General features: G+C 37.7%; 1 pseudogene; it reads left to right on the top strand.

The window, feature by feature from the left end:
- Positions 1–48,137: 48,137 nt before the first annotated feature.
- On the top strand, positions 48,138–56,648 carry Cwf19l2-ps1 (CWF19 like cell cycle control factor 2, pseudogene 1; annotated as a pseudogene).
- Positions 56,649–72,089: the final 15,441 nt, after the last annotated feature.

Raw genomic sequence — 72,089 nt, 5'->3', positions numbered from 1 at the left:
TCAAGTTTTTCGTAGATTAGAACCATCCTGTCCCACTGAGGCTAGACAAGCCATGTTAGGGAATGGATACCACAATTAAGCTACATATTTAGGGAGACCCTCCACTCCAGTTGTCGGGGGACCCACATGGAGACTGAGCTGCATGTGTCTTTTAATAAACAAGAAAAGGAGTTGTTAAAATTTTAAAATATGATTGAAATTGTTCTGTTTTAGGCAGAAGTTAAAGGTTTAGTGTTCTTTTTTTTTTTTATTAACTTGAGTATTTCTTATATACATTTCGAGTGTTATTCCCTTTCCCAGTTTCCGGGCAAACATCCCCCTCCCCCCTCCCCTTTCTTATCGGTGTTCCCCTCCCCACCCTCCCCCCATTGTCCCCCTCCCCCCAACAGTCTAGTTCACTGGGGGTTCAGTCTTAGCAGGACCCAGGGCTTCCCCTTCCACTGGTGCTCTTACTAGGATATTCATTGCTACCTATGAGGTCAGAGTCCAGGGTCAGTCCATGTATAGTCTTTAGGTAGTGGCTTAGTCCCTGGAAGCTCTGGTTGCTTGGCATTGTTGTACATATGGGGTCTCGAGCCCCTTCAAGCTCTTCCAGTTCTTTCTCTGATTCCTTCAACGGGGGTCCTATTCTCAGTTCAGTGGTTTGCTGCTGGTATTCGCTTCTGTATTTGCTGTATTCTGGCTGTGTCTCTCAGGAGCGATCTACATCCGGCTCCTGTCGGTCTGCACTTCTTTGCTTCATCCATCTTGTCTAATTGGATGGCTGTATATGCATGGGCCACATGTGGGGCAGACTCTGAGTGGGTGTTCCTTCAGTCTCTGTTTTAATCTTTGACTCTCTCTTCCCTGCCAAGGGTATTCTTGTTCCCCTTTTAAAGAAGGAGTGAACCATTCACATTTTGATCATCTGTCTTGAGTTTCATTTGTTCTAGGCATTTAGGGTAATTCAAGCATTTGGGCTAATAGCCACTTATCAGTGAGTGCATACCATGTATGTCTTTCTGTGTTTGGGTTAGCTCACTCAGGATGATATTTTCCAGTTCCAGCCATTTGCCTACGAATTTCATAAAGTCGTTGTTTTTGATAGCTGAGTAATATTCCATTGTGTAGATGTACCACATTTTCTGTATCCATTCCTCTGTTGAAGGGCATCTGGGTTCTTTCCAGCTTCTGGCTATTATAAATAAGGCTGCAATGAACATAGTGGAGCACGTGTCTTTTTTATATGTTGGGGCATCTTTTGGGTATATGCCCAAGAGAGGTATAGCTGGATCCTCAGGCAGTTCAATGTCCAATTTTCTGAGGATCCTCCAGACTGATTTCCAGAATGGTTGTACCAGTTTGCAATCCCACCAACAATGGAGGAGTGTTCCTCTTTCTCCACATCCTCGCCAGCATCTGTTGTCCCCTGAGTTTTTGATCTTAGCCATTCTCACTGGTGTGAGGTGAAATCTCAGGGTTGTTTTGATTTGCATTTCCCTTATGACTAAAGATGTTGAACATTTCTTTAGGTGTTTCTCCGCCATTCGGCATTCCTCAGCTGTGAATTCTTTGTTTAGCTCTGAGCCCCATTTTTTTAATAGGGTTATTTGTTTCCCTGTGGTCTAACTTCATGAGTTCTTTGTATATTTTGGATATAAGGCCTCTATCTGTTGTAGGATTGGTAAAGATCTTTTCCCAATCTGTTGGTTGCCGTTTTGTCCTAACCACAGTGTCCTTTGCCTTACAGAAGCTTTGCAGTTTTATGAGATCCCATTTGTCAATTCTTGATCTTAGAGCATAAGCCATTGGTGTTTTGTTCAGGAAATTTTTTCCAGTGCCCATGTGTTCCAGATGCTTCCCTAGTTTTTCTTCTATTAGTTTGAGTGTGTCTGCTTTGATGTGGAGGTCCTTGATCCACTTGGACTTAAGCTTTGTACAGGGTGATAAGCATGGATCGATCTGCATTCTTCTACATGTTGACCTCCAGTTGAACCAGCACCATTTGCTGAAAATGCTATCTTTTTTCCATTGGATGGTTTTGGCTCCTTTGTCAAAAATCAAGTGACCATAGGTGTGTGGGTTCATTTGTGGATCTTCAATTCTATTCCATTGGTCTATCTGTCTGTCTCTGTACCAATACCGTGCAGTTTTTTTCACTATTGCTCTGTAATACTGCTTGAGTTCAGGGATAGTGATGCCCCCTGAAGTCCTTTCATTGTTGAGGATAGCTTTAGCTATCCTGGGTTTTTTGTTATTCCAGATGAATTTGCAAATTGTTCTGTCTAACTCTTTGAAGAATTGGGTTGGTATTTTGATGGGGATTGCATTGAATCTGTAGATTGCTTTTGGTAAAATGGCCATTTTTACTATATTAATCCTGCCAATCCATGAGCATGGGAGATCTTTCCATCTTCTGAGGTCTTCTTCAATTTCCTTCTTCAGTGTCTTGAAGTTCTTATTGTACAGATCTTTTACTTGCTTTGTTAAAGTCACTCTGAGGTAGGTTTAGTGTTCTTAAAAAGGAATGTAAGTAACCTGTTCATGGGTGTGTGAGCATGTGTGTGTCCGTGCTTGGGCATCTGTATGTGTATATGTGAATGCAAATTAGTATGTGACTTTGTGTGTGTTTGTGTGAGTATATATATGTGCTTGTATATGTTTATGTATATATGGAAATGTAAGTGAGTGTGAGCATGTGAGTATATGAATTAGCTGGTAGAATTTAGATATATATTCTAATAAATTATCTACTGTTCCTTACAATATTGAGCTCTTTTCTCATTTATCCATGTTATCGCTAGTGACATTTTTAACAATCAAACCTTCTAGTTATTGTAAAGTTATAAAGAAGCTAAATACTTTTGTTGGTTAATGTTATATCAAAGAAAAATTATATAATAATTTTGCAATTATATTGTATAACTTTGTTTGTAGAAACAGTAGTTAATGACAGATTAATTATTTTTCTTTATATTTTGCATGCCAAAATAATATGCAATTTATATATTGAAATTGTTTATAATACCAGTATTGGTATATAATCAATATATGTTAAATCTGGAAATAGCTTGTCTGTATACTACAATAGTATATTATTAATAGACATTTTACTAGAATTTTGGGCATAGTATTTACTATAAATACTTGAAATATTTTTCTTAATTTCTTTATTTTTAAACTATAAGTCAGTAATATGCAATAATTTATTTAATTAAGTTATTCCAAATTTTATATTACCTATATTATTATAAAAATTCTACCTCCTTTTTATTTTATTTTTCTACTGTCTTTGCTTATGTTCATATCATTTCTTTTATGTGTATCTTATTTAAATTGAAGCCAGTTAACAAGTTTGAAAGACTGCATATCACTATTCTGGGGGGATCCCAAGAGTGATTATATCATACACTTTTCCCGTGTTAATACAGTTTTACTAAATGTTCTGAAACTATGTAATTTAAGGAAGAGCAGCCTTGCCTTTGTTCTGAAAAGAGGAAGGGTGGTCAGGCCATTCAGGTTCATGGTTAGTAATGAAAGAAGACCCTGCATTCACTTTCATTAGCTACATACTAATTTCAAAATGTTTTGGTTAAGAATGGCTCAAATTTCACTCTACATACATGTCATCTTTAATTTTCTTTACCCCTCGTGGATTTATGAGCAGTCTTCATAATATTTCTATGCTACAGTGCAATATTCAGTACTTTGATCATCATTATTCAAACTATAGAAATCAGAAAAAGTATGTAAGGAAAGGTGCCTACCCGCTGATATTTTTATGTATTATTTATCTTTATTACCTTGAGTAAGACATTTAAATGCGTCAGTGTTGTTTTACAGGATTAATGATGACACTTTCTATCAAGCTATGCTTTCAGTCTTATACATATTCAGACTCTGTGTTGCAGCATTCTATTTGGATACACTGAAAGCGTTATGAATACATACATATGTATGAATATATGAATACACATGCTAGACTATGTTTGACTCTACATCTTTATATCTTCGAAGTATCTAACATGCACAGTATTTTGTAATAGCTGTTGTTGAAAGGATTGTCTTGCTGAGAAGTCACAGAGTAAATCTTCAAAAAAGTTAAACATTTCAAGAGTTAGATAAAATGTTAACTTAACAGTATAAAGGGATAATAAGATAAATCCTGCTCAACAAAGTTTTATTGAATCGAAGGGGATGGAATTATTAAGATGATATGGAAACACAATCCTACTTCATTTTCTCAAGGATTATCTAAATAAGCATGAAATGTATCAAACAAAAACCTTCTATATAGTCTAGAATATTTATTTTAAAAATGGCAGCACAAGGAAACAGGATGAGAAGGATCTCAGGCTGATGTCTCTTTTCTAAAATTCTGTGTGGATGCACAATACATCTATAGACACTAGACTTCCTAGTAAACTGTTAATTATACTATTTTGTGTCTGGGATTTCAATCACAGAAGCAAATTGTGATCTATAGGGAATGTCCACTTATAACTGTTTTATCTTCAAAAACACATGGAAATATTTTCAGATGATTCTGTTTCTATGTTTAATAAGCCCATCTTGTCAAAAGGAGCAGCAAATCATGAGAATCTCTTCTCCTTACTTAGAAAAATAACGAGTCTACAATTAGATGACATCTTGAGTTTGACTATGTGCCCACTATGTATTATGAATTCTGTTTTTATATGTTTGCCCAGAAACCGGGAAAGGGAATAACACTCGAAATGTATATAAGAAATACTCAAGTTAATAAAAAAAATATAAAAAATAATAAAAATAATAAAACCATAAGATTTCAAAAAAAAAGAAAATAGTAACACTCAGGTTTGATTTATTTAAGTATTTCTAATTCTTTTGAGTGGTAAGTTATTTTCATTTTAACAATATTTCTCTAAATCCAAAGTTTATCTTCTAGCACATGACTAGGGTCTGATGGTTATGGCAGACTTTGGCACACTGCTAAACATTTAGCTTTGTTCTCTGTTCCTCATCTCCTCCCAACTTCCATAAGCAAATTCTGCTCTACCCTCCTCTTGATAAGAAAAACTCACAACTTGAATAAATAATTCTTTCATTTCCTTTGTAACTGACACTTTACTTTCCCCAATTTTTTTAGAAGTATGGTGACCATTTGTAGAGAGTGGTCACAGGAGAAAAGTCCCTGTGCTATTAAAGGCAACAGCATAATATGTCTCACATTATCAGTTTGATGTGATATACAACTGGACGGAGGAAAGTGAAAAAATGTGCCTTTAGTTGAAAAGGAGCTCTGCACAGGTCTTGGACATCCTACTTTGTATGCAGAATTCACTGAAAATTTCCACAGGATGGAAATGTTAACATGTGACGTCTGAAGGAGGATCAGCTTGTTGTCTTCTGAAACTAAAGAAGAGAAGTTTGCTGAGAATTGAAATGATGGTAATGTTATTCACTGCAAATAAAATAAATGGACATTGGAACTAATGAAGCTCAGCAGATGATAAATGAGACATGATCTCTATGTAAATCATTGGCTATAACATGGTATAAACTACGAATTTCTACTATGACAGGCAAAAACTTACACATTGTAAGAAAGGAATGAAGAGGTAAAAACTTTAAGGAGAGAACAGGTTAAAATGTTAAGAGGAATGTTGACTGCCTCGAGGAAAGACAGAGGAATCCTTTTCATGAATACTAGGTTGACTTCCTTTTTAGAAGTTTTCTTTATAGTTACTTTAATCAATAAACAATCTACATTAACCTCAGCTAGTGCAACCTTGTGCGTTCTTTCTGAATTTCTTACTATCTCGTAAAGCTGTTCTTTTCCTTTCATTTTTGCCTGAATTTACCAACAATCATTCTTTAGAAAGGAGTATGCTATAGGTGTTATGAGTATCAAAAAGTTCAAGGTACTGAATAACTTGGAAAAAATCTTTTGTGACTATCATTAAAGAAAAAGATTTCCCGTTATATTCCATTACCTCCATTTTATGGGAAAAATTGAAAACAGCCATTTTGTTTTGGTGTCAATAAAGAGAGTACATACATCGTGTTCTATGTTCATCATTTTGATTCTCATGTTCCCTGTTACCCTTTACTACTTGAATAAAAAAATCAGTTCCTCATTTATATTCTTAAAAACTGGAATTTTGCATATCCATAGTTAAAAAAGTTTATATTTTGTGATTTAATTCTCAAACACAATTCTTTAGCAATGCCAATTTCTAAGTGAGATGTATATTTGAGACCTCTAACTATCCCATCATGGAAAGGGCTAGTTTATTTGTTTAAAGATGCCAATGTATGAGGTATGTCTTTAGTATTTCAAAAGATATTAGTGTTTGACAATCTGTTCTTGGATTAATCTTTGTGTTGATATTTGCTCTTGACAGAATGTTCTGTATTATTATGGAAGAGGTGTGTTATTTGTTTTATTTTATTTATTTTTTAAAGATTTTTATTTGCTTCTATTTTATACATATGAGTACTCTTTCCTCATATATGCCTGCATTCCAAAAGAGGACATGAGATCTCATTACAGATGGTTGTGAGCCACCATGTGGTTGTTGGGAATCAAACTGAGGGACTCTTAACCAATAAGCCATCTCTCCTAACCCCCCCCCATCTTTTTAAAGATTTATTCATTCATGTATATTAGTGCTCTATTTGCATGTAAGCTTTTATGACAGAAGAAGACGTCAGCTTCAAGGTAACTCAAAATATACAAGGATAGCCCATCATAATTCTTGTGAATATTGGTAAAATTCACTATTTTGAAGGATGTTGGATTGAGGTCTTCAGTAACTAATGTGTCTTAGCTGAAAATGATGTCTATTTCCTTACACTATCGATTGCTATAGTGTGAAATCTTGATTAGCAAAGTATATAAACTTAATAGCCCCTAGTAGTAACAGTCTGACACTATAACAAACTCTTTAATCTGCTATAATCATAAAAGTGATAATTCATCATCTTTGCAAAATTCTTTAAATTGAAAGACAGCCTACACACCAAGGAAAAGATTATTTAATGAATGAGGAAGTAGTAACTGGGTTGTCCTAGAGTCTATCTGTTATAATAATTATGTACTTATTGCTTTAATTATGTGATTAAATCCTCACTGTAAGTGCTTCATTTATAAGCATTAAAAAGAACCTATTAACAAAAAATCAGAAATCTACAAAGATAAAGTGATGAAAAATTATCAAATATAAATATTTTATTATCTACTGGATAGACTATATAAAAGTCTTATATTGGGTTACCTCAGTGTGAAGGGTTGGCAGTTGCAGAGGAAAACACCCACACAACATGGAAATGATCGGATTTGGTGCCTACATGGAGTCGTCCCCTCCTATATTCTAGTGTCTTTGGTATGGGAAGGTACTCTGAAGACTACCAAAAGAGAAATATAAACACAAACCTACCTACAAAGTCTTTGATCTACAATGTGTCCTACCTTCAAGATATGCTAGGTAAACGGTGGCACAGAGCTTGTAGAAGTAGCCAAGCAATGTCTTGTTTGACTTAAGGCACATCCCACAAGACAGAACATACTCCCTGAGCTGCTGGGTGATGAAGAACAAGAAACTCGACAGCCCAGAAACCTAGAGTAAAACAGAACACTACTGATCTAAAAAATAAAGTATCAATAAAATGACACCTAAGTATATTCTTCTATACTTATGAATCAGTGCTTTGATCAGTTATTAGAGAAGCTTCATCATGCAAGGCATAGAAAAATATGCAGAGCCCCACAGCCCTATATTATATTGAGAGATTCCTTGGAACACAGAGCACTAAATTCTATGTCTCTATCAATCCCTCTCCTCAGAACTCAGGGAACCCTGCAGAAAGGAAAGAAGAAAGAGGCAGATGGAATGGAGGACACCAGGAGCACACGGCCATCTAAGTCACCTGAGTAAAACTCATGTGAATTCAAAGAGGCTGAAAGTGCAAGCACAGGCTGACACCTGATTGGCTTTAGTATCCTGCCATATATATTAGAGCTTTCACATAGTATTTTTATGGGAATTCTGATTATGTGAAAAACCGAAACTCTGATTCTTGAACCTGCATTTGGGGAGTTTTCCTTGTGGTAGGTCACCTTGTCCAGTTTTGATGTGTTCTTATTCTTTTATTTTATTATATTTTATTTCATTATGTTTTGTTGCTATTGTTTTATAGTCTGTTGTTTTTTAATGAGAGACAGAAAGGTCTTGGATTCAAAGTGGAGCTGTTAAAGGAAGGGAATTGGAGTAATGGAGAAAGAGAAAATATAATCAAAATATATTGTATGAGAAGAACTTATTTTAATATAAATAAATAAACAAACAATAAATGGATAACATATTCTTTTAACATGTCCAAATTTGTGCACTATTCTAAATATATTGGCAATAGAATTATAGAAAAGTCTACTGTGGATATGACATACACAACAAAGGCAATGTTGGAACCATGTGTAGCACTCCTTGAAATGTTATAAACCCCATAAAGATTATCCAGTGTAAATACTTGTCTCAGCTTGACTTTTGATGTAGAAGAGAAAAAATAATCATAAGATGCACATAGTAAGTACTCACTAGGAAAAAATACATGCTGAGGTAATCCTCCATTGAGATTTTCAGAAAAGGTAAAAGGCATTAAAAGAAGACAAAATGGGATTAAAGTGTAATCTTATATAACATAAGAATTAGACCTAAATAATAATGTATAGTTAAGAAAATATAATAAAGTAAAAGCAAGCAACCTTTGTAGATAAGAAAGCAAATAAAATTTACGTAAGTGTAGCCTTAGCATAAAGTTAGAAAAAGTCTCAAACTACTCATAGACACAGAGACACACAAAAATATTCACACACACACACACACACACACACACACACATCAATGTATTTAACCAGCAATTCTCCGAAAGTTCAAAATATCATTTGAAAATCTTGATAGTTAGAAATAAGGCTTACAGACCCACACAAGATCTGAAGAACCAAACAAAATATGATTGCAGGATATAGGAATATGTCATAAAATAAGCCATTAGAAAGTGCTATAATACTGCACCCCTATAGCAAAGTAATAGCAGTATGTTCTTCTCTGTAGCCTATGATCTGTAGCCACAGGTTGCTGCCACTGGTAAAGTTCCAAGAAGGATTCCATGTTGTGAAGAGGGCCTTCAATGAAATCAGAGAGTGAAGTAGTCACTCCCATGACATGTATGCAACTATTACATCAGTGGACATATTTTTTCAGGCTCGCTCTAAGTGTAACTCATCAGGTTTACAGCTAGGCAAGACTAATGGTTGCATTTCTCTTCTAGCAACATGCATGACTTATTGCTATAGCTGCAGACTAGTACATCTCTCACACTGCATCGGAGAAAATTCATTTTTTAGTAGATGGCAAATAACAGACTCTGAAACTGTTCAGGTCACACAGACTACAATGCTAAGGATGGTTCACCTCTGAACAAGACATCTATGTCACACATACCCATCCCACTTCCAAGACTCAGATCACTGTGGAAGATGGCATTGAAGTATTTTAAGGATCAGAAATGATAAATGATTCCAAGGACACAGTATTCTCCAAATATAACAAGGCATTTAAACGTGGGAATCCAAAGTACTTGTGGCAATATCACAAGACCTGCGAATGCTCAAGCCAAACAAAACTCTAGCATACAAAAGGAGCCATGAAGGTGAACATGAAGTCTCCCTCCTCCCAGGGAACTATTGACAATTCATAGAGTCTGGAAGAGGGGACAGAGCAATTTTCTTTTAATTTGTGACTCATATAGGTGGTGGAACATGCTTCAGCAGAGGACCATACTCTCAAGAGGGTTTAAAAGTAGCATGTGATCTATATGAGTTTTGACAAAATGAGGACAAAAATTTTAGTGAGTGTTAATGAAAGCATAGATTTTGGAGGAGTTAGGCTGGGAAGTAAGTATGAAATTCACAAAGAAAGCAGACATCCACCCAGTGCAGCTAAGAGCTAACTTTGTACCTGCACCCTGACATGGAGGCAAACCTCCATCATAAATTTCTAAGAAACACAGATTCTCCTTCTGTCTGCCATAAGCTTCAACTCCATGAAGTCTCAGAGCTCAGATGTTAATGGTTTACACAGTCACAGGATCTAGAATACATAAGACACAAGGCTCTGACCATGCCCGGGAGACACTATCAAGAATAGGTTACTCATGAGGCAAGTTTATGAAGAATAATCAAATTGTGACACTTGAGGTAAAAAGCCCCACACTAATTGTGGGTGTCACTGTTCTGACCTAGGGTCATGGTCTGTAGAAGAAGCATAAATTAAAATGAACATTTTCTGCTTCCCTACGGCAAATGCAACATGACCAACTGTCTCAAGTTCTTGCCATTATCTCTCCCCAGCCATGATGGATTATATGCCTGAAATGTAACTAAAAAATGAACATTTGGTCTCCCTTAAGTCATTTTTGCATATGTTTATAAAGCGATGAAATGAATAACTCATAAACCCAACTAACTAATATTTACAAATAAATTTAACAACCAATGAATAATTTTACGACTACTCTGAAAGGTTTAGCACTGTAAACTAAGAGACCCACCAGATACCAGAACCTAGACATTATTCCCAGCATGCAGTGTAGTTCAGTCATCAATTTCCCCTAAGGCTTGGATACAGCTAAATTAGTAAATGTTTGCCACTTCAATAATTGATATATTAGTTTAGTTTCTCATCCCCAGATAAAAGATGAATGTATTTGTAATCTCAACACTATTAGGAAGGCAAGTCCAAGCAGAATAGAAGGCTTCTGACCAGTCAGCCTACTGTAATTAATTAGCAAGTTACAGATCAATGAAAGCCCATGTTTTAAAACGACATTGATAACTTCTGAGAAACTACAGCACTGGACTCCACACTAGTACATAGACACACGCACACATGTGCAAACACACACACACACACACACACACACACACACACTACACATGAGCACTCCCTTCCTGCTGCAAAGACACCAGGTCTGTCTTTAGTTGTCCTAAATTTAATATTCCAGAAACACAGTATATATAAATACTAAAGGTTTGTCTCAGCCAATAAACACCTATAATTTGTAGCCTAAACGAGACTTGCTGACTCTCTCAATATGTAGAAAAGAGCACAGGACTTAAAATTTTTGAAAAATCTAAAGAAATTCATAAAGCTCTAATAACCTATATAATAGAGATCTATGAGATATGTAACAAAGAATTATGAACAATATTCAGAAAAAACAGTCAATTATAAGATTATAGAGGAAGCATATGAATAAAATTTGGCAAATCTAAAAGTTTTGACTAATTTTTGACAGAATAAAAAAATCCAACTGGATATCATAGAGATGAAGTCTATGTAATAATTAATCTTAGAAAGCTTTGACATCTTACTTGATCAAGCAGAAATGAAACCCAATCAGTGGGTGGGGGAACACTCTCATAGAGGCAGGGGGATGGGGAAGGGATAGGGGAATTCCAGAGGGGAAATGGGAAATGGGATAGCATTTGAAATGTAACTAACGAAAATATCCAGTAAAAAAGTCAATAAAAAATAATAGGATTGGATTTAAGGTTTATGCCCTGAGATGGAATTCATGTATAACATTGCTTGAGCAGCCAAGAAAAAACTAGAACCTAGAGGGAAACAAAATACTATTGTTCAGCTAAATAAATGTGATAATATAATGACTCCTGATGACATTTCTCTTATATCCATGGATCAGTGTCTTGTGCAGCCATCATTGGAGAAGCCTCCAGCTGTAGTATCTGGGTACAAATACAGACATACAACTGGACAATATACAGCAAATGAGAAACCTGGAAACAGTATTTCCTTAAGTGAATGGATCCATGAAATCCCTCGATTCATGGCTCAGGTAGTTCTGTAGACGATTGGATGAAAAGACGAAAAGAACCAGTAGATATACATAACACCAATGAGACAATTCTTTCCAGACTCCACAAGGCTGACATAGAAATCAACTTACAGGGATGGTTTCAGCATGAACAGAGCCCACACTTGTCCAAGAGAGTTGGGTACCGTCTCTGCATAGAAGTAAATATGATCTATCAAAACCAAAAAGCTATCTCCAATTGACAACTGATTACAAAGCAATGTAAGTTTCCTCCAATAGAGTATCACTAAGTATATAAACCCCTTCTATGGGTAGGTCCAAGCCAGGCACAGTGCCCATCTCAAAATAGAAATGAATTCAGAGGTATTTGTGGGGATGTTTTGTCTTATAATGCTTTGTTTGGTTTACCATTCTTATCTTTAGCTTATATTTTTTATTTGGATGTTTCTCTCCCTCTCTCCCTCTCTCTCTCTCTCTCTCCTTCTCTCCCTCCCTCTCTCCCTTTCTCTTCCTCATTCCTTCCCTCCCTCCCTCTCTCTCTGTCTCATGTGTGTATCTGTGTGTTTGTGTATATCTGTGTATGTCTCTGTATGTATGTGGTTCTCATGCCTTTTCCTTTGCTATTTAAATCTTTATTTATTCTGCTTCCTTTGTTTGTTTGCCTGGTTTATTTTTTTAAAGAAAAAGAGAAAGAAGGCATTGATTTGGATGAAAGGGGAAATAGGAAGGAGCTGATGGAGAGAAAACTGTGATCCGTATGTGAAAAATGTTATTTTCAATTTTAAAAATCTCTAAATTAGCAATATAAAACACATTAAAGACAGCCAATAAAAACCTTTGAATTAACAATATGAAACATGTTAAATAGAAAGTCAAATAAAGCCTAAAAGATAACACATTCAAAATATTCTAGTCCTGGTATGATGAAGTACCAGGAAATTTTACTGCCAATACAAAAGTTTAAATACCGAATGTGTAAAAACACTATGGCTAAAATCAATTTACAAGGGATATGCCTATTAAAATTGTAACTTGACGTCCAAAATGCATAATGTAAGACAAATAAAAGGAAAGTGTGCATGCATTTAAAGCCAAGTTGTTACCTGTGTGAAATGATGCTTTGTATAAGATATTCTATGTAAGCCTCAAAGTAACCAGAAAGATAAATCTGTATTTTCTCAAAAGAAACAACAAGTACTGAAACACTGAGCAGGACCATTGGCCGACACCTTGAGAGGAACATTTCTGGTGAGCTGACAGCATTCATCTCTAGACACTGCAGTGATTTACCATAAGAAAACCAACAAGTGTTTCATCAATATTAACCAAATGTAAGCTCAACACAAGATCATTGCCTTCCGAGAGACGCAGAAAATGATTTACCAAAGTATATTGTAACAAGGCACACTCAAAACTAAGGATCAGGAAGAGAGCAATTGAATAACATAAATCTATATGAGGGAAGTTGAGGTTTTTGAAAGCCTTTAACCTCAGGTCTACATATAAAACACTCATAGTATTAGAGCATTTTTGCCAAAGTAATTAGATGTAGAAAAAAGGCAATAAAATTCTATGTCCTAAGCTCCCTATATTTCTTTTCTATGTTCTACTTTGAAATCTCCATAGAAATTCTTTATACTCACAAAGGTATATTGTGTCCTTTCTCATTGTTATACGTGCATTGACTTTCTTACGCCATATGATACCAGCTTATATATCTTTGCTTTTTAGTTCTCAAAGTCAGATCATGAATTTCATTTTCTGCTGGCAGCACTATACCTTCAGTCCTGAGTTTCTGGGAGTCAATTACTATGACAACATATTACACAACAACAACAAAAAAGTCAAATTCATGTCAGTGTGCATGTGTGTATGAAAGTGCAAGTGTGTTTGTGTGTGTTTGTGTGTGTGTGTGTGTGTGTGTGTGTTTCTACTCAATCTCTTCTAACTTTACTACAGTTTGATAACAGCAGTTCAAAAACACTTTTTGCCATATTTACTCCAGGGATATTTGGTTTCCTCGCATCTGAAAATCATAATACTTGGAGTATATTAATCTCATAGGAAAACATGAGAACACAAGAAAGAATACACATTAAAATAAAAACAAACAGCAAAGCACATCAATTCTTGTCATGACTCTCAGTATTCCATTACTGAAGCTCAATCACATGGCAAGGTCTGAACTCAAGTAGGGAAGAGGCATGCATGTTTTGATAGCCATGTTGCCATAAAAAGGATACAGAAAGTAAGTCTATTAAGATAGTAAAATTATCACTAAAAGATCAAGCAGTCACACTGGTTTTGACATGGCCTTGGTCACTGAAAACATGTTCTTTAAATGAAGCCAAACAAAACTTGTCTTTGTTATGATACAGCAATAATTCCTAAAAGAAAACAAATCAATATGCAATATTTTAGATTGTTTCAATGATCCCTACAAAAAAGTCTATGAATTGATCAAACCTTCAAATTTTTAAAGGAACTCATATGTTGAGCAGGAGGCCATTCCCATGGACAAGTCTTGATTTACAACCTCTTACAGAACAACTCTACAAACCAGGCAACAAAATACATACCTCACAGCTCCTTCAATTCTAAAACTGCATGGAGAAGACCTCTGAGAAACTCAACTATAATGAACAATCCAAGTTCTTTACAAAACACCAAATGAGAAAGACCCATGGGAAACTGCGTCATCAAGGATCACCAATTATATTGCTGGAAAAACAATCTCATACTTCATGTGCAGGATATACAGAGGTGCACAGAATACATGGGCATTAGGTAAGAGGTTAGTGAGTGATTTTTATTTCTGGGTTTAGTTCTAGACTCTGATCTCAATATTATTGATGAGAACCCTGAACCAGTGGTAACTTAAGACACTTCACTACTTCCTGTACTGAAGAATCAGATCTGCTTTATGTTTATGTGGTATGGAAGGATACGCTCATTATTGCTATGCAATTCCAGAAGAGAGAATTCAGTACATGCCTTTCATGAGTATGAGTGAAATGTTACTTCTACAAAAGTCAATCAGCATTCATGTTTTATACTACTTAATTTATTCTACAGTCTGGCAATGGATAGAAGATTATCAGAAACCAAAGCCTTGATTCAGAAACATAACTAATTAAAGAGAACAATGATTAAGAAGCATAAGAAAAAAAATAGTCCAAGAGTAATACACTGTGGTTGTCATGATATCACCAACAGTCATTCTATCTACAGAATATATAATAAATTAAATATCCAGTACCAGTTATGAGGAGTTGCTATTATCAGTATCAACTTACAATAACTGATATCAGGAATAAGAATGTAGAGAACGCAACCTTTCTATAGAAAGGAAAAAGAGATTTGTGTTGCTCAAGAATATAGAGGAATTACATCCCTGAGATTATAATGAGTAGACAAGGGAGATAACATTTCAAAATAATTATCTGAAGCATCAAAAGGTCATAGCACTTATGATACATAGTATGTAATGTTGCCATCTCAGATGAGCATTCCTATTGCGAACAAAACAATACTAAATTAATGTGCAGTGACACAAAAGTCTGGGTGATGGGGTTGGTATCCCCTTTACCTTGATTCTGTTGATAGTACAAGGGATTTTGCTAATTTTCAATTGCATCAAGTTGGGTAGTATTTTGTGTAGTTATTATATTTCAATAAAGTATAAGAATGCCATATAGGCAGGGGGTATCCAGGAGAAAAATTATTGTCAGTTGGGGGAGCAAGGAAGACTTCTTTGGCCAAATAAGTTTCAGTTTCATTGGTCCCTGTTCTAAAATCCCCTTCTACTTTGTCCATTTGGTCTCAGCATTTCTGCCTGTAGCTTACGTGTTATAAAATTCCAACCGAGGATATTTAGAATGCTTGTGACCAGGCTCTTTTCTAAGAACTCAGTTCCCGAGTATCAAAATGCACAATGCAGAACCTGTTTGCGGAAGCAGTTTTAACATGATAAATTTTATCTTCCTGCTTCTACCTATGTGAATGTGAAGTCATTTTTGTCTTCCTCAAGGACCACCACCCAGTTTCTCAGTTACTGTATTCTAGATTTTTTAACAGAACAATGCTTCTAAAGCTGTGTTCGCATTTACTTCTACAGAGAGTACTGGATTTTCTAGTTACCATTGTTCATTTCTCACAAATTTCACCAAAATAGCATTTAAGAGAAACATACTTCTCTCTTCTGTTCATTTGCACAAAATATCCGAGAGTCTCTTCCTTCTCTTAATGGTGTTGCCAACTTGGATTTAAATATCACAGTTTTCTCCTCACTACCCAAGATAAAAGCACTCTAAAAGCCTTTTAAATTACCCAAAGACATATGTTGCAGTTGTTATTCTTAAACTGTGCTGGAATCATTATTTAATACCTCGCTGACTGCTAAAAAATACAAAGCTTTGTCCATTCCCAATATATTTACAGTTGAAGCTTCACGGATCATAAGAGGTAGAGAGAGCAGAGAACATAATTTGGAAGCATGAGAAGAGACGTAAAATCTCTACAAAGCAATATATGGAAAGGAGTGCATTCATGTCCTGTGAAACAATGTATTAATGACCTGAACAGCTGCAAGACACGTGTGCATGTAGAAAAAAGGTTTCGTTTATTTTTCTAAGATATATCGTATTTTATTCTAAATGCTATTTTTATTGTAACTTGCAAAAAGCATAGTGATTTATTTAACAAAGCATCCATAATGCAAAAGGCTCTGTGAAGGTACGAGGAGATAATGAATAAAAGAGAGGGCTTCTGTCCTCCCATAGCTTTCAGTTTGATGAGAGGGGCATATTTATACGTTCGATGCTGTTCTGGTATCTATATATGTTTCAGTATGTCTATCATAGAGGGAACGTGCTGGACTTTTATTTAAATCTTAAAAAACTACATGACCTAGTTAGAACAAAAAAAAACAAGTTTCCTGGGGGTATGACAATGGAACAAGGCTCCCCAAAGTGAGGGGGTTAGAAGTACAGGAGAGGGGAATCAACACATCCACCACACAGTTGTATGCTGAGGTCTATGAGTCCTGAGGACCCTGAACATAGTTCATGAAGTCTGTCCTGATCAGTGGATTCAGAAACTAAAAAGGCAATCAGAAGTGGTAATGCAAAAGAGGCATACAGGGGCAAATGATACAATTTCTGTGAGTTGCACTGAAAAGGGTTTTTGTCCCCCAAAACAATGTTCTCTGAATCATCTAACAGGTTTCTAGTCTATGTATCTATTTATCCACCTGCCTTGACCAGCACAACTTTTGGATTGGTTTGATTGGGGAACTGGGGAATGTAGAAATAAGAGACAGAGGGACAGGAAAGCTATAATTGGGTGAGCCTAGCACGTTGATAGAGAAGCAGCAGCAGTCAGGATAATCAACATGTTCTTTGTGCTCAGATTTGAAGAGGCAGCTTTATCTTAAAGATGGGTTAGGTAACCTAAGTGACAGTTCTCCCTGGGGTTGGGGCTGGCAGTTTCAGGTTTCTGCCATCGAAAGGGAGAATGACATGTTTATATGTTCTACACACAGTGAACATCCATACTTAGACCAGGGGAATGTCCTGTCCTTCTCCTGATCCTGACCCAGAAAATGCCTTGTAATTCCCATGTGTCCGAGCCATGGGTGTGCATGTGCCATGTGTGTAATGAATGTGAGGTGTACTTACGTCCACATCAAACAATCCACACCCCAACACATTTACCATCTCTTGATCATCCATTCATCCACCTATTATGTTTCTATCATCTATCTATACATCTGGGTCATCTATATGTCATCTATGTGATGTATCTAGTTTTAAAAAATCATTATATTTATTTACGTTCCAGTCATTGACCCTATCTCAGTCCCTCTTCCTCCCCTCCAACAGTTTCTCATCCCATTCCTCCTCCCCCTTGCCACTGAGAGGGTTCTCTCCTCCCTATTAGGCCTCCCCATTCCGTGGGTCCTCAAGGCTCCTGAGGATTAAGCACAACTTCTCCTACTAATCCAGACCAGGTATGTATGTGCCAGGGGCCTTGAACAAGCCTGGTTGGTGGCTCAGTCCCTGGGAGTTCCCTGAAATATGAGCTCATTGAGAAGGTTGGTGTTTTTATGGGGTCATTCTCCATTTCACCTTGAATCCTTCCCCTAATTCAAACATAGGGGTTCCCACCTTCAATCTATTGGTTGGGTATAAGCATCTTTTTTTGTCTATGTCAGCTGCTGGTAGGGTCTTTCAGAGGACAGCTGTACCAGGCTCCCATCTGTAAGCACATCATAGCATAGTAGTATCAGGCTTGGCGTCCCCCCAAGAGATGAATCCGAAGTTGGACCAGTCATTGGATCTCCTTTCCTTCAGTTGCTTCTCCATTTTCCCCTGCAGCTCTTGGAAACAGGAAAAAATTCTGGGTGTCCCTCTACTTGAGGCCTTGCCTATCTACTGGAGGTTGGCTCTTCCCTCTCCCCATTGTTGGACATTTTGGCAAAGGTCAAAATGTTGGGCATTTTGGCTAAAGGCATTTCTCTAGTTTAGAGAAAATGTTTTTAGTTTCTGTAATCAAATCCATGTAGATAAGACTTTACATTTTTAACATGATGGATAACTGCTATACAATTGGAAAAAAATTAAGTTCAAAATGTCTAGATCAACGTGTCTATTAATTTCTGTACAATGACAACTCAATACCTTAACTGGGATATCTTTCCAAAGTCTACAATGCAGATTATGTTTCCATAAATTCAAATTATATATAAATAAACACATACATACATATATGTGTGTGTATGTGTGTATGTGTGTGTATGTGTGTATGTGTATATGAATGTATATGTATGTATATGTATATAGTCATTTACTATTTACATAAAGATCTCATTAATAGCAGTATCCTATATATTAATGGCAGCAACAGTTTTCTTGGATTCTGTAGCCATTTGAGATATATATATATGTATGTATATATATAAATTTAAGAAAAATCAAATTTTATTTTTAACAGAATGATTTTGGCTTGCATAAATAAGTTGTTGTTACCCTATCTCCTTTATGAATAACGTTCCTAGGAGCATACTATAAATTAATCTGATACTTTATCTTTATACTATCAAGTCTGTAAGCTCTGTCTGGGACTGTAAGAACAGCCTGAGTAGAAGAAATCCTGTTTTACAGATCTATCCTGCAATTCTATGCATGTATTTTTGCTGTTACTTCTCAGGACCCAGAACTTCAAACACCCTGGACAAGAAACCAAAAGAGAAGGGAAGAAAGGTTATTGGAACAGTGGCTAACTGTGAAAGACAAAGACTTTCGTTCTGTTTGGGAGAAAGATTGCTTATCCACACCCAAATGCCATTCTAGCCACCATTAAATTAATTACAGTATTCCCTCTAACCCAGATAGAAATAGATTTTTTAAATTGATTCAAAATAAACAGTCCTAGATTTAAACAATGCTTCAGGTGTTACAGAAATTTGAGCCATAAGGCTCATTTCTGCTCATGGTGTCAAGGATTGTCCAAATGGTTTCCTGCTGGTTCAATGATGTTTCTGAAGATTCATCAGCAGAGTTCTTTTCCTTTCTACCTAGCTTTCTTTTTCTTTTTAAGAATAATTGAAATATAATTATATCATTTTCTTCATCTTCTCCTGACAATTACACCCAAATCCAAAATATCCATTCTGCTTTTGCCATTGCTGATATTTCTGAGCATAAATGGGTTAGTACATGAATACAACCTGCACAGTCTATTCAACATTGCCTGGTGTATGTTTCCAGGGCCACTTGACAAGGGTAACCAATTAAGTGGGTCTTCCCTGGGAAAGTTTAAGCCTACCTCTCTCACCTTTGTTAATTCATCTGGGCCTGAAGCTCCTTGAGATATCCTCAGTCTATTTTTGGATATCAACTTTCATTTAGAATTTGTGTCAGCAGCCATCTTCTTATGTTTTATTTTGACCTTACCTTTCCTTTGCCCACTACATTCCTGTCCTGGCAACTCGTGTGGTAGCACCAACTCTTACACACTGTGTAATCCCCCTGCCTCACCATCACCTTACCAAGTGCTTCCTTTCCTATCCTGCAATACTCTCCATGGTCCTAAATTATTTCTTTATGAACACAAAGTTTTCCAGGAGAAATTTTATCACGAATGGAGTCTAGGGAGAATGTATCAAGAAGAATTGCTTAAAACTTAGTTCTATTACATGACAGAACAAGTTCCCGGGAGCAAAAGTAAAAGGCCAATCACTTGAGCTACTTAAAACAAAATTGGACACTCGCGGTGGACATACTGGCAGGAATTCCCTAGCTTTGGGCATACAAAAATTAAAAAGGTCATAAAGGGATATGATTTTTCCTTTTAGCTGAGCTTTTCTCTGAACTGGAGTCTACAGTTTGTGCTGAAAACAACTATATTAAAGCGATAGTAGGACTCCCTGCTTTTCTGCTGTCCTATTGATTAAGAGTTGGAACAAAAGAAATGCTAAGTTACTGAGGAAATTCTGTAACTAGAAATCAGCACTCAGGTCTCCTGGCCTAAACCCAAACTGGACATTTAGGAAGTAGTTACCAGTTCCTTCCTCATTTAAACATTTGATGGTGAAAGAACAGTTTCCTCAACAGAAGCATTAAGTACTCCTACCATCATAAACTAAGCTTCACAATTACACACCAATTCCTGCTGTAATTATGTCATTATTCTGTTAACCAAAATAATAATAAAAATAAACAAACAAGAGTTAAATAAGACAAAAAAACACAAACCTTACCTAGTTAATTTGTATAACAAGCCAGATATTAATGCTAATTTATAATATTGTTTGGTATGAACATGTTGCCAAAATTATTATGATCATTATTATAATACATAATACAATCCTTGCACTCAAAACATCTAAAATATTTGCATTGCAAATTATGTTATTGACATCTTTGTTCAATGATGTTCCTAACACAATAGTATCATGACCTTTCACTTTGATATTATCAGAAATCAAATACAGTTTTGGAATGCCCTGAACTGTTACTAGAATGGTATTAATTCATTACATAATAGCAGCATAAAACAGAAGCTACAGGTTTTATTACATTATTAATTTTTTCTTCTATTTTTTTACACTCCAGATCTTATTACCCTCCCAGTCCAACCTCCGGCTGTTCCACATGCCATACCTCCCCCCCCCCATATCCATGATGATGTCTCCACCCACCCCACCAATCCTACCTACCCCACCCACCCCAGCAGACTTCTTAAGTATATTCTGTTGAGGTTTAGGTGCATCTTCTCTGACTGAACCCAGACCTAGCAGTCCTCTGCTCTATATGTGTTGGGGGACTTATATCAGCAGGTGTATGCTACCTGGCTGTCGATCCAGTGTCTGAGAGATCTCAGGAGTCCAGGTTAATTGAGACTGCTGGTCCTCCTACAGGGTTGCCCTCCTCCTTAGCTTCTTCCAGCTTTTCTTTATTTCAACCATACTGGTCAGCAACTCCTGTCTATTGGGTGGGTGGAAATATCTGCATCTGACTCTTTCAGCTGCTTGTTGGGTCTTTCAGATGTCAGTCAGGATAGATCCCGTTTTGTAAGCATACCATAACCTCAGTAATTGTGTCAGGCCTTGGGACCTCCCCTTGAGCTGGATCCCACTTTGGGCCTGTCACTGGACCTTGTTTTTTTCTTTCCTTAGGCTCCTCTCCATTTCCATTCCTGCAGTTCTTTTAGACAGAAATAATTATGGATCAGAGTTTTGGCTGTGGGAGAGCAACCTCATCCCTCACTTAATTCTGTCTTGATGCTGGTAGTGTGCTCTACAAGTTCACTCTCCCCACTGTAGGGAATTTCATCTAGGGTCTCTGCCTTTGAGTCCTAAGAGTCTCTCAGCTCCCAGGTCTCTGGTACATTTTGGATGGTCCTCTCAACCCTGTACCACCTGAGGTTGCCTTTTTCCATTCTTCCTTCTGGCCCTTAGGGCTTCAGTCGTTTTCCCCCACCCAATACCAGATCTTGTGCCCCTCCCCCCTTTTCCCTTCCATGTTCCTCCCTCCCTGCTTGCTGTTGCTTTCTTCTCCTTCACAAGTGGAACAGAAACATCCTCACTTGGGTCCTTCAGCTTGTTGAATTTTTTGAGTTCTGTAGACTGTATCTTGGCTATTTTGTACTCTTTTTTTTGGCTAATATCCACTTATTATTGAGTACATACTGTTCATATCTTTTTGGGTCTGAGTTACCTTGCTCAGAATAATATTTTCTAGTTCCATTCATTTGCCTGCAAAACTCAGAATGAATTTAAACCTCAGGAAAACTCTGTTTCCTGTATATTATTGTAAAGTTTATTTGACATTTGAAAAAGAAAACTAAGATGATAAATGAATTTTATTTAGACCAAATACTAAGTCAGGTGCAAATCCTGAATGGCAAACTGTCTCCATTCTCAATTATTTTCTTCTCATACCTTTCCCAAGCATTTACTGAGACCCACTCTTTGAAAATATAACAAAGATCAATTTCCAATTTTGGATATATATATATATATATTCTTTTCTACATACTTATACTCTCAAATACATTGCCTTCTGTAGGGGTTGAGAAAACCCTGAGTGAATATATGAAGACTGGATGCAGTCCTGAAATTGTAAGTGTATGTTGCTTTATATAAAAACAGCCATGTCAATGCCAAATATAGACTGCCTTCCATCTGGGAGAGGATGGTAGGAATGGGAAAGGCTTCTCCTTGTCCCAGTGCAATGCTGGACATGTGGACAAAAACTGGCAACTGTCATTTCCTCGTTCCAGATGTTTAGAGCCTACTAACCTAAAGAAACTGACTGCTGGGAAGAGCTAACTCCTCTCCTCCACTCTGTAGATAATAAACCCCCTGAGCTTCCGGTCTGTTATAAAGTGCTACACTATCAGTGAGCACAGCCCACTGGACCCCAGCTTTTCAGTATACTCTCGTGTTCTTTCATTCCCTCAGAGCACCTAGCCAGGGTTCTGTGACTGCAGCCATGCAGCACTTGAAAATTTATTTAGTAACTTGAAAAGGAAGATCAAAGATATGATCATTAGTCAAATTGTATTTTCATCTACAGGGAAGACATTATATAAGTTACCTTGGATAAAGTAATTAATTAGATTACTTTTGAGTATTATATTCCATCTACTATTCAATCTTCTGGATTTTATTTTGTTCTTTTCCTTTGCTCTTTGATTCCTTAATGAACTTCACTCACCCACCATGTCAGAGACCACATATGTCTCTTTGCCATATAAGAAAAGTTCCTGGGAATGAGGAAAGAACTGGAGTTAGATACAGTTTTCACAAGTAGAAAAGTTAAATTATATCTTCTCTAAATTAAGATACAAATATAAATCTGACAAGCACTTATTATTAATGAAGGAAAATGACAATGACTTTAAACTTTGGTCTTAATGAAAAAGTATCGAGGAAACTAAGGAACACTGTACTTTTATCTATATGAATATGTGTAAAAATAAACTTGTCTCAAAAGTTGGATGTGATGTTTTCACACACAAAATAACTAAATTTTGCCACAACTTTTTTTGCTTAATGAGAGAAAATAGAAAAAGACATGTTGTAAGAATTCCTGTGAAGGCTTGATTCCCAGTGTAGGGGAATGCTGGGGTAGAGAGGCAGGAGGGAAAAGCGGATGGGTGGGGGCACCCTCATAGAAGCAGGAGGAAGGGGAGGGGATGGGGGTTTCTGGAGGGGAAACCTGGAACAGGGATAACATTTGAAATGTAAATAAAGGAAATATCTAATGACAAAAAAGAACAGATAAAACTAATTTAAAATTACAGAAGTCAAAGGATATGTCTGAGGGAATATTAATGGACTAACCATCCCAGGAGACATTGCAGAAGGAGCTGGTCTCCTTCTTGGTGAAGACTTCTACACAGTGTGAGTGAAATTGTTCAAGAGGTTAGGGTAGCATTTGACAAAGTTTGTTATCACCTGTAAAATTGTGTGTCTGAGAATGTCTGTGGTGATTACCACATCCATGAATTTATCGAATGTTCTCTCCTTGGCTACAGCTGCAGTTCTGCAGCCTCCCTGAAGATCTGCCACCAAGACTTCCTGTTACAATGGAGTATAACAAGGTGCTGTAGGTTAAATGAATCTCTTTTCTCTGAGATACTTCACTCAGTGTGTTTTCAAAGCAGAATTAAAAGAAACTGAGACCGGAACTTAATAACTAGGGTTACTCACTTTCCAAAATGCTTAAAAAATAAAATATGTTGTTCCACCTTTTAAGTTGAATTAGTCCTGGTTGTTAAAAATGCTCTTTTTTTCCACTGGATGGTTTTATCTTCTTTGTCAAAGATCAAGTGACCATAGGTGTGTGGGTTCATTTCTGGGTCTTCAATTTGTTTCCATTGATCTATTTACCTGTCTCTGTAGCAATACCATGCAGTTTTTATTCCCCATTCTGAGAACATTTTCTTGCTCTATAAGATAGCTTGAGGTCATGGATGGTGATTCTTGAGTAGTTCTTTTATTGTTGAGAATAGTTTTCACTATCCTGGGTTTTTTGTTATTCCAAATGAATTTGCCAATTGCTCTTTCTAACTCTATGAGTTGGAATTTTGATGGGGATTGCAGTGAATCAGTAGATTGCTTTCAGTAAGACGGCCATTTTTACTATATTAATCCTGCCAATCCATGAGCATGGGAGATCTTTCAATCTTCTGAGGTATTCTTCAATTTCTTTCTTCAGGGGTTTGAAGTTCTTTTCATGTAGATCTTTCACTTGTTTGGTTAGAGTTACACCCAAATATTGAGGGTTAGAGTGACTTAGGAGGAAGAGAGGAGGCAGAGCAGAAAAAATGGGGACATGGTTAGGTGTGGGAGAGAATGGGCAAGATTACAAAATGTCACAAAATTGAACAGAGGTATGTAGCAATGGTGGATGGGGAACTGGGGGTAGCCATCAGGAAGTCCCAGATACCAGAAAAGCAAGAGGCTCCCAGGACCCAACGGGAAGACATTAGCTAAGTGGAGAGAGAACTGGTGGAGACCATATCCAGAGGTTATGCAAGGCCTCGGGCTGAGGCATGGTGCTAACAACCCTTCACAAAATTTTAACCCAGAATTGCACCTGTCTTAAGGACATACAGGGAAAAAGAATGGACCAGGAACTGAAGTAGAGGCCATCCAGAGACTGCTCCACCTGGGGATTCATGCCATAATCAAATCCAGACTCTTGTTGATGCCAAGAAGCTAGGAAACTGAGAAGGGGGATAACATTTTAAATATACATAAAGTAACCAATAAAAATTTTGAAATAAATTTAATCTCATTATGAGTTAAAAACAGGTTTAGGAAAGTAAGGATGAAGATAAAATGCCTGTTTTGTGTTAAGAAACAATATAAGGGACCAGAGAGATGGCTAGGCAGTTAAGAGGTCTTCCATAGGTCCTGAGTTCAATTCCCAGCAAACACATGGGGCCTCACAACCACCTGCAATGGGATCTGATGCCCTCTTCTAGTGTGTGTACACTAGCCACGGTGAACTTATATACATAAAACAAATAATTCTCTGTTTTCTTTTTAATCTATATCTTCTTTTACACTCTAGAATTTATCCCCCTCCTGGTTCACCCTCTGCCTGTTTCACATCCCACACCACTTTAGAAAAAAAGAAGAAACAATATATAATATTTAAATATAGCATCAATGCAGTTTAGTCAGAAACCCCACTTGTAAATCTGTAGCATCAGTTGGAAGGATATCGCAAGAGGTCATATACATAGACAAAGTGAGATATGATGACAGATGATGATGACTATTAGATTAAATGAAAAACACTGAAGAAACAGAAAAGTTGATGCTTATTTGAAAGAAAGTCGAGATGATGTCATTTGAGTTCATTCAGGATGAGCTAATTACTCATCAAATTTAAGGATGTCATCCTTCTATATTTACTTTGAAATGTGTAAATGAGTACATTGTAACAATACACTAGGGAAGTGTATTGGCTAATGAGGCAAGCCTGTGAGTCATTAGGAAGTACAGATTCTAAGACAATGTCCAGGGATGTTGTTAAAAGAAGCAGGAAGAAGCTATAAAAGGAAGAGATATAATGTCAACACTTAGAGTATGGAGGCGAAGGTAGAGAGTTGACAGTCTCTCAAGGCTGCATATGAAGTCCAAGACCAGAAATAGCAACATTAGAAACATCACAGAGAAACAACATAGAGCGCTTGTCACTGAAGCCTGACAACATGAATTTAATATTGGAACCACAGTGGCAGGACTAACTCCTGAAAGCTTTCCTTTGACTCTCTCCACATGCCATAACAAATGCACTCCCTTACTCATAATGTGTTCTAAATTAACTTAAATAAAAGAAATTTAAAAGGTGAACAAGGAGTAGAATTTAAGAAAGGAAAGTAAAAGGTAAATAAAATACAAGTAGGAAGTAGACCCAAATGACCATAGAACTTAAAGGAAAAAATCTTTCAATGTCTAAATAGTCAGTGACAGCAGGACAATATTCCTAGTACATGAACAGCAGTGATGGAGATGAATAATCCGTGGACTTTTTTTACTTACTCATAAATAGTTAAATGAAAATAAATTTGATAGAGCACGGCAGGGAGGACATATAAGATATGGAACTGAGGGGGTGTTGACTGGGAGGGGAATAAAGTCTGGAATGTAAATATGAATTTAAAAAATTGGAAAAAAATTGACCAAATTAAAAAAAGTTTCCTTAAATAAACAAATGTTAATCCATATCCTCTTTATAGCTTTACATTGTTATACATGGTTGGTGATAGTTGTTAAACTGTGGTAAGGAAACTGTGACTGTGAGTGGAGAATCCTGATGATTTGGCTTTGCGATGTTGATTATAGCGTTCACTTTTCCTTCTATGTAAAGAGATTTTGATTTAATTGTTTTAATTTATATTATTTTATTGTATTATTATTCCTTAGATTCCTGTTTGTTTCTTTATAAGAGGAAGAAACATTGTGGATCTGGGTAGAAGGGACATGTGAGAAAACTGGGGATGTAGAAGAAAACAAAACTGCAAACAGAATAAAATGGATGAAAAAATCTATTTTAGTTTTTCATTTTATTGAAAGCAGACTGTTCTGCACATAGTATAACTTGATTACGTTTTCCAGTTCCTCTATTTCTCCCAGTCCTTCTCTAGCTCCCTTCCATATGATCCACTTCCTTTCTAATTCTTATTAGAGAATGACACACTTCTAAGGGACAATAATAAATCATGATATCATAAAATAAGATAAGTTAAAAACAAAAACTGTCCCATTGAAGTTGTACAAAACAAACCAACTGAAAGAAAATGATCCAAGGTAAGAATTAGAGACCCACTCATTCATTCATACACTTGAGGATCCCATAAAAACACAAAACTGGAAGCCATAATATATGCACAACAGACCTAGTGCAGACAGACACGCACAGGCCTGGGGTACGCTCCTTTAGTCACTGTGATTTCATATGAGCTTTGCCCAGTTGCTTTAGAGTGCTTTCTAATTTTAGAGTTCTCCATATCCAAAAGCTCTTACACTCTTTTAGGCCTTTTCTTCCTTGGAGTTTCCCTGGGCTCTCATTATGTCTTCTTCTCTGCTGCAAGAGGAAGTTTATCTGATGACTGAACAAGGCTCTAATCTATGAATACAGCAGAGTATCTTGTTATAAGTCATCTTTTCACTACGGTTTTTTGTTTGTTTTTGGATTGTTTTGGTTTTTGACCCTAGCAGTATTTGGTTTTATCCTGGAGTCCTGGGATTTCTAGTTTCTGCTTCTTTGTCACTGAAGCAGTATTGGGTATTGGCTCCATATCCGGGGTGGATCTTAAGGAAAATCATTTACTGGCTTATCACTCTTATGAGCTTTCTGCCATGTTCTGTCTTGGAATCAGAATATCGTTGTGGAGCAAATGGTTTGTGATTGGTTTGTTGTTTATATTTCTACTTTGATGGTGTGTGCAGTACCTTCTTGTACCCAATGATGCTGGAATGTGGAGTTGAAGGCTCAATGTAGGGACCAGCTTGACTTCTTCAGGTCCAATGAATTATGTAGGCATTACCTCCTGAAATGAGGCCTTGTTGTCATTTTTTTGGAAAGCAACTTGTTTTCATGGAAGCAACTTTTGTTGTTTGGGGATTCCTATTGGCTCCCTTTGAGCAAACGATTAAATTAGATTTAACCCCATCACAATATTGGAAGCTTCGTTTGGTTACAAGAGATGGCCACCTGCGATTCTGTCTTCTCCGTTATTTGATTTCATTTAAATTATTCTCATACATGTGTATATTTCAGGATGTCTAATTTCAGGCTTCCCTACTACCCTTCAAATTAATGTACAGTTTAGAGAAGCATGGAGGTTAGGTATAGACTAAGGGATTAACAGTAGTTCTAAATCTGTGGGTCAAGGTCACAGATATTTCACAGGGGTCACTTAAAACCATAGGAAAAACACAGATATTTACATTAAAATTCATAAAAGTAGCAAAAATAGTTATGAAGTAGTAATAATAATAATTTTATGGTTGGGCGTTACCACAACATAAGGAGCTGTACTAAAGGATCACAACTTTAGGAAGGTGGAGAACATTTTTCTAGAATATAAAGCTAGATCTTGCTAGGAATGGGAAATTGAGTAGGTAATTATAGATGGATGGTGAGTTCTAGGTTGGAAGGAGTAAGTTGGTAGGGAAAGGGGAGTGGAAGATGAAGGAGAAAATAAAGAAAATGTATGTCCAATAAAAAATGAAATAAAAGATATAAAACATTTTTCAGGTTAAAAATATGTGGCTTCATAATTGCATAATAAACTTGATCTGTTTTTCATATAAGTTTTGCTAATGGAGCTTCACACATCAAATACACCTGTATTATTCATGAATGTGCTGTTGAAATTTTAGTGTTACTACTACTCTGACATGACAGTTACCCAACATCCATATTAATGACTTTTAATCTGCTATCAATTTTCTTGTGTGCAAAAAGTCATCAAGACTCAGTAACCTGACACACAAGAAATTAAATTACTACTCATCAGAAAAGCAAGAATCAATCTAGACCATATTGAATTAGGCTTTTATGTGCTTTAGCCTCTCTGTTACTCCATATCTGCATATATTCATGTGCTCCTAAAGATACTGGGGTGGGGGTTACATGAGATAAAAAAATGGGAAAATGTGGGATAGTTCTAGGACTATACTGCATGTCCTAGAACTATCAATTTTCTTGTGTGCAAAAAGTCATCGTGTGCATGTCTTTCTTTTGTTGTATAAAGAAGTATAAGACAAGTAAGTACCTAGTTCCTTAATGAAATTGTTAATTGAAGTTTAAACTGAATGAACAGCTGCTTCTCATGACTTTTCTACCTGAGTATATAGAGTATAAAACAACTGAAAGCTATTAGCTGAGTTTCTCCTCCACTGTGCGTAAACAGTGCATGCCTTTTAAGCTTGCCATAAAATTATCTTTGGAAGGTTTACACTTAAGATGATAGAATCCAGAAACTAGATACAGCATGATAAATACTACATCTTGACAATTATTAGTTTACTGATTTTAAAATTTATGACTATAACAAGCATCGCCATTTCTCAAACATTCCTTAGTGACTCTCCATTATGCAAACATGCAGATACATGCTGTGTTAGCACACATCTGATAGACCTCCTTATTTGAATATAAATATTCATTTATAGGAGTTAAAAGGTACATCTCAGTACTTCTGCTATGAAGTTTTGCAGTCATAATTTGTTATTTATTCTGCTTGGCTGCAAAACTCAGACTTGTTGACCACCATTTTTTGCAAGGAACGGCACCTGAGCCTCTTTTAATAGACCTCATTAATCTTGGCTCATGGTGAGAATAGATTCCCATAGCTACCATATGCCCTATGCATGGCCATGGATGCTAATTAATTATCAGACTGAAGCAAACAAGTGAGGGGATCAAGTGCGACGAGATTCTCTCTTCAAGAGTCTCTGTTGCGCTTTCACCTTTTATTGGAATGTCTTTGTGTCACATATTCCAACTGACATATTCTACACATCCACCAGTTTTGCAGTTTTCACTCTAGACAATAGACCATGGAGAAGCACATTTGCTATCTCAATCTAGGCAAACGGATAAAGACCAATTGATTGACAGATAGGGCTACCTTTTTCATATTCTATTTTTCTCCTTAGTAACGTAAATGGATTGGGCTAATTTACTTTATCATTGTATTTTTAGCTAATATTATATAACTCAAAGTATGTTCAAGTAACTCTTATGTCTGAAACTCTGCAGGTTTTTCAAAGTATCTAATATCTTGGCCAGAGGTCAGTAAAATCCCTTACAAAGAAAATATGCTGAGATAATGAGGCCATGGTTCAATCAGCTTCAGGAAAAAAATAAAGGCAGAGCAATTCTCCCAGTTACGTGGCTATCAACCTCTTTGAAAGACACAGGAGGAATTAATTAGCAGTACCTGCAACACACACACACACACACACACACACACACACACACACACACGCACGCACGCACACACACACACACACGCGCACACACACACACCCATCCCACAAGGGTAATTTTATTTCTTTGGTAAAAATAAAGACAATAAGTAATTATCAACTTGGTTATAATTTAGAGAGACAATAGAGTTCCTTTCACGGTCACATATGTCTCCTTCATATAACATTTACCAAGCAGAACATGGTACCTGATGTAAGACCCCAAAGTGAATGAAATCCCACCACTGCATTCAAGCAGCCTCTGCAATATAAGCAAAAGAGCATTCCTGCAGAACGGAAAAAGTGGCTTCTGAAAAAAGTCAACACCTTACATTTGAATGGTGGTAAGACCTCACTTCAAGTCACAACTTAACATATTCCCACACATCTGAAAGCCTTGAAAACAACTGCTGAATTCTGACTCCCCCTTCTTTAACTAAATGCATAGTGATTAAGAAGTTGTTCCTTGTTTCAGACTTTATTAGAGAGTAATAAGAAGACAGAGACTCAGAAAGTAAAACTTAGAGAGTTAAAATGCAAGGGAAGCCAAGAAGAGTTGAAACTCCAGAAATTTCTTTAAGGTCTGAGAGAGAAAGTGTCAGGAAAATGTGATTAAAGACTCACTTGAGGGATTATGAAACACTCAGTAGGATCTTTATGATTGAAGCCACCTTTATTCTAAGTTATCAAGTAAGCTAATTACAACTTTTACACAATGACAAAAATAGTTATAAATGAGTGGTCAACAGCTGTCTTTTCATTCTCAGGCTATATTTGGAATATCAAATAATTATCTTAAGAATAAAACTAGGGGTTTTGGGTCCAGAAGGATATTTGCACTGCCTTCAACTGTGATCAAAAAGATTTATTTTACAGTGAATGATGATTAATTCAGAGACTCAGAAGTACTTAAAGTATTGAATGTAACTAAGTGTGAGTGCTTTGTTGTTGTAAAAAATAATAAAAATAAAAATAAAAATGAAACGGTAAATGTTTTTCTCTGGGTGTTTTACCCTGCTTGGGTTCCACACCTCAGTGCCCCAGATATCTGCTGGATATCTTGGCGGAAACACAGCCCAGCCACACACTTTCTTACACTGAGACTCTTACATATAAAAACACACCACACAATAATCTTAGATCCAATTGGTAAGATATAATTGCCCACTTAAACATACAAAGTCCGGTACCATCTATCCCTTGCACCTTTTATTTACCAAGTCTCCAGCTTCTCCTTCTCCTCTCTCTCTCTCTTTTCTTTACTCACTCTCCCAAATATATCAACTCTTTTATGCTTTAGTTTCTCTTTCTCTTACAACGACTCCTAGCTTCTCCCCTCTCTCCATCTCCTGTCTCTTCTAACTCTTCTCAGTTCCCCATCCTGTCTCTCAACCGTTCCCTTCTCCTCCCCTCACACTCTCCACTGTTCCATCCTCTCCCCCTCCTGCTCAGGTTCCACTGGCTCAACTGTCGCCAACTGTCCTCTCTAACCCTATTCTCTGAATCCAATCCCCCTCTTGCTCCTGACTCTTAAATAAAGGCTCTTGCCTTTATTTAACAAATTCAGAGAAAATTTCAAGGCAAACCACATTTCCCCCTTTTTGTCCAGTTAAAAAAACCTTTTCCCTATACATAGGTGAACTAAGCATTATTACCATTCTGCAATTTATAAAACCAACAATATGCTGATCACCCAGTCCATCAATTCTGTTCATTAACCATGTTATCTATATTATATCTTGGCAAGGCAAACCACAACAGTGCTTGGCTGTTAGAGAGTCATTTATGTCAATCTCCCAACCTCCAAGGCTCAGACGACCTCATGGAAAACAAAAGATCCTAGAATGTATTTTTGGTTTTGGTAGACGTCACACAAATCTGGGAGGAGGAAATCTCAATTGGAAATATAGTTCCATGATTTTGGCCTCTAGGCAGTCAAAACTGTGGGGTACATTCATAATTAATGATTGGTATCTGCAGGTCCAGTCCACTGGGACAGGTTACTCATGGACACGTCATTCTGGGTAGTATAAGAAAGCAGGCTCGAAATTCTTGTCATATAGATCTTTCACTTGGTTAGAGTCATACCACGGTATTTTATATTGTTTGTGACTATTGTGAAGGGTGCCAGTCCTCTAATTTCTTTCTCAGCCTATTTACCCTTTGAGTAGAGGAAGACTACTGATTTGTTTGAGGTAATTTATATACAGCCACTTTGCAGAAGTTGTTTATCAGATTTAGGAATTCTCTGGTGGAATTTTTGGGGTCACTTAATTACACTATCATATCATTTGCAAATAGTGATATTTTGACTTTTTCCTTCCAACTTGTATCACTTTGGCCTCTTTTTGTTGTCTAACTGCTCTGGCTAGGACTTTGGTTACTTCATTGAATAGATAGAGAGACAGTGGGCAGCCTTGCCTAGCTTCTGATTTTAGTGGGATTGCTTCAAGATTCTCTCCATTTAGTTTGATGTTGGCTATTGGTTTGCCGTGTATTTCTTTTACTATGTTTAGGTATGGGCCTTACATTGCTGATCTTTCCAATAATTTTATCATGAAGGGCTGTTGAATTTCGTCAAATGTTTTATCATCATCTATTGAGGTGATCAAGTGCTTTTTTCTTTGAGTTCGTTTACATAGAGGATAACATTGAAGGATCTTTGAATATTGAATCAACCCGGAATTCCTGGGATAAAGCCTGATTCATCATGATGGATAATCATTTTCATGTATTCTTGGATTCAGTTTATAAGAATTTTATGAATATTTTTGCATCAATATTCATAAGGGAAATTGGTCTAAAGTTTTCTTTGTTTGTTGGGTATTCATGTGGTTTAGTGGAAATCAGTCTGGCAGTTCCTCAGAAAATTGGACATAGTACTACCTGAGGACCCAGCTATATAATTCTTGGGCATATACCTAAAAGATATTCCAACATACAGCCAGGACACATGCTCCACTATGTCTACAGCAGCCTTATTTATAATAGCCAGAAGCTGAAAAGAGCCTAGATGTCCTTCAACAGAGGAATGGATACAGAAATTGTGGTATATTTACACAGTGGAGTACGACTTTGCTATTAAAAAAATGACTTCATGAAATTCTTTGGCCAATGTTTAGAATTAGAAAATATCATCCTGAGTGAGGTAACCCAATCACAGACAAACACACATGGTATGCACTCACTTTTTAGTGGATATTAGCCCAAAAGCTCGAATTACCTAAGATACAATTCACAGACCACATGAAGCTCAAGAAGAAGGAAGACCAAAGTGTAGATGGTTCAGTTATTTTTTTTTGTTTTGTTTTTTGTTTTGGGTTTTTGTTTGTTTGTTTGTTTTTTGTTTTTTTTCTCCATCTTTATTAACTTGGGTATTTCTTATTTACATTTCGATTGTTATTCCCTTTCCCGGTTTCCAGGCCAACATCCCCCTAACCCCTCCTCCTCCCCTTCTATATGGGTGTTCCCCTCCCCATCCTCCCCCCATTACTGCCCTCCCCTGAACAATCACGTTCACTGGGGGTTCAGTCTTGGCAGTACCAAGGGCTTCCCCTTCCACTGGTGCTCTTACTAGGCTATTCATTGCTACCTATGCAGTTGGAGCCCAGGGTCAGTCCATGTATAGTTTTTGGGTAGTGACTTAGTCCCTGGAAGCCCTGGTTAGTTGGCATTGTTGTTCATATGGGGTCTCAAGCCCCTTCAAGCTCTTTCAGTTCTTTCTCTGTTTCCTTCAACAGGGGTCCCGTTCTCTTATAAGGGAGAACAAAATACTCTCAGGAGAAAATACAGAGACAAAGTATGAAGCAAAGACTGAAGGAAAGGCCATCCAGAGACTATCCCACCTGGGGATCCATCCCATATACAGAGGTCAAACCCAGACACTATTGTGGGTGCCAAGAAGTGCTTGCTGACAGGGGCCTGATATAGCTGTCTCCTGAGAGGCTGTGCCAGAGTCTGACAAATACAAAGGCAGATGCTTGCAGCCAACCACTGGACTGAGCACCGGGTCTGCCAAAATTGGACATCAGTGGGAGAAAAGGCACTTGACCCTGTGACTTCTCAATGCCCCAGTGTAGAGAAATACCAGGGCTTGGAGGCAGGAGTGGGTCGGGGAGCACCCTCATAGAAGCAGGAGAAAGGAAGGTGGGATAAGGGGTTTCCAGAGGGAAAAGCGAAGACAGGGGATAATATTTGAAATGTAAGTAAATATACTATCCAACAAAAATAAAATAAAATAAAAAGAATTTAAAAAACAAACAAAGCAGGCTGAGAAAGCTGTACAGTTCATGCCTTCAGGATCCTGACTTAAGCACCTGCCCTGACTTGCCTTCATGATAGTATTGATTGTGATTGAATGTGGTCATTTAAAATATTATATTTGAATGAAAATTGGGCTATGGTAGAGTAATATGAATAAGCTATGCATAACACAAAACCCACTTAGTTAGCCTTTTAAAACTCTTTCTAAAGCAGACAATTCCAGTGGTCTCTCTTCTGCTATTTTTTTCAGTCTAGCAATAGTTATTTTGAGAACTCCCTAAGTATTGATAAAGGACACCAACCAAAGCCCTTGTGAGTGGGCTGCACAGTTGATTAAAGCTGTGAGTGCCTGAAACTATCGCTTTGTGTTTGTTCTTAATGAAAACTAATGAGGCTTATTTGTGTATGTAAATTGCTTTATTTTTGAAAATTTTATGTTTACTTGGAAGAGAAGGACCATTAATGAAAAGGGGTGGCACAAATACATTTATCCCAAGTAACTCACGTGTATAGGTCAGTTCACAATTCCCTTCCTGATTCAGCAAGTACAGTAGCTTACTGAGTTGGGAATAACTCCGGTAAGAGAACAGCCTCATGTAGAAGGTATAAGAATGTAGCGAGAAACAGAGCTTAGACGCCATAAAATTTGTATCCAAAGTTCAGATGCAGCGTCTCCAGTCTATCTTTGAATTCCTTTTTTGTCTGTGGAGAACAGACACATTCAGCTGCAATCGTGACATTCAGCAATACTGATGGATGTCACAATAAACCATTTTCCCAGCAAGTAGACCTGAGACTACTATATCAACAAGTCAAGAGACTATAAAGTACTTTGAATTTTATGGATTTACCTTATACACATGCCTTACCCCGATTGGATTAGATCGATTTAAAATCCATAAGCTTCCCAGCCAATACCGTATCCTGGTGTGTGAGCTGACAGTCTCTCTAGGAGAATTTCTCTTCAAGTCCCCTGTTTAGATATGTATATATTAAATGGTGCCACTCAGGTATAGGTTGTGTGAGAATTTATGTCCTTATTCTAATTAACATTGAACAAATGACACTCAGTAAATTGAGATAAATAAAATGGACATTTGGGGGTCAAATCTTTGAAAAATTTGTCAAGCAGCTTAAAAATAAAAGTACTGGGCAGAATTACAAAGAGTTCAAAACAAAAAATAGTTATTGTTATTATTATTATTATTATTATTAATTATACTTCAAAGAGGCCAACAATTTTATTGAGGACATTAAGATACTATTAATTTTTCAATTCATTTTTTCTTTTTAAAATACTTAATTTTAGATTCATAGCAAATATACAAAACAAAGATTTCCATACATGCTGATTTTTTTACATCAGCTGTGTAGTACAGTATAAAACCCAGGAATATCAATATCTCCATCAAATACTTTCTTATTCAGAATTATTTTAGCAATCCATGTTTTTTTGTGTTTTCCTGTGAAATAACAGATTGTGCTTCCAAGTTCTGTGAAAAACCGTGTTGGAACATTGCTGGGAATTGTACTGAATCAGTAGATTACTTTTAGTTAGATGGCCATTTTTATTATATTAATCCCTCTGATCTATGATCATGAGATACCTTTTCCATATTCTGATTTCTTTAAGGTATTTTTTTAATGTCTTGAAGTTTTTGTCCTACAGGATTTTCACTTGCTTGATTGGCGTTACACTGAGATAGTTTTTTTTTTTTTTTTTGGTTCTTTTTTTAGGAGCTGGGGACCGAACCCAGGGCCTTGCGCTTCCTAGGTAAGCGCTCTACCACTGAGCTAAATCCCCAGCCCCCTACACTGAGATAGTTTAAATCAGTAGAGGCTCTTATGAAAGCTGTTGTTTCCCTGATTGCTTTCTGGGTCCATTTGTCACTTGTGTATAGGAAGGCTATCAATTTTTGCATGTTAATGTTGTATCCTATTATTGTACTGAAAGCGTTAATTAGCTTTAGGACTTTAATAGTAGAATTTTTAGGGTCCTTTATGTGTACAATATACAAATAAAGATATTTTTGATTTCTTTCCTTTCAATCTGTATCCCTTTGATCTCCTTCAGTTGTCATACTGCTCTAACTAAACTTACATTACTATCTTGAATAGGTATGGACAGAGGGGGAAACGATTTTCCTCCTATTTATATTTTTAGTAAAATTCCTTTGAGTTTCTCAATCTTTAACTTGATGTTAGCCACAGGTTTACTCTAAACTGCCTTTATTATGTTGAGTATGTCCCTTCTCTACCTAATCTCTCTAGGACCTTTATAATGAAAGGGTATTAGATTTTGTCAACGGCTTTTTCTGCATCTAATTAGAGGAGCACGTAGTTTTGTCTTTTAGTCTGTTTCTAGGGTGCATAACATTTTAAGAATATTAAGGTATATTATATAATATTCATTATATTTAAGTATATTGAATCTATCTCCACAACAAAACCTACTTGATCATGGTTGGTGATTGTTTTGATGTGTTATTGGATTTGGTTTACGTGTGTTATGTTAAGAATTTTTGCAGTTACCCTCATAAGTAAAATTGATTTATAATTTTCTTTCACTGTTGAGTATTTATGTAGTTTGATTATCAGGATAAGTGTGGCCTCATAAAATTAGGCAATGTCCCTTCGGTTTTTATTTTGTGATGGCATATTGCTATTAACTCTTCTTTGAAAGTCTAGTAGAATTGTGCGTATCTGGCCTTAGACTTCTTTTGGTTGGAAGACATTTAATGACTGCTTCTATTTCACTAGTGGTTACAGGTTCATTTAAATATTATGTGGATCAATGAAATGTAAGGCCCAGAAATTAGCTTACATATTTATAGATACCTGATTTTCTATAAAGAAAACAAAAATACACATTTGAATACAGATAAAACCTTTAGCCAATTTTGATTGTCGAATTAGATGGCTGAGTGTACATGAATGCCAACGTATCCATACTTATCACTCTGCACAAAATTCAACTCCAATTGGATTGAAGATTTTCAACATAAGAGCAGAAACACTTAATCTGATAGCAAAGAAAGTGTGGAATAGTCTTGAATCCATTGGCACCGATATCATTTTGAAAAGAAAATCAATAGCATAAGCACAAAGAACAACAAGTAATAAATATAGTCTTATGAAACTGAAAAGCCTCCATATGGCAATGGACACCACCACATGGATCAAGAGACAGTCTGCAGTCTGGAAAGACTGTCAGCTACTACACATCTCGTAGAGGGCTGATGTCCAAAACATAGACATAGGCATCAAGAAAACCAATAACTGGATTAAAAATGAGGTACAAATATAAACAGAGGATGCTAAGAAATATTTAAAGAAATATTCAAAATCCTTAGTCATCAGGTAAATGCAAATGAAATCTACTTTGAAATATTATTTTATACCAACCAGGATGGCCAAGATCAATAAAAGAATATGACAGCTCATCATGGGCAAGGATGTGATGTAAGGGAAACATCACTGTTAATGGGAATGTAAACTCAAACAGCTACTATGGAAACTGGTATGGCATTACCTCAGCCTGATCAGAATTGATCTACCTCAAGATCCAGCTACATCACTCTTGAGCAGATGTACAAAGGATGCCTTATCCTGCTACAGAAACACTTACTGACCATGTTTATTGCTGCTTTATTCATAATAACAAGAAATTTAAATGTATGTCAACAGAAGACTGGATCAAGAAAATGTGGTTCATTTACACAATGGAGTATAATTCGGCTGTTAAAAATTAAACCCTGAACTTTTCAGAGGACTGAATGGAGCTAGAATGGAATCATCCCAAGTGAGGTAGCTACAGCTACAATCTATATAAACATGAATGGTAGGTAGAGAGTAAAGGACCGGGGTGTAGGGATGGATCTCCCTAGAGAGGAAAAATAGAATAGAAAGGTGTTTATGGGTGAAGTTGGGCTGAAATAGGGGAAATCAAACAGGAAGGAGTATGGAAGAAAGTAACATGGGAGAGACAGCTCAAAGTAAAGACCATTTGAGGGATCATAAGGAAACCTAGTACCTTTAAACTTCCTATAATTTATACATATAAAAAGGGTATTTAAATAAAATTGTTAAACCAAAGGGTAGTCAGAGCCCCAAATTGGCATCTATAATCACCAAATGAAGCATTTAGTATCAAAATGAGTTTGATCTGAACAGCATCCACCCCTCACTGCTGAGTGGTCAAAAACCTGCGATGAAACAAGAGGAAAAAAATTAGGAGGAAATCAAATACTACTCTTCTGTTAAAGGACTATAGTAATGAAATGACTCTTATGACATCTGCTACACTCATAGATCTGAGAATTGTTCAGCCTTGATTATAGAAGATTCTTCCTGTAATGGTTGGGAACAGATACAAAGACACATAACCAGAAAATAGGGAAAGAATGAAGACTTTGGCATACTTAGCCCTAAATGGGATGTCTACATCAAATTCTTCCTCCCATCATAGCTCAGGGACCTCCTTCAAAGAGATAGATTTTAAGAGTCAGAGGGGATAGGAAACCAATGGCCTTCTAGACACAAAAGGCTTGGTGTACATATGAACTCATAGATGCCGTAGCAGCATTCACAGAGCCTGGATGGGTTGGAATCATATGGGCTCCTAGAACTGAAAGGATTAGTAGATGCATGCTTCCTGCCCTACCCAGAAGTAGTCCCCAATTGACAACCACTTGAAAATGAGAAATTAGTTTTTTCTGAGGGATTCTTACTGATGAAACAAACCACTCTTAAGGGGTGGTGCTGTGGTCAACACAGAACTAAAAGTGGAATCTTTGGACATTTATTGACTCATGATGTTGTCAGAAAATTTTATTTTTAAAAATTATGGGTTCTTTGTATATATATTATAGTTTCCAGTTCAAGATCTTTATGGGACCATGTGTCTCTCTGTGTTCCTTGTGAGTTTCTTTTTTTATTTTTACCTATGACCATATTCTGATTTGTTTGTTTTTGGTTTAACATATTTATTATATTTTATTTTATTATTATATCTTAGATATGGCTTTGTTTCCTAACGAGAAGCAGCAAGGCATTGATTTAGATGAGAAGCAAGGTATAGAGGAACTTGGAGGGTGGAAATCAGTTATCCGAATATATTTGTATGAAATAGTCTATTTTCTTTTATTTGCAGTCATTTTTCTTTTATCATTATATTATTTATTTATATTCCAGACATGCCCCCCCTTAGTTATCCATTCCAAGGTTCTTTTTTTTTTAAAGATTTATTCATTTATTATATATAAGTACACTGTAGCTATCTTCAGATACACCAGAAGAGGGCATTGGATCTCCTTACAGATGGTTGTGAGCCACCATGTGGTTGCTGGGAATTGAACTCAGGACCTCTGGAAGAGCAGTCAGTGCTCTTAACCACTGAGCCATCTCTCAAGCCCCATTCCAAGGTTCTTAATCGCATTCCCCTCCTCCTTGCGTCTGTGATGGTGCTTTCCCACCAACCCACTTCCCTCATCACTCCCCCTAACCCCCTTCCTTGGGGCATAAAATCTCCACAGGATTAGGCACATTCTCTCACACTGAGGCCACATGAGGCTATATATGTGCCAGTGACTAGCCAGTATATGCTCTTTGGTTGGTGGCTTAGTCTCTGGGAGCTTCCAGGGGTCCTGGTTAGTCAAGACTGTTGAAATTCTTATTGGCCACTGAAGGGTAGTCATAATGACTATGAAGCTAGTTTGGCCCTCCAATGAACAACTGTTAAAAATACAATATTTTATGCTTCTAAAAACTCTCTGGGTACAGTGACTTCAATCCTTCCCATAACTCTTCGAAAGAGGTCCCTGACCTTAGGCTAATGCTTGACTCTAATTATCTGCATCTGTCTCAGGGCCTTTCAAAGGACAGCCATGCTAGACTCCTGTCTGTAAGCACAGTGTAGCATAAGTAATAATGTCAGGCTTTGGTGCTCACCATGTGATGGATCCCAAGCTAGGTTGTTCTCTGGCCAGCCTTTCCTCTGTTATTGTCCTTGCATTTCTTATAGACAGGGAGAATTCTGGATCAGAAGTTTTAATAGTGGGTTGGTAACCCCGTCCCTCCACTTGGGGCCCTGTCTATCTACTGGAGGTTGTCTCTTCAGGTTCCCTATCCCCTCTGTTGGGCATTTTGGCTAAAGTCACCCCCAGTGAGCCTTGTGAGTCTCTCAAATCCTAGGTCTCCTGCAATTTCTAGGGCCGCCTACCTACCAGCCCCTAGAAACTTCCTATCTCCATTCATTCCCCTGGCCCTCTGGGCTTCTCTCCTGTTCCACACATATCTGATCATGGCCCCCGTTTTCCCTTCCCCTTCCGTCTCCCACACTTGTCCCACCCTCCGCCTGCCTTTCATGATTATTTGTTCCCCCTTCTAAGCGGGAATATATACCTCCAAAATTCCACCAGAGAACTCCTACAGCTGATAAACAACTTCAGCAAAGTGGCTGGATATAACATTTCCTCAAACAAATTAATAGCCTTCCTTTATACAAATGATAAGCAGATTGTGAAAGAAATTAGGGAAACATCCTTCACAATAGCCACAAATAATGTAACATATCATGGTGTAATTCTAACCAAGCAAGTGAAAAATCTTTATAACAAGAACTCCAAGTGTTGGAACACAGAAACGCAAATATCAACATGTACTCAGAGAGTTTTAGAAGCCTAAAAACATATTTTTTTTAATAGCTGTACATTGAAGGGTCAAACTAGCTATACAGAGTCACTCTGACAACTCTACTCTGGTGTTTAATGCTTTATGCATGCAGCCATCTATAAGGTTTGTCAACACACTGAAAGGTTACTTGCCCCACGTTGGGTGTCAACCTCAGTATATGCGGGCTGTTCACTGTTTTCACTGCTGCTGTACATCTCTCACTAATTCACCGATTTTGTTAATGTTGCTGGTTCAGACCATAATTAGACACTGAAGGCTTAAACGTTTCCTGAGCAAACCTTTGGCCTTGTGCTGATGATGACTAGTAGGTGTGGTTTGTTTATGTTTGGTTTCTGAGCACAGAAAGTACACAGCATTTTCCTTAGCATAAGTGGAAAGGAGATAACGGAATAAGAACATCGCAAAGGAGGGCAACTATTCAGAAGGTCTGAAGCATTGGAAAGCGATGTGAGGATGCAAAATAATATGTAAATGGACAATGAAAGATGCTGCATATTCTACACATGGGCAGAGATAGCTCTCCTTACCACATCATTCCCTACTGGTTTAATCTAAATGGAACAGAAGAGTAGAAATCAGCACCCACTGTTTCTACATTGGTGTTACTTTATTTGGTGAACTTCATAAGTAGGTATATGCATGAGGTCACCATTCCATAAAGGTTCAGCGTGATAAGTAATTCAGCTTTCTGAGATGACGAGAGGGATAACCACCGTAGCCTCTGAGGATGACCTCAGAGAACCAGCTTAGGGGAAATCACTTGGCCGAGTGAGCCATCTTAAGCAGCGGCTTGCCATCATCCAAGGCCCCTTTCACCCACTGTCGGCAGGGTCATCCTTCATTTATGTTGATGGATGGTCCTCTAACATGCTGGGTCTCATCTCAGGGTAATCAAGCTAAGATTTAGAACCCTCAAATCACTAGGATAATTTTAAATTCAAATAATACTTCGGATAAAAATAGAACAGGCCAGTAAAACCATCAGGAAAAATAAAGACTGACACTTTAATTTCTCTAAATACAGTAAGCAAATGGTTTGTCAGCCCATTGACTGGTGGGCTGTCTTAGACAGAATATAATAGATTGATAGAGAAATTTAATACTGAATATATTCTTTTAAGATTTTACCTTCAGAAACCAGGAAAATACTCTTCTGAGAAAGAACTTCCGGCTTCATTTTGCTTCTCATCCTGGCCCAGGCTTTTAAGAAGTCTGCAATGAGTTGACTTATCTACCACCGCTTTAAGCCGTAAGATGAGCCTGTTTATCAAAACACCAACATTTCTTCTATATCATGTCCCATGTACTTCTTATGGAAGTGACAAAAAATTTATAGGATCTACATAGATCTTGAGCCTTTCTCCATTTTGATGTATCTCAATTTCTAATTTATCAAATGTGTTCGTGAGTACAACAGACCATACATTATTGAGGAAAAATAAATACTATGTTCTATGTCTACTAGGTAGTTTTGAGACAAAGATTGGTATCTTGTAATCAATTTTTTAGGCTGTGTTTATGTAGCACATTGATCAGGAGTCATTCTGAAGACAGATTGTGACACTCTTCTTGTTGGGAAAAGTGATATACTTAGAAAAGTTAAAGGTTTTTGGTTTTTAACTTTTAAGTCTGAAACTAATTGAAAGAAGATTTCTATGTTGTAAAAGAAGTAATTTAGGGAAGGGAGTGAAATATAAAACTACCTCCCTGTGTTATTAATACTTTACCCATTTTCTACTTTAGAGCACATATATTCAAGTATATGCTATTATCAACTCTAGCAAGCTATACAGGATTATAGGAACAATAACTAGAGCTACAATTTATTAATTTTTTTTACATAAGAAGCTAAGACAGATTTCTTACATATTCTAACTTATATATTTACATCTTGGCTAATCTTCAATATGTAAATCATAAGAATGTGCAAAAGGATTAAATATTTTTGTTTTTCTTTTCATTTTTTTGTTTGTTTGCTCTTGAAGTGGGGCTTCATTAAGTAGTCTTGGCTCTCCTGGAACTTGTTCTGCTCACCAGCTGGCCTCAAACACAGTGATAACCCCGCCTCTGTGTGGCTGCCACCACCTCACTAATTTCTTATATGCCAAAACATGCTTACATCATTTACTATAGAATTGAGACATGTTTATATACTTACGTACTTACTTTTATTTATTGAGCTTCTTGCACTTATATATGTGCACCACATGTGTGCTTGGTACCTACGACGTCTAGCAAGAGGCGTTAGATGCCCTAGAAGTGAAACTACATAAATGGGAGCTCAGAAGTAAATTTTTAAACACTGAGCAAGCTCTGTATACCTTGATAGTTATTAAACAACATCATCCAAGATATATAGCTTGCTTGTGAAATGGCTAAGAATGAGGTGTGTGTGTGTGTGTGTGTGTGTGTGTGTATGTGTGTGTTTCAAAATTTTCAATTTGACTGACTAAAGGGATATTCAAATAAGTAATATATTATTTCTAAGCTGACATCATATTGTTTCTGTCTATGAAAGTGTTTCTGGACAATATTGGCATTTGACTTGTTACATTAAGTAAAATCTATAGTTGCCTATGGGGGTGGGAAGTCTATAATCCATTAAGAGGAGATGTAGAGCAAAGCATTAACTCATGCTTCCTGAGCTGAGGTTTACAACTGCTTTCTAGCTAAAGGCAGATGACAGTCTGACATGTTAAAAGACTATTGTTTTTATCCAGGAAACTTGATGCTTAAGGAAGCCTCTTTTCTTCATAGGGCTAAGAGCAATATTTAAATAGTCCCCTAAATACTTACCACACAATTTAGCATATAAAAGTTTCCTACCAAATGTCTTCTGAAATCTGAAATAACTATATTGAGCATTTATTTAATGCGTGGTAGCATTCTAGTATTGTGTGACAAATTATCGTAAATATATAGCTCAAATATCTATTAATTATGTCAAAGTATAGGTTAAACGGTTTCACAGCAAAAGAGATGTCAAGACTAAGGTCAACACAGTGATAGAAAGTCAGGCCTAAATCACACCAAGTACCCTTTTCTGTGCTCAGTCTTGTTGGCAAATATGATGTGGAACTCTCGGTGGGTGGACTGGGAGGGGAATAAAACCTGGTGTGCAAAAATAAATTTAAAAAAAATAATATGCCTTGCACCACAATTACATGACCATGATACTGCTTTTTTTTCTTACTGGAACTGTTCAAAGCTCTCAGTGGTTCTCAATCTGTGGGTCATGACCCTTTTGAGGGGCACATACCAGATATCCCACATATCAGTATTTGATAAAATGTTATGAAATAATTTTGTGGTTGGGGTGGACACATCGTGAAGAATTTTATTAAAGACTCGCAGCAGTAGGAAGTTGAGAGCCACCTTAGGCAGTCACTTGAGGCTATTGCCTTTCTCCTGATCGTCAGCAGTGCACCCCTCTACCAACAGATTTTTTCCATTCAGTCTCCTACAAAGAATCTTATAGAATGTCATATAACCATGAGGAGATTAATCCAGCATCATTGTTCACCAAATCTAACCTAATCAAAAGGCCTATCACATTTACTCTTTTTTATGTGGGAGGGAATGATCAAACAAACTCAAGTCTTTTTTGCTTACAAGGCAAGCATGTTACTTCTTGATGCAACTTCTAAGACCCCCAGATAATTCTGGAAGATTTTGTTATCTGTACACATCATTTTGGTAACTCACGGTGCAAAAGTCACGGACAATGATAGGAGAAACAGTTAAATTAGGCAGCAATCCTATCTAAAATGACAAAACACATAGCATTCCATTGTGACCCTGAACGTTCAGAATGTTCATGTGGGCATCTGAACAAAAAAACCAAAAACTTTATGGAGAAAGGGGAATGTGCTTGGCTTGAGTTTGTCAGGTGAACTGGAGACACATGCATGTAGAGAAGTCAGTTGTAGAGGTCTATATCAGTTGTAGAGATCTGTAGAAGACTAGTCTTCCTACGGGAGAACTTCATAATCAATGCTTTTCCTTTTTGCTCGATGGTACTTTTCCCTCATGGTGTTTTAGATTTTGAGATCATTAAATAGGGCATTAGCCACATTCGTTTTATATTAAGCAAATACAATTTATGCTCTAAACTCAATAACTGTCTACTTCATTTCGATTGTACAATTAACTAATGTATCTTTAAAGATTTTGCTCCCAGATTTTATGGATATTTATAATGTATGTTGGTCAAATCCACCTGCCAAAATTCTGTCCCTTCCAATTCCTTCCCATTCCCACAAACCTTAACTTTTCACAGTTTGCGCAGCCTTTGATCTTCCAAACTCAGCTGAGGGCTGCCTTTTTTGGGGAATTCTGCCCAGTTTCACCTAATCTAGTGTATATAGCCATGAATCTGTGTTCATTGAAAGTTGGTAAGATATAATACTCTAACTTGTGAGTTCTTTTTAATTTTCAGGTTTCAAAAATGTGTGTGGCTCAAAATAGCCATGAACAGCAGGTCAATTCCAATTAAATTATCACCATTTTAACCATTGTTTTAATGATTTGATTCCTAATGAATCCTAGTGTTCCCTCCCCTTGGATTAGGCACACTACCAAAGTTTATTTGTTTCTCATAAGATTTACCTTCCTCTTCGTATGATGGCCTATACAGTTTTTGATCTTGACTATTGAGTAACGTCCTTCCTTTAGGTGTTTACTCTGCCTTATGCGCTGTGTTCTTTTATCTGTAGATTGTGCTTTGCAATCCTACTGTCTGTTCACTCCACTTACCCTTCACATTATCTTAAAACTTACCTTCTCACAGAAGCCTATCATGGATATCACTTTTCCTTCCACTTTGCAAACACATTTTGACTAACAGAGTATTATGAATTATCCTATCGGCTGATATTTTCTGACTAGAATATACACTATGTCAAGACAGTAATATTATTCGTTTTTATTTACTGTACTTTTCTTTGGGATATCATAATGTAATTATAATATTTTCCCTTCTCTTTTCTCTCTCCAAACCATACACACTTCTTCACTCTCCTTGAAACTCAGGGCTTCCTTTTCCAATTAATTGTTTGTTTGTGTGTGTGTGCATGCGCACGCACGCGCGTGTGTGTGTTCATGTGTGTGTATACATATATAATATAATATATACACATACAATATATATATATTGCATGTATATGTGTGTGAATACATATATATTCTTAAATATAACCTCTGAGTGTACCTCCAACAATGTTATTTTAATTATGTTTTCAGGACTGACCATTTGGCCCTGGGTCACCAATTTGTGTGCTCTTACCTGAGGAAAGCCACCAGCACTACTCACAGATTTCCTTAATAGCTTATAGTTATTGGTGTAGGTTTGTCCTAGAACAAGACCTTACATACTGTAGGTCCTTGATATCTGTGTTATTTTAATAACTGTAAACAACATTATAAAACAGAACTATTTCCTATTTTACCAACCCATCTAATTGTTGCAGGAAAATAATAGACAGAGATAGAAACTTAGACAAATCATAGCCAAGTGTAAATGCTAAATTCAGACTTTGGTTATAACTGAGCATAACTATTTGCAAAAATAATGACCCTACATGAGAAATGCAATGAATTCATACAGAGGTAATAATTCCTTTATTTCCCTAAATGTCACATTTGTAAGAAGAGGAAAGTCTTCCTTACATCTCTTTCTTGTGTCCCTCACTGCAAGAAGGATGATTCTCGGGCATTCATTTGGCTATTGAAGATTCAAATACATAAACAAATGCTGGCATTAAACAATAGTGATATTTACATTGCACACTCATATTCCCTTTTCAAGAATAAGCCATGTATTTGTGAACTGTAGAGAATACAACAGTTAGTCTCCCCTTTGCACTAAATTAATAATAAATTAAAAATGAAATGAGAAACACAATTTCTAGGCATCAGGAAAAATTTTCTATTGTTGTTTTATTATCATTAGTGAAGTAGTTTTGATTTTTGAACTTCTTTGTTGCTTTTGTTTAGAAACTTAAATTTCCTAGTCTAAAGGGATGATAGATATAAAATCTTTGTCTTGTTTCTCATGAAGCTGATAACAATCTTTCGTTTTATAAACATCAACCCCGGTTATATACTAAACACAGCCTTTGATTCATTAAACATGACACAGATACAGATACAATCACATTTTTTTTCAAATTATATTAACCCGCAGGTTGGAAAAATGCCAACTCAACTGCTCTTCTGGGAGAATAGAAATCAATCAAAATCAGAATATCAAGTTAGATTGGGACAAGAAGCCTAAGTCAACTATCCTAGTGAATAAAGGCATGCTACCACTGTCTGCATCTCACCAGAAAGCGAATCAACTGAAAACTGGATTGATCCTGAAGGTGTGAACTAATGTCTGGTAATACATGTTAGCCTTGATTCTCCCTCTCTCATATCATATGAACTGGAACATGTCACTCAAAACTCTGAAGAAATCTCATGGACATCACTCAAGCACGTTCCAACAATCCTCAATCGCTGGGGGCCAAAAAGACTATATAGAACATGTCTGACTTCTATTTTTTGAACAGAAATGAAAGGGAACACATGGGAAAAGTTCCTAACTTTATTTTTTAGTGAAATGATTAAATGTTTTGCTATGCTGAAATAAACATACTAGCTATCAAATCAAGTGACAACTATCTTCTGATCTTTCTTCTGTGAAGAATTACAGAAGGAAGAAGAAACATGGTTTGTGAGGATATTTAAGAGACACACATATTAGGGTGTTTTTGAAAATGACTCTCAGCTATGATACAGCCCACACTGTGACTCTGATGTAATCTGCTTCAATGCGATGCTGACGGATGTCGATCCTCCCTGTTTCCTCAAGTTGTTTGATATAAGGTAATGGCTGTGTCCTGACAGACTGTTTGATCATTTGTGGGCCTTGCTGCTCTTTTGCTGGATTTTCCATTGTGAAGGGAAGTATGCAGGACTCAAAGAAGTGAAAAATATACTTGTCTTAGAGTTTCTATTTCTAGGAGGAAACACTAGGACCAAGACAATCCTTATGAAGGAAATCACTTAATTGATGCTGGTTCAGTTCAGAGGTTTAGTCCATTGCCATCACGGCAGAAAGCATGGCAGCATGCAAGCAGACATGGTGCTGCAGAGCTTTACTTTCAGATCCACAGGAAGAGAGAGAGCCTGAGCCTGACCTGGTTTCTGAAACCACAAAGTCTATCCCCTAGTGACACACTTCTTCCAAAAAGGTTACAACTACCCCCCACAAAGCCAAATCTCTCAATAGGGCCATTACGCTTGATCCTATGGGGGCTATTTTCATTCAAACCATTACAATACTTAGACAAAATTGTAAACTTTCTCTTAATTGAGGAATATGTCTACTATCTACTAACGTAAAGCCAGTCAATAATCAAATACCACCCAAATAGAACACATTCAGGAGATATTATTCACTCTTCCTTTGGGTGTGGTATACCTAAGGTTAGCAAGGAGTCTCACCAGTTGGTAGAAGATGGGGTTCAGTGGTAATGCTTGAGCAGTTTTATTCTGCAATGATATCACCCATGATAATGAAAATTTGTACATAAGCATGTGACTCTTTTCAAAGAAGAAATAGCATTACTAAGAACCATTTTTTTTTCATTACATGAAGTATGAGTTAGTAAACTTAGAATCCCATTGTCTGAAGCACAGCACCTGGTTGCCATTTTCTTATGTCCCTGCTCTTACTGCTTTGTTCACTGACCCTCTTGTCTTTACCATCATTCTGTGTCTCCTTCCAAGTCTCTCCAGATTTATGTGAATGTTAATTATTATATGAGTCCTCTAATGTCTAACACATACTGAACATTTTTCTGTTAAACATCCAATTATTTACTATATTATATTTACCTCCACGGGGTCTTTTTCCAAACTAAATGCTACATTTATCTACAGATTAATTTGATGGTGCTTTATACAGGACAGGAAATTGGGGGTTCAATCCAGCATTATATAAATCATCATGCTGCGAGGATTCGACTGACATTTTTAATATGAGCATTTGTCCTTTCTAAATGACTTTATACACACTCGTCAAAATATGTGTTAGGTAGAAATTAAAATTAAAGTTACTCACTTGACTTTCTGTAAGGCTACCAAATAAAGGATTGATCTTTTCTAATATCAAATTTCCTTTACAGAGTATCTGAAATTTTTCTATCTATAGATACCAAGATATTATATTCTTTCTAACATCTGGGAGACTTGGGCTTATTCATAACAACTGAATGTTAGAACTAATAAAAACTTCTCAAATATACTTTGCCTTAATTCTTTTTATCTTGTGTATTTTTCTTCAATTAAACATTAGCCCATATACACAATCTTCATATGTGATTATCAAAGATTATAGCAGGACTTCTTTGGACTCTCCATGAATTAAATAGTGACTTGGAGGCTTCCATTATAGTTTAAAGCTTAGGCCCTTTGCTGAGACAGTGTATTTAATTTTTTCCAGCTATATTACCTTCCCCCATCATGTGGATATCTCTATACTTTACCATCGGGTGAGGGGAGGTGCACAGAGCTATCTGTGCCCAGATATGCAGGCCCAAGGCAGGGGAGAATGATCTTTTTTGTTTTGTTTTGTTTTGTTTTTTTCTTTTCTTTTTTTTTCAGAGCTGGGGACTGAACCCAGGGCCTTGTGCTTGCTAGGCAAGCACTCTGCCACTGAGCTAAATCCCCAACCCCAAGAATGATCTTATTTCTGCCAATCTCAGGACAAAATTTCAAGGGTTTGGGCATGCCTTGACACCACTCTTGCTTCAGGCCTGATCTTCCCAGCCCCACATCTTGCTCTTTCTGTTTTCTAAAGGGAAGGTATTCATCATAGCCATCTTCCTATAGGTTCGGAATGCTTTGTTATTGAACAAGAACTTAATTGGCAGAGATTTTGCAATGCTACTTATCTGTCATTGTAGAAATTGGATGAGACAGGAGGAGGGATTCAGTGACCATTATGGGGTTAAGGAGGGAAGACACAAAGTGACCAGAGTTTGAGTATTGAGTTTTGGATGTCCTGGGCAGATCAAATTTGGAGAGTTTGCGGGAGATACTTAAGCACCTGTGTATTTTGGTCTCGTAACTCAGATTCAGTAACACAGAAATAGCATGTATTCTCTAGTAGAAGACAAGTTCCTCTATGTTCATCTCTCAGTAAGTCCACAGTTCTCTGATTTTGTAGAACAACCCCTGCTAGAGAGGTGATCTGTGATGGAGTGACTTGAGACTATATCTGTGGTCAAAGCCATTGCCTGGTCAAGATTATCCTAGAAGTAGTCAGTCAGATGACTTATTGGAAGAGAACTTTTCCAGGAGCTCCCCTGGTGTCCTAGGAAATGGTGAGACTCAGTCTGATGAGCAACGGGACAAGGACTTTTGATCCCTTCCTAGTTGTAAAATGAGTTCTTTGAATCATTAGAAGAGTGTAGAAAGCTTGAAACCAGAATTTTTTTTATTATTATTATTAACTTGAGTATTTCTTATATACATTTCGAGTGTTATTCCCTTTCCCAGTTTCCGGGCAAACATCCCCCTCCCCCCTCCCCTTTCTTATCGGTGTTCCCCTCTCCACCCTCCCCCCATTGTCCCCCTCCCCACAACAGTCTAGTTCACTGGGGGTTCAGTCTTAGCAGGACCCAGGGCTTCCCCTTCCACTGGTGCTCTTACTAGGATATTCATTGCTACCTATGAGGTCAGAGTCCAGGGTCAGTCCATGTATAGTCTTTAGGTAGTGGCTTAGTCCCTGGAAGCTCTGGTTGCTTGGCATTGTTGTACCTATGGGGTCTCGAGCCCCTTCAAGCTCTTCCAGTTCTTTCTCTGATTCCTTCAACGGGGGTCCTATTCTCAGTTCAGTGGTTTGCTGCTGGTATTCGCCTCTGTATTTGCTGTATTCTGGCTGTGTCTCTCAGGAGCGATCTACATCCGGCTCCTGTTGGTCTGCACTTCTTTGCTTCATCCATCTTGTCTAATTGGATGGCTGTATATGCATGGGCCACATGTGGGGCAGACTCTGAATGGGTGTTCCTTCAGTCTCTGTTTTAATCTTTACCTCTCTCTTCCCTGCCAAGGATATTCTTGTTCCCTTTTAAAGAAGGAGTGAAGCATTCACATTTTGATCATCTGTCTTGAGTTTCATTTGTTCTAGGCACTTAGGGTAATTCAAGCATTTGGGCTAATAGCCACTTATCAGTGAGTGCATACCATGTATGTCTTTCTGTGTTTGGGTGAGCTCACTTTAGACAGAACAATTTGCAAATTCATCTGGAATAACAAAAAACCCAGGATAGCTAAAGCTATCCTCAACAATGAAAGGACTTCAGGGGGAATCACTATCCCTGAACTCAAGCAGTATTACAGAGCAATAGTGATAAAAACTGCATGGTATTGGTACAGAGACAGACAGATAGACCAATGGAATAGAATTGAAGACCCAGAAATGAACCCACACACATATGGTCACTTGATTTTTGACAAAGGAGCCAAAACCATCCAATGGAAAAAAGATAGCATTTTCAGCAAATGGTGCTGGTTCAACTGGAGGTCAACATGTAGAAGAATGCAGATCGATCCATGCTTATCACCCTGTACAAAGCTTAAGTCCAAGTGGATCAAGGACCTTCACATCAAACCATATACACTCAAACTAATAGAAGAAAAACTAGGGAAGCATCTGGAACACATGGGCACTGGAAAAAATTTCCTGAACAAAACACCAATGGCTTACGCTCTAAGATCAAGAATGGACAAATGGGATCTCATAAAACTGCAAAGCTTCTGTAAGGCAAAGGACACTGTGGTTAGGACAAAACGGCAACCAACAGATTGGGAAAAGATCTTTACCAATCCTACAACAGATAGAGGCCTTATATCCAAAATATACAAAGAACTCAAGAAGTTAGACCACAGGGAAACAAATAGCCCTATTAAAAAATGGGGCTCAGAGCTAAACAAAGAATTCACAGCTGAGGAATGCCGAATGGCGGAGAAACACCTAAAGAAATGTTCAACATCTTTAGTCATAAGGGAAATGCAAATCAAAACAACCCTGAGATTTCACCTCACACCAGTGAGAATGGCTAAGATCAAAAACTCAGGGGACAACAGATGCTGGCGAGGATGTGGAGAAAGAGGAACACTCCTCCATTGTTGGTGGGATTGCAAACTGGTACAATCATTCTGGAAATCAGTCTGGAGGATCCTCAGAAAATTGGACATTGAACTGCCTGAGGATCCAGCTATACCTCTCTTGGGCATATACCCAAAAGATGCCCCAACATATAAAAAAGACACGTGCTCCACTATGTTCATTGCAGCCTTATTTATAATAGCCAGAAGCTGGAAAGAACCCAGATGCCCTTCAACAGAGGAATGGATACAGAAAATGTGGTACATCTACACAATGGAATATTACTCAGCTATCAAAAACAACGACTTTATGAAATTCGTAGGCAAATGGCTGGAACTTGAAACCAGAATTTAACACAGGAATTAGCACTGTTACTGAAATAGAGAAGAGCAGGTTGGTTAGCACACATTGGCTTAGTGACAGCCAAGGCAGAGAGCATTGGAGACTTTGAGGGTTAGTGCCCGTAGTGTGTAAAGCTGAGGTAGTAATAAGGAATGCACAAGAAGGGGACCATGTTTTTATTATCCTCTGAAGCTGAGAAAGAGTGATATGGGGGAAACAGGCATGAAGCCCCCTTTACATTTGTATGTAGACATGAATAGAATTCATTTGCTCACTCAACAGAGTCTGAAGACTTCTGTAGAGGCGGTCTAAAAAGTGAGGGTACCTTCAGACACCAGACCTGATACAGGACTGTGGGACCTGATATGCGGCTTGGAGAGGGGAGTGGCTCTTCCCAGTAATGGGTTGAAGACATGGATGAATAGAAGAGAAAGTGGAGGAGGAGGAGGAGGAGGAGGAGGAGGAGGAGGAGGAGGAGGAGCAGGAGCAGGAGCAGTAGCAGGAACAGGAGGAGGAAGAAAAAGAAGAAGCAGAGGCAGAGGAAGAAGCAAAGAAGAAGAGGAGGAGGAGCAGGAAGAGGAGCAGGAGGAGGAGAAAGAAAGAGAAGAAGAAGAAGAAGAAGAAGAAGAAGAAGAAGAAGAAGAAGAAGAAGAAGAAGAAGAAGAAGAAGAAGAAGAAGAAGAAGCAGAAGAAGAAGAAGAAGCAGCAGCAGCAGCAGCTATGTGAACATTGTTGGATCATACCTGGCAAGTGCTATTACTATTAGGGCTGAATTAATGGCATCTAAAGCTTCAATTGCCTAAGAAAATAGTGCTGGACAGAAGGTGGGGTTTTTATACCCCTTTAGGAGAGCAAAAAGTGGCTGTAGGGTACTGGTGGGGAGAGAAAACCATTGTCAAAGCCAATTGAGGTTTCCCAAAAGGCTTTAAAGGGAGGCAAGGATTGAGGATAAGAAAGTGAGTCTAAGAGAGAGTACTGAGGTGAGGGAAATTTCTACACCCAAAATGTGATGATCAGATTAAGCTGCATTTTGTGAAGAGCTATTTTAAATCCTATGAAGGATAGGATTTAGTTGATCCTTAAATTGGTAGAGTATGTAAAAAAGTCCACCCACATTAAGATATCATTCACATAATGCTAAATAAGGAGTCCTTTGTCTATGTTGGGACTTAATGCTGTGGCAACAGCATCTTGGCAGATGGTGAGGTTGTTTGCCATCTCTTGGGGTAGGACTGTGTACTGTTAGTAGAGGGTATTGAGAACTCAAAGGTTTGGCCATCCTATGGATGGAGAGGAATAGAGAAAAAAATCAGTCTTTAATGTTTATTGCTAAAAGAGGGACAGTGTCAGAAATGGTGGAAATGAGGGGTATCTCCCTTTGTGGATACCTCCAAATCATCATGGTTTTATTAACAGCCCTGAAATACTGTAGCCGTATCCATCCCCATGAGAAACACAGGTGTACTCCGTGGATCGTAGGAGGAGGAAATATCTTGAATAAAGTCTGAAGTCGGAGTTGTTTTCTTAACTGTGAGCCCTTTAAGTACCTCCCTTGAGGGAGGTTACTGTACAACCCATATAGTCTTATTGGTGAGCCAGTTGAAGCCGGGGACGTTATATTTAACACTAGCTCTTAAAAGTGTGAGTAACCTAGGGAAGGGGTTTTAAAGATTTTATGAGCATATCTATCCTTATGGGTATGATTATGGGAATAACCACTTACTCTATTGTAATTTTTTTTTATTGGTTGACTAGTGAGAGTAACTTTACGGGATTCCAGGATATCTCTTCCTAGAAGAGTGGTAACAATATTGCCCTCAAGTAGGGGGTATACCATGCCCACAGACCTATTAGGCTCCTCCCATTATGGAGGTTTGATTGGTATTAAAGGCATGGGAACAGCCTCCTATACCTAGAAGTTGAGCCTACAGATAAGTTCTCAGTCTTTATGGAACCTCTTCTTTTACAGTTGGTTTATCTGTTCCAGTGTCAATGATACATTTGACAATGTCACCTATTTTCGTGGTTATTTTTGGGTGGAGGCCTTCTGAGAGCCTGGAAACCCATTAAAGCCTCCATGGGAGCAGTTTTCCGTCCTAATGTTTGGGCTGAGGCTTGCCCTATTTTAAGTTGAAAGGCTTGCCATCCTTGTCATAATGGGAGTGACACTGTCTTCTCCAGTGGAAGCTCTTAAGGCATCAGGACAGAATGTCTTGGGTGAGGTGGCATTTCTGCTGGAGAGGATACCATTAGGATATTCATGTCTCTCTCCAGTGTCCCTTCTTGCTACATTTAAAGCATCCATGCTTTGCTCTCATAGCTGCTATAAATGCCTAAGCAATGGGAGCAGCCTGGTGGGATGCTCTCCCGATATCCTGAGTGGCCACAGTCCATTTTTCATAGTGCTCATCTTTAAGGCCCTGTCAAGCAAGCCTGCACTCAACAACCATAGCCTCATAAATGATGCTTTTATGAAGGCGATCTGTGGCTGCAGGACAGGGAGTTTTTTTTCTTTCTAAGCTTGTTTTAGTTCTAAGAATAAAGAACAGAGCCTCTTCTGCTTTTGGGGTGGTGGTGGTGGAGGAAAAGCACGGAGGAGGTGGGGGCTTGTGAGCCAGAGAATGAAGTGATTCTGCCTGAGCCTAGACGCACCCAGAGGAGCACGTGGTCCTACCACACTGCTGGCTGTGCTACATTTTGAGCTCCCATGAAAAAGACTTTCTGGCTGCTGAACAACTTACAGCCCAACTTAAAGAAGAAAACAAATTTAAAGAAACCATTACACAGATAACAGCCAAAGGATCAGGGGTAGAGCATGAAGATGAACAAGAAGTCATCCTTATTTGAACAGAAGAATCTGAAAGAATGTGGCCTGTGAGCAGAGTTTCAACCCATGAGGATAAAGAAAGGATCCGATGCTTTCCTGATGATCATTTGAGTCTCAGTGATTTAATCAACAATGAGAAAAAGGGAACAGGTATCAATCAAAACAGACTTTTCATAAAAATGGCATCTAAGTTTATGGGAAAATCACATGGAGACTATTATACTCTGAATGGCATGTTTGTCTCCACAGAAGCTGAGGAAGAGCATCGTGGTAGGAGGAAGAGAGCCAGAGGTCAAGAGCAACTGCTGAGTACCACAGTCCTGCTGCACAAATGGCAGTGTCTGTACTGTTTCCACAGCTCTCAGCTCCCCAGTCATTGTACAGTTGCAATTGGTGAGAAGGTTTATTTATGTTTGCTCAGTTTCCAATCTCTCACTGAAGAGCACTGCCTGACAGTCCCTCTGCACCCTCACCAAGCAGTCACTGTATTAGATGAAGATATCTAGGAGGAGATTCAGATGTTTTGGAAATCTTTGGTAAAAATGTTTGAAGATAAAGGATTGGATTGTATGTTTTCGGGGACAAGTATGGGTTTGAAGGAGCAGTATCACATGGTTTATGAGTGTATCCCTCCCCCAAAGGAAGTGAGTGATATGGCTCCCATCTATTTTAAGAAAGCCATAATGGAAATCTGATGGAGAATGGTCTATGAATAAGAAGTTGATTGATTTGTCTCCAAAACATATTAGAAAGTCTGTACCTAGAGGCTTGCCTTACTTGCTGTAGACTTTGGCCTTCACAGAGCATTTGCTCACATGATTGAAGAGCAGTACAAATTTCCTCACTACTTTGGAAAGGAAGTCATTGGTGGTATGCTGGATCTAGAACCCAGGCTGTGGAGGAAGGGAATCTGAGAAAGCCTTGAGGACCAGAGGAAGAAAGCGTTGCAGTTTGCTCAATGGTGGAAACCATATGATGTCAGTAAAAGTAAAAGCTCTTAAGTTTATGTTATGTGTCCTCTTCTATGCTGAGCCCATTCAGTTTGTGTCTATTCCATCTATAAACAACTGTGCCTTGGGCTGTAGGAAAAGCATCAGCAGCAACAGGATCAGCAACAGCAGCAGCGGCTGGCCACTCTAGTCACTGACGTCCATGTTAGGTCAAGTTGTTTTCTTCATCATGGCTCCTGGAAACTTGGTTTGGGTGAATGGGGAATAAGAGGAAGTGTCTCAGTTCCACATTATTGGCTCACATTTCGTTCTGTGTCTACTTCTGCATGTTCCAAATTACTCAGTTACTCTAGAGAAGGACTTCTTTCCAGAGGTCTAGCAAGGATGCAGGGGAAAGTGGGTCTGCTTCCAGGTAGATTCTGCCGCCTAGCTTTATTTGTATTTTATAAACAAGACTGGATGTTTTCAGTCTTGAAACTGAAATTTATTTCCTTAGTTTTATGGAAGAGTTTCTTTTTTACTGGTAGCATATAGTATCACTATGCACTACCTTGGTTAAAGATAAATATTAAAGGATTAAATGGTAATGAAACTATTCATAAATGCAAATTTGTTCTGGACCTTGAAATAGTCTGAATTTTGGTAATCATAAAAGTAATTGTTCTAAATAACTCAATTTTCAGTTGTCTGTAGCTCATGTAAATCTGAAATCTGTAGCCAAATCACTGTATTGGGGTTGTAATGTAGTCTCAGATGTTAAATAATGTAAGTATCTAGGGGATGTTCTCTTGTTCCTCCTTGATTAAAGGTACTTAAGTATTATTGTTCTTAATATTTGATCTTGAGAAAACCTTGGATTTATAAAATATGAATTTTAGGAAGTCTTTTATAACATGCTTTTAAAAAACCGAACTATGATGTTTTGTTTTGTTTTTTGTTTGTTTGGTTTTTTTTTTTTTTTTTTTGTCGATGCCTAGAATCAGTGCATCAGTGTGAAGGGTGCTCACATGTTTATTTTAATGTCAGGTCATCACTGTATCCATGCTATTTGTATGTTGCGAAGGCAACTGTTTCTTTTTATTTTTTTTCAAATGTGTAATGACAGAATCAGCCTTTTCAGAACTCAATGCAGAAGCCCATTAAAAGCCTGAGTATGGACTGCTCCCAAACTCCTTGGGAGAGAGAGCTCACGGCCCGGACAGGTGGGCACTCCTGAGATTGCAGAGCAGGAGAGACCACCAAAACTGCCCACCGTGCCCACATCCCTGGCCCAAGAGGAAACTGTATATGGCCTCTGGGAACCGGACGATAGGGGCACTAGAGCTGCAGGTCCCCCGCAGTCCAGATGCTGCCCGCACCTAAAGGGACACAGTCAACAGTTCTCTGCATCCAAATACTGTGGGGGGGGGGAGAGCTAAACCTTCAGAGGGGCAGACATGCCTGGGAAGGCAGAAGAGACTACACTCTGCCCACATTTCTGACTCCAGAGGAAAATACTTAATGCCATCTGGAACCCCATGCATGGGGGCTCCCGAAAAAGATAGCACAGGCCCTCGTGGTTGCCACCCTCACAGAGAGCTCAAAAGCAGACCCCCACGAGCAACTTGAGCCATGGGAAAACAGGTAAGACCAACTTTTGTGCTCCAAGCGATCTGCCTGTTGAACTCAGAACACAGCCCCACAGGAACATCTGAAGACCAGTAGGCAGGAAAGACTACACACCCGAAAACAGAAAACTCTGTTCCCATAACTGGCTGAAAGAAAACAGGAAAACAGGTCTACAGCACTCCTGAAACACAGGCCTATAGAACAGGCTAGCCATAGTCAGAAATAGCAGAACAAGGTAACACCAGAGACAACCTGATGGCCAGAGGCAAGCACAGGAAACCAAGCAATAGAAACCAAGACTACATGGCATCATCGGAGCCCAATTCTACCACCAATGCAAACACTGAATATCCAAACACACCAGAAAAGCAAGATCTAGATTTAAAATCATATTTGATCATGATGCTGGAGGACTTCAAGAAAGACGTGAAGAACTCCCTTAGAGAAACACAAGAAAACATAAATAAACAAGTAGAAGCCTATAGAGAGGAATCGCAAAAATCCCTGAAAGAATTCCAGGAAAACACAAGCAAACAGTTGAAGTAATTAAAAATGGAAATAGAAACAATAAAGAAAGGACATAGGGAAACAACCCTGGATATAGAAATCCAAAGGAAGAGACAAGGAACAATAGATAAAAGCATCACCAACAAAATACAAGAGATAGAAGAGAGAATCTCAGGAGCAGAAGATTCCATAGAAATCATCAACACAACTGTCAAAGATAATGTAAAACAGAAAAAGCTAGTGGTCCAAAATATACAGGAAATCCAGGACTCAATAAGAAGATCAAACCTAAGGATAATAGGTATAGAAGAGAGTGAAGACTCCCAGCTCCAAGGACCAGTAAATATCTTCAACAAATTCATAGAAGAAAACTTCCCTAACCCAAAGAAAGAGATGCCCATAAACATACAAGAAGCCTACAGAACTCCAAATAAATTGGACCAGAAAAGAAACTCCTCCGGTCACATAATTGTCAAAACAGCGAATGCACAAAATAAAGAAAGATTATTAAAAGTGGTAAGGTAAAAAGGTCAAGTAACATATAAAGGCAGACCTACCCGAATCACACCAGACTTCCCACCAGAGACTATGAAAGCCAGAAGATCCTGGACAGATGTCAAACAGACCCTAAGAGAACACAAATGCCATCCCAGGTTACTGTATCTTGCTAAACTCTCAATTAACATAGATGGAGAAACCAAGATATTCCATGACAAACCAAATTTATGCAATATCTTTGTACAAATACAGCAATCCAAATTATAATAAATGGTAGAGCCCAACATAAGGAGACAAGCTACACCCTAGAAAAAGCAAGAAACTAATCGTCTTGGGAATAAAACAAAGAGAAGAAAAGCACACAAACATAATCTCACATCCAAATATGACTATAACAGGAAGCAATAATCACTATTCCTTAATATCTCTCAATATCAATGGTCTCAACTCTCCAATAAAAAGCAAAGATTAACAAACTGGATATGCAATGAGGACCCTGCATTCTGCTGCCTACAGGAAACACACCTCAGAGACAAAGACAAACACTACCTCAGAGTGAAAGGCTGGAAAACAACTTTCCAAGCAAATGGTCGGAAGAAGCAAGCTGGATTAGCCATTCTAATATCAAATAAAATCTATTTTCAACTAAAAGTCATCAAAAAAGATGAGGAAGGACACTTCATATCCATCAAAGAAAAAATCCACCAAGATGAACTCTCAATCCTAAATATCTATACTCCAAATACAAGGGGACCTACATACATAAAAGAAACCTTACTAAAGCTCAAAGCACACATTGCACCTCAAACAATAATAGTAGGAGATTTCAACACCCCACTCTCATCAATGGACAGATCATGGAAACAGAAATTAAACAGAGACATAGACAGACTAAGAGAAGTCATGAACCAAATGGACTTAACAAATATTTATAGAACATTCTATCCTAAAGCAAAAGGATATACATTCTTCTTACCACTTCATGGTACTTTCTCCAAAATTGACCATACATAAAACAGTCCTCAACAGATACAGAAAGATAGAAATAATCCCATGTGTCCTACCGGACCACCACGGGCTAAAGCTGCTCTTCAATAACAATAAGGGAAGAACACCACATATACATGGAAGTTGAACAATGCTCTACTCAATGATAATCTGGTCAAGGAAGAAATAAAGAAAGAATTTAAATACTTCTAAGAATTTAATGAAAATGAGGCACAATATAACCAAACTTATGGGACACAGTGAAAGCTCTGCTAAGAGGAAAACACATAGCTCTGAGTGCCTGCAGAAAGAAACAGGAGAGAGCATATGTCTGCAGCTTGACAGCACACCTAAAAGCTCTAGAACAAAAAGAAGCAAATACACCCAGGAGGAGTAGAAGGCAGGAAATAATCAAACTCAGAGCTGACACCAACGAAGTAGAAACAAAAAGGACCAGAGAAAGAATCAACAAAACCAAAAGTTGGTTCTTTGAGAAAATCAACAAGATAGATAAACCCATAGCCAGACTAACAAGAGGACACAGAGAGTGTGTCCAAATTAACAAAATCAGAAATGAAAAGGGAGACATAACTACAGATTCAGAGGAAATTCAAAAAATTATGAGATCCTACTACAAAAGACTATATTCAACAAAACTTGAAAATCTGCAGGAAATGGACAATTTCCTAGACAGATACCAGGTACCGAAGTTAAATCAGGAACAGATTAACCCTTTAAATAACCCCATAACTCCTAACGAAATAGAAGCAGTCATTAAAGATCTCCCAAACAAAAAGAGCCCAGGTCCAGACGGGTTTAGTGCAGAATACTATCAGACCTTCATAGAAAACCTCATACCAATACTATCCAAATTATTCCACAAAATTGAAACAGATGGAGCCCTACTGAATTCCTTCTATGAAGCCACAATTACTCTTATACCTAAACCACACAAAGACCCAGCAAAGAAAGAGAACTATAGACCAATTTTTTTTATGAATAGCCATGCAAAAATATTCAGTAAAATTCTGGCAAACCGAATCCAAGAGCACATCAAAACAATCATTCACCATGATCAAGTAGGCTTCAACCCAGGCATGCAGGGATGGTTTAATATATGGAAAACCATCAACGTGATCCATTATATAAACAAACTGAAAGAACAAAACCACATGATCATTTCATTAGATGCTGAGAAAGCATTTGACAAAATTCAACACCCCTTCATGATTAAAGTCCTGGAAAGAATAGGAATTCAAGGCCCATACCTAAACATAGTAAAAGCCATATACAGCAAACCAGTTGCTAACATTAAACTAAATGGAGAGAAACTTGAAGCAATCCCACTAAAATCAGGGACTAGACAAGGCTGCTCACTCTCTCCCTACTTATTCAATGTAGTTCATGAAGTTCTAGCCAGAGCAATCATACAACAAAAGGAGATCAAGGGCATACAGTTTGGAAAAGGAGAAGTCAAAATATCACTATTTGCAGATGATATGATAGCATATTTAAGTGATCCCAAAAGTTCCACCAGAGAACTACTAAAGCTGGTAAAGAACTTCAGCAAAGTGGCTAGGTATAAAATTAACTAAAATAAATAAGTAGCCTTCCTCTACACAAAAGAGAAACAAGCCGAGAAAGAAATTAGGGAAATGACACCCTTCATAATAGTCCCAAATAATATAAAATACCTCTGTGTAAATGTTCTGTACAATAAGAACTTCAAGCCTCTGAAGAAAGAAATTGAAGAAGACCTCAGAAGATGGAAAGATCTCCCATGCTCATGGATTGACAGGATTAATATAGTAAAAATGGCCATTTTACCAAAAGCGATCTACATATTCATTCAATTCCCATCAAAATACCAATCCAATTCTTCAGAGAGTTAGACAGAACAATTTGCAAATTCATCTGGAATAACAAAAAACCCAGGATAGCTAAAACTATCCTCAACAATAAAAGGACTTCTGGGTGATCACTATCCCTGAACTCAAGCAGTATTACATAGCAATAGTGATAAAAACTGCATGGTATTGGTACAGAGGCAAACAGATAGACCAGTGGAATAGAATTGAAGACCCAGAAATGAACCCACACACCTATGGTCACTTGATTTTGACAAAGGAGTCAAAACCATCCAATGGAATAAAGATAGCATTTTCAGCAAATGGTGCTGGTTCAACTGGAGGTCAACATGTAGAAGAATGCAGAACAAACCATGCTCATCACCCTGTACAAAGCTTAAGTCCAAGTGGATCAAAGACCTCCACATCAAACCAGATACACTCAAACTAATAGAAGAAAAACTGGGGAAGCATCTCGAACACATGGGCACTGGAAAAAATTTCCTGATGCCCTTCAACAGAGGAATGGATATAGAAAATGTGGTACATCTACACAATGGAATATTACTCAGCTATCAAAAACGATGTCTTTATGAAATTCATAGGCAAATGGATGGAACTGGAAAATATCCTGAGTGAGGTAACCCAATCACAGAAAAACACATATGGTATGCACTCTTTGATAAGTAGCTATTAGCCCAAATGCTTGAATTACCCTAGATGCACAGAACACATGAAACTCAAGACGGATGGTCAAAATGCGAATGCTTCACTCCTTATTTAAAAGGGGAAGAAGAATACCCTTGGCAGGGACTAGAGAGGCAAAGATTAAAACAGAGACAGAAGGAACACCCATTCAGAGCCTGCCCCACATGTGACCCATACATATACAGCCACCCAATTAGACAAGATGGATGATGCAAAAAGTGCAGGTCAACAGGAACCAGATGTAGATCTCTCCTGAGAGACACAGCCAGAATATAGCAAATTCATAGACGAATGCCAGCAGCAAACCACTGAACTGAGAATAGGATCCCCGTTGAAGGAATCAGAGAAAGAACTGGAAGAGCTTGAAGGGGCTCGAGACCCCATATGTACAACAATGTCAAGCAACCAGAGCTTCCAGGGACTAAGCCACTACCTAAGGACTATACATGGACTGACCCTGGACTCTGACCTCATAGGTAGCAATGAATATCCTAGTAAGAGCACCAGTGGAAGGGGAAGCCCTGGGTCCTGCTAAGACTGAAACCCCAGTGAACGTGATTGTTTGGGGGAGGGCGGTAATGGGGGGAGGATGGGGAGGGGAACACCCATATAGAAGTGGTGTGGGAGGGGTTAGGTGCATGTTGGCCTGGAACCAGGAAGGGGAATAACAATCAAAATGTTATACTCAAAAGAAATACTCAAGTTAATAAAGATAAAAAAAGCAGTAAGACAAATTAAAAAAAAAGCCTGAGTATGTAGCAATTATAAGGGGTATATTCTTTACATCCATCTGCCAAATTTCATTTCTTTAGTTACCTTTCAGGGTTGCTGGTAGTAGAGCTTGATTAATGAAAAAATAAGTAGGACAACTTTTTCTGATGTCTGTGGCTTATCTCCAAATGTTACTCTGTATATTATCATACATATTATGTAATTAAATATTACTATATTCTCTATATTTATTCCATGTTTATTCTAATATACATAAAATGAGGTCTATCTCCTCATACTGGCGAATGTGATCAACCGTGTGTTCTATATAATTGATGGTCTCTGTTTCGAATTATCTGTACTTGTATAAATAAAAATGTTAATTCTGAATATTCTCGAGTAAGTTCAGCAATTTCTATACACACAACAACTCATGACTAATGCCTCTGTTAATTTAGATCTTATTGGCTTAATACTGATGCCTTGATTATGTTTGGTTTTGTATCATAAGTTTGGCTTGCTCCAATTTTTTTCTCATGTGAGGGGATCTTTAATATTGAGTCATTTCTGTTATTAAGGAAAACAACAAAAACAACAGCAAAAACAAAAACAAAAAATCAAATAAACTAAAGCAAAGGAATAAGAAAATTCTGAATTTCTGTGTTATCTCATCCTACAGCAGCAAAGGTGTGCCAGCCATTCTTGGAACTTAGATGCTGCCTTTCTGCATTGGCGGGACCTTAGCAGAATACTTGACAGCCATCTTGTTGCCAGAGAACTCTGAGTTTCAGCTGCCATCAATTACTTCTTTTCTATTGGAAAGTGCCGTTTTCCATCTTCTATCATGACCACTTGTAATTTAGCATTCTACCTCTCAGTCCTGTCTTTATCTAAGTGTGTTTTAGCTTGATCTTCCTCAGAGCATACAGAGAAAACTGTGATCATCTTTTAACACATTGTAATTAATTCCTGTTCCAGGTATTGGTCATCAGGCCTTTATTACAAAATTCCATAGAGAGAACCTCTGAACAATTCTTGAGTGCCCTTAGGCAGGTGAGGGAGGATGAATATTTCATAACAGAATCAGCTAACAGGTCATAGAGTCGGCTGTACCAGAATCCTGCCAGTACTCAGCCCTCTGCGGGTACAGAATCAACAACTGAAATTACAGTGACACGTTTTCATACAATGTGAACAAAAGACTACCCTAATAACCCACAGGCTACCCTTTTGCTATAACTGATCTCTAAACACCAAAGCTTTCAGAGGGTAACTCTGACTACTCTTCTTAGTTTTCCTCTTTCCCATTAAGTAGAAAAGACTATACTTTAAGAGTGTGAGTTAACCTACCCATCTCCCATTCTCCATGTTTCAAGCAATCCCTTGCTCTCCTTCAGAATTTGTAGAGAAACTAAAATTCAAGGTTCATCTTTCTTGTTATACCTGTCATTAAGAATTTGTTTACTCTTCTTCAAGTTCTGTAAATACCTACTTGACATCTTTCCTGGAAATGCTACAGTTTTAGTATCCTTTCTTCCTTACTTCCTTTTTTCTTTCCTTTTTTAAACACATTACATTTAGTTTAACAATTACTTCTCACTTTTATTAGGTAGTAAAATGTTATGTCCAGGACTCAAATTTTCTTATTCATGGCTGCTGTCCTTAAGTTATTTAATTCATCTAAAAGTAGAATTAAAATTTATTTGTATTAACTTTAACTGGACCAAAAAAAATTATGGAGCCTTAACCTTGGATTTGATTTTTGAAAATATGTGAAAAATGTTCATATTTTAGGTTTCTGTCATTTTGAACTATTGTGAATTTACAAGTGTATTTTAAAGGTGAGATGATTTTAATCCTAAATGAAAATCACAAAATTCTATAAGTGATAAATGTGAGTGATTTAATGTATACTTTTTTGTTTATGAATTTGTGTTCCACATATATTGGAAAACAGATAAACCATAGAACTTGAAAGTTACTTGAAATCTACTTATTTATTAAGAAAATTGTAGGGCAAGAAAATAGTGAAGACTAAATAGTATGTTTGTCTATTAGAGTTTTGTCTCTAACCTTTTAACTTCCAAACCATCAATACTGAAATACCATGATTCAATACACTTTTATAAACAGCGCTATCACTTTAATTTACCCTCTAAAGTAAAAAAAAATTATAGTGTCATGAGAAAACACCTTAATTATTTCATAAATGTATTTTGATTAAGGCAATTTTTAATAATTCCTGAAAGTTTTTATGGAGCTTTAAGCTAGAGGGAAGAAATGCATTTCATGTTAAAAGTCAAATGTGATTAAAAATCTTTCAACTTTTTTACTCTACTCAGATTGCTTTATAGCAATTACAATACACTTCTAATTTTTATGAATTTGAACATAACTTCCAGGGAAATCAAACTTTAGGAACATCACTAAGGTTTCTCAACTGATTCTCAGTTTCTGTCTGGTAGTCCTAGTGCTTTCAGTCTTATAATGGTGCTTCAGTTGGAGAGAGTCTCTAAAGTTATAGTTAAGGTCTTTCAAGTAGGCCCTGGTCCAACATGATAGCCGGCCTTAGAAGAAAAAAAGTTTTCTGAGCTAGCAAGATACCTTGAAGGGCAAAAGAAATTTTTATGAAGCTTGGTGACCTGAGTTCTGAACCTAGGACCCATATGTCATAAAACAAACAAAAACAAACAAACAAACAAACAAAACCTGACTCCCACTATTTGTTTTCTGACTTCCACATGTGCACCACTGAATGAGTACCTTGCCCAAGCACACGCATACAAAACCCAAAAATAAATAAATAAATAAATAAATAAATAAATAAATAAATAAATGAATGAATGAATGAATATTTTAAGTTAAAAATTAAAGGAAATCAGGACAAAAACATATGGACAAAAAAGCAACTGATAAAATGACCATAAGCCCAAGGCATCCAGCGTTCTGATTTGAATGTAAAATGTCTGTAATGGTTATATGTTAATCACCTGGTCTTTATACAATGTCTCTGCTGTGGGAGACCTTGAAACCCTTAGGGCTGAAGCCTAGTTAGGTAAAGTATGGCCATACTGTTGTGACTTTGAAGACAATAATTGGTCTCAGCGTTATCCATTCTCACACTGCTTCATACCTGCACAGGATGATGAGGCTTCTCTACCACACGGACCTTCCATGATGTGAAGCCATGAAATGAAGCATCTGACATCACAAACCAACACCAAACCCTCCCTTCTTCATATGCTCTGGTCAAGTATTACAACACAATGGGGAGAGAAGTAACATCACACTCATTACCTTAACCCCCAGTGCTTTTCGTCAGAATTCTGTTGTAATAAATTTGTCGAACTCATATAATCTTTGTTACTGACAGATTAACCAGACTAATGTGATTAGAGTTTTCTTTAAACTAGAAACCCACAGCTCCATTTCTTCCTCTTTTAAAATGAAATTCCATGAAGTAGGGGGCCCTCAACACTGTAGTCACATTCTTCTCTTGAACTTCATTTATTTATACTATAATTGGAATGTTTTCCACTAGAGGGGCGTAGAAAAGAATGAGGCTTAACTTTGAAGTCAGTGGGAGACCATCTAAAAGGGAAGGCATATGCAGGTACACAGGAAAAAAAATCTGTAGTTCTGTCGCCTTCTCCACATTGTCTCACATGTCAGCAGCTATGCCATAGCAGTGACAGATGAAAATAAGCTGAAATCTTCAAAATCAAAAGTAATCTAAAACTTCTCATAATGTTAACAATACTAGAGACTGTGGATATCGCCAATATGTCCCTAATAAATTTTCTAGACAAAATAAACAATGTTTTCTATAGTACCATAAAACATAAAATAAAATATACTTTTCATTTTTTTATTTGGAAGTGACAAAGGTACAATGTTAGTAAAATCAACTGTATTAAATTATCTTCAAGTATTTAATCTTAGTTTCAAGGCTTGAAAGAGATTCCAGGAAATCAAAATTCTGTAAATCTGCAAACTCATTGGAATGTTTACTATATACAAACATTCAAAGTGTGTAAAATATAACTATGTCAGTTAAACTAACTATAAGTTGTCCAACCTTACAAAAGGTTTAATTTCAAAAAATAAGTTAGACTTAAAGTATAGTGTTACTCATAATTTGTGCTATATTCAGTGACTAGATTTTTAGATCAAACTATTTCATGTGTTCTTTGTTTTACTGTGTCTTATTTGGAGACATTTGCCTGTAATTTTAGGCAAATTTAAGAAATCCAATCAAATTATAAATATTACATAAAACCAAGAATAAAAAGCCCTTTGACATAACTTTAAAATATGTTCAATGTGGAAGTTTTTGCCACATTATTATCTAAGCAATTACTTTTATTGTAAAAAGATCCAACTCTAATGACATTTTCTTCTTATCCCCTTCATTTACAGTAAACTTCTATTATTTTATTTTATTTTATTTTATTTTATTTTATTTTAGAGCTGGGGACCAAACCCAGGGCCTTGCGCTTGCTAGGCAAGCGCTCTACCACTGAGCCAAATCCCCAACCCTACAGTAAACTTTATTTTGGGGAGTCAGAGTTTGTTCTTCTGATTTGTGTGATGTGTGAGTGTGTGTGTGTAATTGAGTTTGGGGTACATGTGTCACATCATGCATGCAGAGTTAGAGGAAAACCATCTGTTGCTTATCTTTGCCTTGCCCTCAATGTGAGACAGTTTCTTTTAGCCAGGCTAAAAGTGCTGGGCTTCTGGAGACAGATTCTGTCACCTTTTATCTCATAGCCCGCAGGCATTCTGCAATTACAGATGCTGGCATTACTGGATCTGATGTCCATACAGTGCTAGGGATCTGGGCTCAGGTCATCGGGCTTATGCGCCATGTGTATTTTCCCCCTGAAACATCTCCTCATCTTGCAGGCCTGGGATTAAAACTAGAGTCTGAATAGTGTTTATGTTTGGGATACTCAAGAGAAATATGGGGAAGATAAAGTTGTGGTGAAGTGGAGATAAGAGAGCTGCCTGATAATCTTTAGAATGTCATACTCACCCTGTAGCATGCTTGGGGATGTATAGACTTAATACTCACATTACATAGCATTACAGTATCTCTTTTTAGAAATCATTTTATTCATTTACGTTCAAATGATATCCCCCTTCCTGGTTACCCCTCCACAAATCCCCCATTCCATCCCATCTCTCCCCCCTTCTCTTGGCCTCTATGAGGGTACCCCTCTACCCACTCACCCACTTACCCACTCAACCACTCCTGCCTCAGTGCTCTAGCATTCTTGATTACACTGGGTAATCAAGCCTCCACAGGACCAAAACCCTCACTCCCATTGATGTCAGAAAAGGCCATCCTCTGCTACATGTTTCTGTAGCTATGGATCCTTCCATGTATACCTTTGGTTAGTGGTTTAGTCTCTGGGAGCTCTGGGTGGTCTGGTGAGTTGACATTGTTCTTTTATGAGGTTTCAATCCCCTTCAACTCTGTCAGTTCTTCCACTAACTCTTCCATTTGGGGTTCCTAGGCTCATGCCAATGGTTGGCTGTGCACAGCTGCATCTGTATAGGACATGTGCTGCTAGAACTTCTCAGTGAACAGCCGTACAAGGCTCCTGTCATCAAGGACTCCTTGTCATCAGCAATAATGTTGGGGTTTGGTATCTGATGATAGGTTGGATCTCTAGGTGGGGCAGTCTCTAGATGTCCTTTCCTTTTTTGAACCTTTTTCCTATTCCGTTTTTTGTCCCTTTCCTTTAGACGGGAACATTTCTGGGTTAACAATTTTGGGATATGTGGGTGGCTCCATTCCTCTACTAGGGGCTGTTATTATAAATGGGAGATGGTCTCTAAAGGTTTTATCTCTCCTTCTATGCATGTTTCAGTTAAAGTCATCCCCATTCTGTCCTGAGAGACTCTTGCTTCCCTGGTGGCTGAAACTTCCTAGTGGCCACCCTCAGTTCTCCATCCCCAACTGCTACATATTTCAATTTCCTGACCCTCTGTACTTCTCTTCTGTCCCTTCCAATATTTGGTCCTGCCCCCTTTTCCCTCCCCTCTTCTCTCCCAGAATCTTCCCTTTCTCTACCTCCTGTGATTATTTTGTTCCCCCTTCTATGTAGGATTGAAACGCCCACATTTTGGTCTTGCTTCTTCTTAAGCTCCACATGATTTGAGGGTTGTATCATGGATATTCTGAGCTTTTGGGCTAATGTCCACTTATCAGTGAGTATATACTATGTGTGTCCTGTTGTGACTGAGTTACCTCACTCAGGATGATATTTTCTAGTTCCATCCATTTGCTTGTAAATTTCATGAAGTCATTGTTTTTAACTGCTGAGTAGTGCACCATTGTGTACCACATTTTCTGTATTTTTTCCTCTGTTGAGGGACTTCTACGTTGTTTCCAGCTTTAATATAAGACTACTATGAACATAGTGGAGCATGTGTCCTTGTTATATGTTGGAGCACCTTTTGCGTGTATGCCCAGGAGTGGTATAGCTGGTTCTTCAGGTAGAATTATTTTCAATTTTCTGATTGATTGATTTCCAAAATTGTTTTACCAGCTTGCAGTCCGACCAGCAATGGAGGAGCCTTCTGCTTTCTCCACATCCTCACTAGCATCTGCTGTCACCTGAATTTGGATCTTAGTCTTTCTGATTGATGTGAGTTGGAATCTCAGGGTTGCTTTGATTTGCATTTCCCTGTTGACTAAGGATGTTGAACATTTCTTTAACTGCTTCTCAGCCATTTGGGTACTTTTTTTAAGTCAGCATCAAAACTGAATTACAGGATGGTCTTAAATTTTCAAATATAGGTCATAGCTTTTTGTAAATTTACACAATCTCTGCGTTTAGTGCAGGACATACTCACACACACACAGAGGTTTGGAGAGCCAATAACATTTGTGAAGGTCACGTTATAAGAAGTGGAAAGAAGCAGAAATTCACTTTCTATTTAGCTATTAATATTATTGATAGCGCCACAGAACTGCATTACATCAATATTAAAAATCATTCAGAGCAGCCATCAGGGGCCTATTCAATGTGCAGTATATCCCATGTAACTCTACTAATATGTGGCAGAGGCAAAGCTTCAACGAGAACTGGAATGAAAGGCCAAAGTCTTCATTTATTATACCAAACTGTCATTGCCAAATTACTCTATATCATTACAAATGGATTGAAAAATTAAACTCACAGCTGATGTTGCCTGGAAAATCTGGCACTGATCCATATGTAGACTTGCTATTAGCTGAGCTCTGGCTCATTAGACAGCCCAGACTTGAAGCAAATTGCTTAAGATGCAACATATGAAACAGGTCTATCGATTAAGCATGGCTCACGTCATAATTAAAGCACGCCTTATCTGTATCTCTCACTGTCCCTTAAAATGACATGTAAGAAATCGTCTTAGCTTGACCATGAATGAAAATCGCCAAGGTTCATGACTTTTACTTCACATGTTGGTAACTGAAAATTGTGCTTTGTTTCTCTCTTTATAAATGTTATTATTTTTTATTTATTCATTCTTCTCTCATGCATCTGGACTGCACACTCCCCTTTGCTTCTCTCCTCACGGCCCCACTCCTCAGATCCACTGTTCCTCCTTCTCTACTTCCCTTCAGAAATGAGGATGCTCTCCTGTGATATCGACCAAGTTTGACATTACACAATGTGGTAAGCCTAGGTATATGCCCTCATGTGAAGGCTGGATGAGGCAACTAAATAGAAGGATGAAAGTCTCAGAGGCAGGCAAAAAAAATCAGAGACACCCGCACTCTATTGCTGAGAGCCTAACAAAAATTCCAAGCTAAAGAACCACAGGCTATATGCAGAGAACCTTGTCTAGACCCATGCAGGCCCCGTTATTGTAACTTCAGTCTGTTTGCCCCCATGAGCCCTGCTTAGTTGGTTCTGTGGGCCCTGTTCTGGCGTTCTCAATTTCTGTGGCTCCTACAATGCTTTCTACCCCTCTTCTGCAAGGTTCCTTAATATTTAGCTGTGGGTCTCAATATCTGCTCCTATCAGCTGCTGGAGAAAGCCTCGTCAATTAAGATTGTGCTAAACACCAATCTATGAGTATAGCAGAATGTCATTGGAAATAATTCCATTGACTTTATTTTTTATTTGATTTTTTATTTCTTTGGCAGTCATGTTTGGTTCTTCCCTAGGTCTCTGAACTATCCAGCTTCTGAATCCTGGCCATCTAGGTAGTGCTGGGCACGGGCTCCCTCTCCTGGTGGTGCCTCAGATTAGAGTAGTCATTGGTTGGCTAAGTCCCACAAGCTCTAAGTTACAATTACCCCAGTGTCTCTTTGTAGGCAGGGCAGATTGTGGGTCGTAGATTTTGTGGCTGAGTTGGTTACAGAAGAATGAAGGTTCAAGCTTCATATCCTGCGTTAGTTACTAGGTATCCTCATTAACATCACCCTCATAACATTCAAGATCTGTTTCCACTGGACTAAGTTTCCATATCACCCCCTAAATGATGACCCATTCCAGTAGACTCTCCCCTTCCTCTGTTCTCACTCCTTCCCTCCTCCCTTCCTCCACCCCTTCCTTTCATACATGACCACTCCTATTTCTATTCCCACTTGTCCCCAGTCCATCCATCAAACTTAGTCTATTTTCCC

The sequence above is a fragment of the Rattus norvegicus genome, chromosome 1, assembly GCF_021556685.1.
Source record: "Rattus norvegicus strain SHRSP/BbbUtx chromosome 1, alternate assembly SHRSP_T2T, whole genome shotgun sequence".
NCBI classification, from domain to species: domain Eukaryota; kingdom Metazoa; phylum Chordata; class Mammalia; order Rodentia; family Muridae; genus Rattus; species Rattus norvegicus.
The sequence above is the reverse complement of the archived record's forward strand: the minus strand, read 5'-3'. Positions and strand labels throughout refer to the sequence as shown.